Source organism: Chiloscyllium plagiosum, unplaced genomic scaffold, assembly GCF_037043375.1.
Source record: "Chiloscyllium plagiosum isolate Xiang-an unplaced genomic scaffold, Cpla_swu_hap1 HiC_scaffold_47, whole genome shotgun sequence".
NCBI lineage: Eukaryota > Metazoa > Chordata > Chondrichthyes > Orectolobiformes > Hemiscylliidae > Chiloscyllium > Chiloscyllium plagiosum.
Genome location: NW_028270185.1, coordinates 39,246,136 through 39,318,224, shown reverse-complemented (window position 1 = coordinate 39,318,224; position 72,089 = coordinate 39,246,136). Strand labels below are relative to the sequence as shown.

The window sequence follows — 72,089 nt, the reverse complement described above, 5'->3', positions numbered from 1 at the left end:
CCCAGTTGCTGATGCAATCCCGTTCTGGTATAATCTAGTTCCAAACCAGGCTCAGACGGGTCATTTTAGCTCCTCACAAAGTATTCTATGTTATTTTTGGGATATATGGTCAGCATGGACAGGTTGGACCGAAGGGTCTATTTTCGTGCTGTACATCTCTATGACTCTATGGCAAGGGCAGCAGCTACTTAGGAACACCACCAGCTTCAAGTTGCCCTCCAAGACACTCACCACCCTCACTTGGAAATATACCGGTATTCCTTTACAGTTGTTGGGTCAAAATCCTGGAAATCCCTCCCTATCGACACTGTGGGTGAACTCACAGCAAGTGGGCTGCAGCGATTCAAAAAGGCAGCTCAGCACCACCTTCTCAAGAGCAAATATGGATGGGCTATCAAGGCTGGCCAAGCCAGAGACGGCCAAGTCCCACAAATGAATTTTGAAAACCTAGAGAATCTGACATGTTAGTGTGGGACCAATGTTCAATATTTTCAAACTGTAATGACATTGTCAGTCTCTCTTGCTTTTCCAGGCTTATAAAGTCAACGTCAGTGCTGTGCTAACACAAACTGGCTGCCGGGAACACACCTAACATGTCTGCCTGACACATTTGGCTATGGAATTCTGTCCGCAAGGGAGAGAGGGGGTGTCAAAAGCCATTTCCATGTCTGAATCCTGTGTGGGTCTACCCCATCCCTAAATCAAGTGTTTATCAAATCCCACTCTGACGTGCTGGGAGTTCAAATTGTGTGTTGTCTACAAATAAAACAAAATAATGCACCTGCAAATAAACAAAGCTGTAGGATGTAACGTTGTGTGTTTGTTGGTGTCATTGTAGTTATACAGGATTGAAGATAAATAAGACAGTGCGAGATAGACAGCACTGTAACCAGCATGGAGATAGTGCCATTATAAAAGGAGTCGAGATGTGGTGCTGGAGAAACACAGCAGCTCAGGTAGTATCCGAGGAGCAGGAAAATCGACGTTTCGGGCAAAAGCCCTTCATCATAAATCCCTCGACTTCAATCTCCAGCATCTACAGTTCTCACTTCCGCCCCATTATAAAAGGATATTAATATCTTCAGTGAATGGGGAAAACAGAGGGGAACGGTGTTCAAAGCAGGCAAATGGCGAGTCACCTGAAGTAGTGAAGTTTATGACTTCAAGACGTAATGGTCGGCATGGACGGGTTGGACTGAATGGTCTGTTTCCATGCTGTACATCTCTATGACTCTATGACTGTAAAATGAAACGATCACAGATCAATTAAAATGTCTCAGTGCAGACTAACAATAATCTGATACCTTTTCCTCACTGTCCCACACGGATTCCTGGTATAATAGGGAACACATCATTTGTTGGTGGAACGAGCAGGTTAACTTCATGTGATTTAACCCCTCTCCAATTCCCTTTCCAAGTTATCTCTGCCGAGTCAATGTTTAAATCTAACACTGTCCTGATCTGATGCCATTTAGAAATTCGAATCTCCTTCTGTCCCTTCCTGCCTGGTGCTCATTGTGTGAGGGTCTGCCTGTTTCTCTCCCATCTTTCAGAACACATGGAAACCTCCACATACAGGAGTTGAATCCTGTCTGGCTCAGCTCATTGTTGAGTTGGTCTATGGTGGGTATTTTCTCCCTTGATTTCTCTCCTCTCATATCCGGTTGTTCTGTATATAAATAATCCACTCCCTTCAATTCTATTCCAGTCTATAACACACTCTCGTGTTTCTAGTATTCTGTGTATAAACCAGCCCGACCACTTTGACTACTTCCAGTCTGTAACTCACTCTCAGGTGTCTGTTTTTTTTAATGCACAAATCAGCACAAAACCCTCAGTTAGATTCCAAACTGTGACTCAACCATGGCCTTCCATTGTTCGATATACAAACCATCCTGAATTCCTCAATAGGATTCCAGTATATAACTCACTCCCATGTATTGTGGCAATTTATGTAGACCATCTCAAACCCCTTGAATAGATTCCAGCCTGTAAATCACTCCTGGGTATCAGTTATTCTACATATAACCCTCCTCAAAGCCCACAAGTAGATTCCAGTTTGCAACTCACAGTTGAGTATCTGTTCTTTTTATAAATAAACCTCCTGATCCATCAATTCGATTCCATTTTGTAACTCACACTTGTTTATCGGTTATTCTAAATATAAACCACCCCAAAACCTTTGATTAGATTCCAGTCTGTAACACACTCCTGGGGATCTGTTATTCTACATATAAACCACCCCGCATCCCTTGATAAAATTCCAATCTGTAACTGATTTCAATTTATCCATGGCTCTCTACATAAACCACCTCAAAACCTCAGTCAGACTTTGATCTGCAATTCATGGCTCGGCACGTTTTATTCTGTAGAAAAACTACCATGAACCCAATCGATTCGATTCCAATGTGTAACTCACTTCCATAAGTCTGTGCTTCATTTTCAGAAACACACCAAATGGTGCAAATGGGGGTAAGCACAGTGCAGGAAAACGGGTCAGCATGGACCAGTTGAATCGAAGGACCTGTTTCCGTGCTGTATGACTCTATAATTTCTATCATCTCGATAACTCACTCCTGAATAACTGTTACTCTGTATAAAAACCACATTGAACTATTCAGTTCATTTCCAGCCTGTAACACAGTCCTGGGTACCTGACACACTGTGTATAAAGCATCCCGATACACTTACAACTCATTCCCAGGCATCAGTTACTGGATGGATGAATCAACCCCCAAAGCTCGATTAGATTCAAATCTGTAACTCACTCCCCGGTATCTGTCATTATGTATACAATGTCTACTCCCGAACCCCACATCACCCTATCCCCACTCCCCACCCCAACACCGATTAGATTCTTGTCTGTAACTCTCTTCTGAACTCTATGTTATTCCATATATAAATCGTCCCGAACTCAATTAGATTCCTGTCTGCACTCAATCCCCGGTACCTGTTACTCTCTGTGTAAGTCCACACGGAACCCTCAATTAGGTTCCATGCTGTAATTCATACCTGGGTATATGTTATTTGATACATAGACCTCCTGAACCGACACTGAGTGGAAGAGTGAGTGAGATCGAGTGAGAGAACGTAAGTGTGCATGTGTGTGGGTGTGTGAAAACGTTTGAGTATGGTAGCATGTGAGTGTATGAGCATGTATGTGTGAGTGTTTATGTGTTACTGTATGTTTACGTATGTGTTAGTGCATGTATAGGTGTCAGCTCATGTGTGAGATTGTGTCTGTATGTGTGAGAAGTTAGGAGTTCCAGTATAAAATCATTGACACTCAAACCTTTCACTCAGATGGACACACACACACACACACACACACACAGAAATAGGCACATTTGATGGAAATATAGAAATAGAAGATGGACATGGAGAGTTATATCTGGGAGTCACACTAGCAGCAAGAATATTCTGAGACAGAGCCTCAGCTAATAAACCCACGATCTGCCCAGTCCTCTGTGTCGGGCTGGGGGGCGGGTGTCAGAGAATCTTACATGTTAGTGGGGGACCAATGTTCAATAATCACAAACTGTACTGATGTTGCTCGTCTCACTTGCTTTTCCCTCTTTGTAACCTCCATGCTAGTGCTGTGCTTACATGAATTGTCTGCCGGGAACATACTGGTTTAGATTGTGTATGGGAGAGCGTGATAGTGAGACTGAGTATGGGAGAGAGTGGGATTGTCTATGAGAGAGTTGGCAAGATTGAGGATGAGGAAGAGTGACATTGTGACAGAGAGAGACAGTGAGACTGAGCATATGAGACAGAAATAGTTTCTGTATGAGAGGGAAACATGGTGAGACTGTGTATGAGAGAGGGTGAGAAACTGGTATAATGTATGAGACAGATGATGAGATTCTGCATGAGAAAAAAAAATAGTGAGATTGTGCATGAGAGAGCGAGTATTGGGTTCTCAGTTAGTCCACATGTAAAGCACCCCAATCCCCTTGATTACATTCCAGTCTGTACACCATTCATGAGTATCTGTTCCTCTATAAATGAACACCCCAAAACCCACGATAAAATACCAATGTGCAACTAATTTTCAATCATCTGTTATTCTAAATATGAATCACCGTGATCATCTCTATAATTTCCAGTCAGTAACTCACTCCTGGGTATTTGTTATTCTATGTATAAAACTCCTCGAATCCTTCCACATATTCCAGCCTGAGTCTCACTCTCAAGTATCTGTGATTCGATATATAAAAAGCTCAAACTCCTCAATTAGATTCGTTCCCAGTATTGGTTAGTCAATATGTGAGCCACACATTCGACTATACCCCGATCTGTAACTCACTCACTGGCACCTGCTCCTCTGTCGAGAAAGTAGCCCAAATCCCTTAGATCGATTTCAGACTGAAATTCACTCCCTGTTGTGTTCTGAAATACATAGATTCACTGAGACCATCGATGAAATTCCAGTCTCTAACTCAGTATAAACTGAACGGGTGAATATTAATTGGGAGCAGGAACAGAGGAAGCTGGAGTTTAATTTCCACTACATTCTGTTTCTCAAGAAACATTAATTTGATGGAATGCAGCGGTTCAATAAGTCAGCTCCCTCCCAACTTCTCAAGGGCAGATGGGAATGGGGGGATAAATTCTGGGCCCAGCCAGTGATGCTCACATCCCATGAACGAATGAAAACAACAATCCCTTTCCCTTCCTGAACACTCACTACCCCTGCAGACTGAGTCTGCAGACACAGCAAGGCTTCCTCACTTCCCTAGTCCCATGTCCTGGTAATAATTGGCAAATCATCCTAATATTTGATGACACCATTACGTTAGCTTTCTGTGATTTCTGTTCACGGATCCAGAAAATAATGTGTAATACTGGAGTACCAGAGGACATGACCCACGAATGCAGGGCCCCGGTCATTCCCTCTCCCTCTCTCTCTCTCTGTCTCCCTCTCCCACACACACACACACATACAGAGTTACTGAGGGGCAAGGAATAACAGAGGAAAATGAGAATTTTCAAATATTAAAGCTCTGTTAAACAATCCCGGGAGTGGTTGATCGGGACAGTGTGGAGAGAGAGAGAGCTTGACTCAGTATCTAATCCTGTGCTGGCCCTACCCTTGGAGGGGTTGATGGGGATACAGTAAAGGCAGCTTCATTGTGTATCTAACCCCATCCTTTCCCTGCCCTGAGAGTGTTTGATGGGGACAGTTTATGGCATAGGAACAGGAGGAGGCCATTCAGCCCCTCGACCCTGTTGCATCAGTCAATGGCATCATGGTTGATGTGTTGCCTAACTCCACATTCCTTCCTTTGGCCCATATCCCTCACTGAACAAAAATGTATCTCTCACTGATTTAACCTGAACAAGTGATGCAGCTTTGCCCATTTACCCAGTCTATCAATATCCCTTTGTAATGTTAAGGTACTATCTGCACTGTCTACAATGCTGCCTAACTTTGTTCCTCACCCCGTGCTGTCCCTATCCTGTGTGTGTTTGGGAGGTACAGTGCAGATGGATCTTTACTCTGTATATAGCCCCATGTTGTCCCTGTCCTGGGAGTGTCCGATGTGGACAATATGGAAGATCTTGACTCTGTATCGAACCCCATTCTCCCCAGACTCTGGGAGATTCAGGTGGAGAAATTGCCGCTGAACACATAGTCTATATCTAACCCAGTGATGGAACTGCCTTGAGTGTGTTTGATGTGAACAGGATGGAGGAAGTGAGAGATTTGATCAGTATCTACCGCCACACTGAACATGGCCTGGGAATGTGAAAAGCTGCAGTGTACAGGGAGGTTTACTCTCATCTAACTGTATTCTCTACCTGACCTGGAGATTTAAATGGGTACAGTTTAAATAATGTTTTACTTTGTCTGAACCCTGTACTCCCGCTGCCCGGGACAGTTTGCTGGGAACACTGTTTAACCTCTGCGATATGGATCCTATGAAGACTGATGGGAGACAGCGTAAGTGGAATTGTCAGGGTTCAATTCCTTCACGTGGATGAGAGAAGGTCTCCAATTGTATTTGTGAGAAAAATTCATGCCCTTGGGACTGAAGGGTCAGTAACAGAATGAAGACACCAATGGCTCAGTGACAGCAGACAAGATAGAGGGGAATGAGAGTTTCAGCTGGAGGCAGGTACAGGTACACACAAAGGAATCTGAGACACAATTTTTATACACAGAAGGTTTTGAGTGTGCGGAATGATGTGCCAAAGTCTGGTATAGTCACAACATTGTTGCCAGGGTTGGAGAGTTTAAGCTAAGGGGAGAGGCTGAACAGGCTGGGGCTGTTTTCCCTGGAGCGTCGGAGGCTGAGGGGTGACATTATAGAGGTTGACAAAATTATGAGGCGGATAAATAGATAAAGTCTTTTCCTTGGGGTCAGAGTGTCCAGAACCAGCGGGCATGGGTTTAGGGTGAGAGAGGAAAGATATAAAAGAGACCTAAGGGGCAACAATTTCACCCGGGGGTGGTACGGAATGAGCTGCCAGAGGAAATGGTGGAGGCTGATAGAATTGCAACATTTAAGAGGCATTTGGATGGTATATGAATAGGAAGGGTTTGGTGGGATATGGGCCGGATACTGGCAGGTGGGGGAAGATTGGGTTGGGACATCTGTTCGGCATGGAGGTTTGTATCGCTCACTGATCTAACCTGAACAACTTTGCCCATTTACCCAGTCTGTCAATATCCTTTGTAATGTCAGGGTCTGTTTCCATGCTGTAAATCTCTATGACTCTATTTAAAAGGCATCTGGATGGGATGCAGACAGGGAGGGTTTGAAGGGGTAAGGGTCAAATGTTGGCAAATATAACTAGATTAATTTCAGTTATCTGGTCAGCAGAGACGAGCTGGAATGGAGGGTCTGTTTCTGTGCTCAGCCCCTCCGAAATCCTGATGAAGTACTTTTGCCCGAAACGTCGATTTTCCTGCTCCTCGGATGCTACCTGACCTGCTGTGCTTTTCCAGCAACACTCTGATCTAAGCTCTGAAATGCACTCTTTCAGAGTTCCATCAACCTCATACCATGCACTTGAAGGCACTTCTACTGCCTTCCGAAGATACACAAAGCCAACACACCAGGATGTCCCATCATATTAGGCAATAGGATCCGATGTGGGAACCTCACTGCCGATGTCAAATGCATCTTGAAAGCCATGAGGCAGGGTACCCCCAGCTTCTGCCACGACAGAACATTGGGGCACAGGCAGATTTCAACCTCACACCTTCAAGGCTGAATCTGAGCTGTGGTGGCATCTATTGTTAAAGATTTACCTGAGAATTTAGCTATTTGTACATACTGTTTACATATGAAAGAATAAAATCTAACATGGTATTTCTAAAAGTATACAGACTGAACAGACAATGCACTTTTATTTTTAAATATGTCATTTCAGTGGCATCACCCTGTAATCTTTTGCTATAAATTCTGTGTCGTATGATGTTCGGCTCCACAACCACCTGATGAAGGTACAGCGCTCCAAAAGCTAGTACTATCAAATAAGCCTGTTGGACTATAACCTGATGTTGTGTGATTATTTAACTTTGTCCACCCCAGTCTAACACTGGCAACTCCAAATCTTTATTACATATTGTTTACACTAACTCACACGCAGTTCAGGTCAGTTTAGCACAATGACCCTGTTCCTCTTTTTGTGAGGTTCCCTGTGTATATTAACAGAGTTAATGGGCCCGAGATGATGAGTACATTCTCCTTATCCTCTCAGTTTAAACAGTTGAACATATCAGTTTGAAGCCAGTGGAAGAGGAGATTGTATTTTTCTGTACAATTTCAGTGCAGAAAGTTCAGCCATAAACTGTCTTCGCAAAAGTGGGGGTTGAATGCAATTCTCACTGAGCAACATTAATACAGCAAACACAATTCCGAGTTACTGTTATCAATTGGTTAATGAACTGGGATGAAAAAAAACACTTGTGGTGTGGTGTCGTGACTCAGTTTGTTCACTTGCCGACATCATAAACAGCCCACAAAGATTTCACATCGTAGTGGTGCCTGTGTATTTTACCAAATGCATGGTTGTTTCAAAATCTCCCAAGTCAGTGTTGCCCGTCAGTCAACCATGCGTCCTGTTTGAGCCTCAGCCTGTTTTGGTGACCCTCGTCTGATAGGAGAAAGTGAGTACTGAAGATGCTGGAGATCAGAGCTGAAAATGTGTTGCTGGAAAAGCGCAACAGGTCAGGCAGCATGCAAGGAGCAGGAGAATCGACGTTTCGGGCATGAGCCCTTCTTCAGGAATAAGAAGGGCCTGAAGAAAGGCTCATGCCCGAAACGTCGTTTCACCTGCTCCTTGGACGCTGCCTGACCTGCTGCGCTTTTCCAGCAACACATTTTCAGTTTCGACCCTCGTCTATTCCCTGGTTTAATTCCTCCAGTGGATATTGTTTCTTCCGAGCTATTAATTCAATCTGGAGTTTCCTTCCTGCGTTTGACAAGAACTTCTGCTTGTACTCCTCCTTTATTACGCCTCGTTCATTTCCAGTTTGTTGGGAATAACGAGGTGGGCCAGGAGACATGGCAGGCTTGCCGGGGAATGTTGCAGTGATGGCGCAGACACCAATAGCTGTTCACCCTAATTCTCTGCTGTCAACATTCATTCATTCCACAGCAACAGGAAATACTTCATTGCACTCCTGTCGTTGTGGTTCGCACTGTGAGTGCGGTTTCTTTTCTTGTGGATTATGAATTCTTTTTAGAACTCGAAAGGATCATAATATTTGGAGGAAGGAATGACTCCTCACCTCAGGCATAAGTTTAGGGAACTTTATTCGGAGAATGTGAGCCTAATCCCACACATGCTACCGAGAGGGCAGAAAGCCTGTTAGCTGGTCCACTCTCAATTTGTCTCCGAATGTCAGACTTTTCAAAGAGCAGAAATGGGAAATGAGGAATATGGGCAGACCGAGAGTCCGAGAATGTGAAAGAGGGTCAGGTGCATGCACAGAGAAAGAAAGAAATATGGAGACGCATATTGACGGAGATACTGAAAGAACCAATTCTCCAATCGACATGGCTGCTGACTTACAGAAACAAATAATAAAAAAGGTAACTATTAAGCACAGCCTTTCACCATCTCCGAGCAACGGAAGGATTCTTACAGCCAACAAAGTCATTTTGAATTTTCAACATTGATGGTTGTAAGCTAATGAAAGATTTTGGTAAATATCCTGACAGGGAAAACTGATCATTTTACCAAAAGTATAATACAGAAATGTCTAAATAACCTCGCTCCGCCGATATGAAGCATTAACTCTGTTTCTCTCACTGTCGTACTAAGTTTTTCTATCAAACCTTGGTTTTGGTTCCGATTTCAAACATCTGCAATCCTTTGTTTCATATTATTCTTAACAACGTTTGAGACAAAACCAATGACCTGACGGCTTCAGCAAATCGGTCAGAAATACTGTTAGCAAGATATCTTTGCAGAACGCATCGCCCATTCCCTGACCAGGAATTATCCTTTCCCCCTCAGAAAATGCACCAACTCCTAACCGTGAGATTAAAAGGGAAGGCAACAGAAGCTGTCGCATTTATTCTCAATGAAACCACTTATGCATTTCATTTTGGTTCATTTTCGCTGCACATTAGTTTCTCGTTGTCTTCGAGGTGTTGTTAACACGAAAGGAAAATACCATTCGGCCTATCGTGCAGTATGGCTCATCAGATAGCCGTCTGTTTTCGATCCAGTGTCCAGCTTTGACAGGATACTTTGTGTGTTCTGTTGTTTTCACCGCAAAATTCAGAAAAAGATTATCCCTGCGATCTTAAACGAGACAACACTGGGAGTGAGTTATATACCGTCATACTGAAGTGAAATCCCCTCGAGCAACCCATTCACATTTTCATCCATAGAGTGAGTCACAGACACACGTGCCCGGAGGTGGGGGGAGGAGGGCAGGGTTTTCGGGATTATACCAGCTCCTTGTGCTTCAGTACCGCTCTCCACCGACTTAAGACCAAGCCCCACCCCGCCCCCTACACCCCACCTATACACACACACACACACACACACACACAGAAGTTTCTCCGACAAAAGGCAGCTTTAGGCGCAACTAAATTCAGTTTTACAGACCATGAGAGACGTTGCGTTGAGCTGGAATTTAAAATGGACAATTGCCTCACATGCAACTTTCAAATTTGAAAACACACTGATCCTAAGTCTGCAGCTCCTGAAAATCTGTCGCACATTGAGGTGCATTACTACCAAATTCGAGACCCACTGATCCAATCCCTGCAGTAAATTGCACACAAATCAGGAAGGATCGAACCACCAAAAGTCAGAGGCATTATCCATTACGTCACTGGCCCAACGGCAGCTGGAGGTACGACAGGTCGTCGATATGAAATTGAAACATGGACATCGGGGTAAACAGTATTCACAAGGTGAACAATCAGTAAAAATAATTATCGTCACTGTTTCACATCGGATGTCCCACTTCGTGAAGCAATGTCTTTCAATAGCCAAGGCAACATATTTGCCCTCAGGTACCTGCTTCCGGGTCGCCTGAGCCTCTGCTGGAAGTTGCCATCATTTTATTCACAATCAGTCTGCGATTTTTTGATTCACTCCAGTGAAATATCTTTTCATACCTTGCGTCATGACCTTTTCCAGTCAAGACCCTGAGCCAGTCCAGAGAGAAACCTCTGTTGGTTTGAATCTCGCGATGGAGAACAGAGGAGATGAACAGCGCCTTTTAGTGGTGGAATCCCTTCAGTGCAATCTCACGCATCAAAACCTGTTCTGTACATTCCTGCATTGCACCTACTGACCAACATCAGATCACCACAGCTCCACTTTCTTTACTTTGAAACCCAAGGCGATCATATGAAGCGTTTTCAAAATTGAAGAGAGAAACGTTGTTGCCGAAGGTGGTTATGAAGGGATGGACAGGCACAAGGGTGAGTACAATTCAGGTTGCTTTGGATACTATCAGCATTACCAGGGGCCCGTGCTGAGGAGTCAAAGTTTGTATCGTCCAGAAATGGATATAGTTCCAATTCAGGGAATGAAGGTTTAATTCTCTTCATGTGAATTGTCTGACTGAAAACGCTTTCCTCGTTTCACATAGAAGACATACCGAGATCCCTCCAGAATCAGCCCAGTGATTGCTTGAACCATGTAGAAGGACAATGACAGCGGACAGATACGATAGTGACCCCTTCAAATCTCCCTCCAATCATCTCACCTTCCTGAGTTGGAAATATGTTGTGTTCCTTCAGTGTCTCTGGGTGTAAATCCAGGAACTCCCGCACTTGCACCATAATGGCTGTACCTCCGTGTGAAGGAGTTCAATGGTTCACAAGAGCAACTCATCTCCTCCATCTCTGGGGGATTTAGGGATGGACAGCGAGTCCTATTGCATTGAGTGATATCTTTATTCCAGGAATGCGTTCCTAAATGTGGTAGGTTCCAATCGGTAGTAAGTTTGGAAGTGGAGCAGGGAAGTGAAATTGACGTGAATGACAATGATGACTGGGAGGCATGAGGCAGGAAGTGAGTCTGCATCTGGTGGTGCAAGGCTCAGTGTCACTGCTAATGGTTTAGCCTTTACAGCAAACTGTTTACATTGGCTCACACACCATTCCTGGTCAATTCATGGCAATGACACTGTTCCTTTTCGTGTGAAATTCCCTCTGTGTGTATGAAAGCCGTCAATACGCCCCAAGAGGATGAAAAATGTTCCCTTTGTCCTGTCAGCTTAAACAGATACACATATCTGTTTGAAACCAATGCAAGAGAAGATTAGCCTTTTATGTGCCTTTGCATTGAAGAACGATCAATCGTGAAATGTCTGGTTTTGCAAAAGAGGGGTTTGATTGCAAATCACACTGAGTAATATTGATACAGAAATGTATTTCCGAGTTCATGTGGTCATGTGGTTAATGAACTGCACATATGGACGTTGCTTAGTTATTTAAAACCCCTCCTTGGTAAGCAGCTGACCATACGGTCCAATCGCAGTTGCGCCCGCTTGTTGTATTGAAAGCTCGGAGGTTCACCTTTTATAAAGTATCCTGTTGCTGATGAAGCGACGCAGCATCCTGCCTGAGTTCGAGCCTGTTATGGTTTGGCAAATCCGCTCCTTTTTCCTGGTTTAGTTCCAGCAGTGCAGGTTGTCCTTCCTAACCAATACACCAACCTAGAGTTTCTTACTGCTGTTCTAATAGGACTCCTTCTTCTCCCCCACTTTTATTCTCCCTCCTTCATTCCAAGTTTGGTGGGAATAACGAGGTGAGGCAGGAAACACTGCAGAAAGGCCGTGGAATGTTGTGGTCATGGCACAGAAACCACGAGTGGATCACCCTCATTCTATGCTGTCGCCATTCATTCATTTTACAGCATCATTAATGTTTCCACGTTCTCCTATAGTTAGTTTATTTTTCTTTGGATAAGAAATGCAACTTTAATTTCGAAAGGGTTATAATGATTTGAGGAAGAAATGGCCCCTTGCATCACATCCAAGTGCCAGACGTATTATCCGTAAAATGTGAGCCATGTTGTGCAGCCTCCTGCCAGGTTCCAGAAAACCTCTCAGCAGCTCCATTCTCAAACTATCCCCGAACGTCTGGCTTTTCATAGAGTAGGGATGGGAAATGAGGGATATTGGCAAAAAAAGGGTCAAAGAATATGAAAAAGGGTGAGGTAGATACACAGAGATAGAGACAGGAAATTAGAGGCCTATCTGGAGGTAGACACTGAACAAATCAGATCTCGGGTCGACATGGCTGCTAACTGGCAAAAAATAAAAGATTTTGATAACAATCCTCAGATAAAACTGACCATTATCCTGGCATTGTGGTCTAGAAATGAAGAACTAATCTGGTTCTGTCGTTGTGTATCATTGTCTCTGTTTCTCTCCACAGATGTTGCCAGGACTATTCAGTTTGCACGTCAATTCTTGTTTTTGGTTCAGATTTCCAACATCTGCATCTCTTGGTTTTCTATTCAACTTTAAAACCGATGTTCTGCCAACTTTGGAAAAGTGGTCAGAAATATTCTTACCACGATGTGTGTGCAGAACAAAGCACGCATTCCTTGACCGGGAATAGAACCCGTGTCACGGCGGCGAGAGCGCCAAAGGCTGGCTACTAGACTACAAGGGAAGGCAGAAGACGCCCTTACATTTATCCAGAAAAGTGAATTAGTGACTGTATGAGAGCATGAGTCAAGAAGTTCATCTGAGGATGTAAATCTTCTCATTCCTGTTGTTGACTGAATAAGCGGTAACCATGCCTTCTGCTTGGACACTCGAATATGTGAACTGCTCCAAATCATGACTGAGGTTTTCTGGTTTTGGTTCACGCAGGTTTAGAAATGCTCGGGTCCAAATGAGGCGTTTCAGAGCCTACTTTGGGATACATTTGACAGAGATGACATCAGGTAACCAATGTTCGCTGTGACCCGAGCAAATGAGAGCTTACCTTGTCACTGAACCAGGATGCCTTCACATGTAAAGCAAATGCGATAGTTTTGGTGCAGAAACGATCAGTGCTGGTAACTGTACCCTTAAAATGGACGGCGGGAGAAGATCCACAATTCGACTCATATCGTCGACCCAGGAGGAGAGAAACTTAGTTGAGAGTGTGGTGCTGGAAAAGCACATCCGGGCAGGCAGCATCCGAGCAGCAGGAGAACTGCCGTTTGTTTTAGGAGCGTTTCATCATCTCCAGCCCTCACTTTATCCGAGGAGAGAAATTGAACGAAGTTTGACACAGCAATTAATCGGAATGGTATTCCTTTTCACCATGGCAGCAGATGTGGGCTAGCAAGTTCAAAGCCAGGTTTGCTGAAGAGAACAACAAGCAGGAACGCTCCATTCCCACCAATCCACTTTTCCCAAGGGAACAAAGTCGCTCCTGCCTGGTTTGAACTAAAGGTGTTTCGGGTGCGACCCAAATGGAACAACGAGGTCACAACCGAGCCACCGAGCCAGCTGCTCTTTATCTATCACTGACATTTCCGTTCCGAATAGACCAATGTTGGCCAGGGTTATTAGCACGATTGAAAAAAAAGGATATCAAAAGAAAATGCTCAGGAAATACTGACAAACAGGTTGCCAGGTTTGCCGAGTTTGGAATGTAGGGCGATGCTGAATAGGCGCGGGCAATTTTCCTTGTAGCGCCGAGACAGAGGAATGTTCCTAACTGCACACTTAAACAGGATGGCCAGCAGGGCTGTAGACATCGCCACATATTCACAGCCACAGCGCAGTGACATTTGAAAAGAAATTCACGCAGCAGTTATTTGGAATGATACTTCTTTTTACCACTAGAGTAGTGTTGGGCGAGTAAATGCAAAACAAGGTTTGATGATGAGGCTGCAATAAAGCCCCATCGATCACCATCTGGGAAACTGTCGCCCTTAAAGCGGGAACAACAATATTTCTGCTCAGCTCTGAACGAGGCCATTTTCTGCAGAAACTGATGCTTCTACTCTCCAGAAATGTATCAGGGCCCGCCGACTGCATTCTTGAAAATAGTAATTATCTGTGCTGGAAACATCCACCTATATTCTGAACAAGGAAGAATGTGTATCGAATAAAACCATACACGGCAATTAATTGGACGTGCATTCCCTTTCACGACAACGGCAGGAATGGGCAGGGACATACAGAGTAAGGTTTACTGACCAGATCAGAAAGCAATTACCTTCATCTATGTTAACACACAAGCCAATTGTTTTTACTGCCCGGATATTTGAAGGACCGATCCTTCCCATGGGAGGTGAAGGTGATAACTGCTCCCCCGCACAAACACAGTGGGGCCAGAGACCTGATCGAGCTGTCCCCCAGCGGTGATTGCGTTGTTCAGAACAGATTGGGTTTGCCGTGCACGACTGAAACTCAGCGCGATCACCCAGAGACACGGTGTAACAGCCGCCAGCAGATGTGGAGGGGTTTGGGGCGGATGAAGACCCAGTCTGGGAAAAAAGACTGGGTCTTAAATTCAAGGGGAATGAGTGTTACAGGGAGAAGACTGGAGAATGGGATTGAGAGCAATATTAGCCATGATAGAATGGCAGAGCAGATTATGGGCTGAAAGCTCTAACCATCATCCTATACATTCCGGTCTCTGGTCATCTGGTATCTAAGGAAATAGAAACAGAGTTAATTGTTCATTTCCAAGTTCTTCGGTCATAAATGAGCAAAGTGAGAGATGGGACAGATCTGATACAAATTTAAAAGCTGGGAACATGGTTGGAGAGGAAAATAAAATACAAGAGAATAAAGTTGGAAGTCAGAAGATAGTCAATAAAAAGGAAGACTGTACAAATCCAGAGGGAGATGGGCATGCAAAAAGATATTTCACGAGTCCCGAAGTCTTAACACTCTTCCTTTCCAAAATGCAAGCAGACCTGCTGAGATTTTCAGCAATTTCATTTGTTGGTTCCGAAACAGAAGATGGTAGTGATCCTGGACTAATCAGCTCTTACATGCTTTGGGGATGTGAGACGTACCCGTTCACCCAGATCACTTCTGTCCCACTGTGAAACCTCACAATCCTGCCCCACCCCCACCCCTGTTACTGACAATAAACTGTCCATTACGTGAACCCCCATGAGCACACAAGATCATTTTCCGTGTGAATTGTGAAACGTTCAGGCGAGTTCGCCTAGGTTTCCGTCAGAACGGTCTGAATCACTTCATTTTGGTTCAGGACCATTTGACATTGAGCAGTCACTGTCAGACCCCGTCCCCCCAACAAGTAGACATTCGCGTTCTGTGTCTCTGAGCACTCTGTTTGGTGGACGTTTGGAGTGGAACCTGACGTTTTGAAAGAGACACAATTCATCGTATATTCGGCCGCACTGATAAACCTGTCTCTGGCACTTCCAGGAAAGTGGAGACAGCTTTCACTCAGAAACCGACGTGTGATGAAACACAGTCGGATCCACGTGTCAAAAACGACCCCTGCACTGGGTTGCAATCCTGCAAGTGGAGTAGAGGGCTGGATTTCTTTAAAGGAGTGAAAGGGCCCATCGTGAGGCTTGAACCTTACGGCCCTGAGATTAAGCATCTCATGCTGTACCGACTAAAGTAGTTGGGCCTGGCTCACGATTAATTAGTGTGTCATTTCATACTGAGCATATTTCACCTGGCATTGCAATTTGCAAGGATCCAGTTCATTCCTGCCAATCACAAATGTCATCATCCACACTTTCCATTTCTCAGCTAGTATTCGTTCAGAACATTATTATCTATTTAGCACTTATCTCTGGATTTAAGATTCAATATACATATTTTCATATTTTTATCCTCATCTTTAGGTGGCCGGAATGATTCCCAATCACTCTGGCAGACGTTAAATCAATTGGGACATTCCCTAAGGAAACGCAATCATTCCTGTTTCGGGTGTAAGCAATCCCACCTGCTGCCGAGACAGAGTCCTCACAGTCAGCACTTTCTCTATCCTTCCTGCCAACAACTTTCCCCACTTCTTATTTGCGACACAGGAGTTTTGTTTATGAAACACTCCAAGGACTGCAACAATCTTCTGAAGCCATTCTCAACTTAAAGTGGAATTGTTGTCCCTCTCACACGGGAAGAGCCGTTCCTGGGGAAGGATTTTCCATGTGCTGTGTCCCAGGGCTGAGCAGGAAGCCGGTGATTGAAGCTGCAGTAGCCGCTTTCTGTAGGCAGCGGGGCCTTGGAGAGATTGGGGCCACATCCAGCTGCGGACTCTGCTGAGTTCTCGTTGTTGCAGTGTCAGTACATGGTTGGTCTCAATGCTTGAACTGAAATCGTTGAGGCTCGGTGCGAAGGGCAGGCTCGAACCACCAAACTTGCAGCCAAACGTGCTGACTATTTGAGACACAGAAACTGGTACGATATTCATCGTAAAGCAGTGCAGATGAGGGGGCTCCGACAGCAAAGTGTCCCACTGACTGTCCCATAGTCAGTGACCGGCTGCAAACGCAACAACGAAAATGTGCAGGGCCTGCTAAGTTCCTCTGCCTGAAGAAGAACAGCCGCGATCTTGGTAGCGGTGGGATTCGAACCCACGACTCGATAGAGACTGGAGCTTAAATCCAGCGCCTTAGACCACTCGGCCACGATACCCTACAGGCGAAAAGCGCACAAAATTGTCATTACTAATGTTTCAGCGTCGCTTCACTTCAGCAATAACAGATCGTGCATTCAGTAACGAACGTGGTGCAATTTAGAAAGTATTTGAAAAGGTTTGCAAGGTTTGCACTGTTTGGACAATAGCACGAAGCTGAATAGGCTTCGACAGTTTTCCCTGGGGCTTCAGGGCTGAGGAATGGCCTTACAGAATTTTAAAAAGTCATGAGGCAGACGGTCAGAGAAAAGAGTCAGGGAGTAAGTTTTACATAAATTCATAGTTTTTGAGCTCAAGATTTCTACATGAATGAATGCAGTTTTTGAGCAAAGTACAAAAACTGCATGCAAGTACAAACTCACCCACAAAATATCTGTGTGCATGTGGGTCTTTGTCTGTCTGTGTGGGTGTGTCTGTCTGGGGTGGGGGTTATGAGTGTGAGAAAGTGTGTGTGTGTGTGTGTGTGTGTGTGTGTCTGTGTGTGTAGTGAGTGCAGAGTGTCTTAAGTCTGTGAGGGGGTGCATGTGTGAGTGTGGGAGTGTGCGTGTCTATAAAGCTGTGCGTGGGTGTCTGTGTGCGCGTCTGTATGTATCTGTGTCCGTGTGTGTGTGTGTGTAGAAATATGTGTGTGTGCGTGTGTGTGTGTGTGTGTGTGTGTGTGTGTGTATAGTGCAATGGTGATCACCTGTAATGTGACATGAACCCAAGGTCCCGGTTGAGGCCCTCCCTATGGGTACCGAACTTAGCTATCAGCCTCTGCTCGGCCACTTTTCTCTTCTGCCTGTCCCGAAGTTCACCTTGCAGGATGGTCACCCGAAGGTCCGAGGCTGAATGCCCTGGACCGCTAAAGTGTTCCCCAACTGGGAGGGAACCCTCCTGTTGTGCGGTGCCCATTCATCTGTTGTCGTAGCCTTTGCTCGGTTTCCCCAATGTACCATGCCTCCAGGCATTCTTGCCTGCAACGTATAAGATAGACAAAGTTGGCTGAGTCACATGAGTACCTGCCAGGCAAAAGGTGGGAGGTGATCCAATGCATAATAGTGGTATCCATGTCCACACTCAGACACGTCTTGCCGCATGAATTTATGTAAAACTCCATTATCTCACTTTTTAGATTAGAATCAATCTAAACATCATGGTATAGACAGAGAACACAGGGGTGGATTCTGGATCAGCGGTGCTGGAAGAGCACAGCAGTTCAGGCAGCATCCAAGGAGCAGCAAAATCGACGTTTCGTTCAAAAACCCTTCATCGGGATTAAAGGCAGTGAGACTGAAGAGTGGAGAGATAAACTAGAGGAGGGTGGGGGTGGGGAGAAAGTAGCATAGAGTACAATGAGTGAGTGCGAGAGGGGATGAAGGTGATAGGTCAGGGAGGAGAGGGTGGAGTGGATAGGTGGAAAAAGAGATAGGCAGGTAGGACAAGTCCGGACAACTCATGGGGACAGTGCTGAGCTGGAAGTGTGGAACTAGGGAGAGGTGGGGGAAGGGGAAATGAGGAAACTGTTTGAAGTCCACATTGATGCCCTGGGGTTGAAGTGTTCCGAGGTGGAAGATGAGGCGTTCTTCCTCCAGGCGTCTGATGGTGATGGAGGTGCGGTGAAGGAGGCCCAGGACCTCCATGTCCGCGGCAGAGAGGGAGGGGGAGTTGAAATGTTGGGCCACAGGGCGGTTGGTTGATTGGTACGGGTGTCCCGGAGATGTTCCATAAAGCGCTCTGCTAGTAGGCGCCCAGTCTCTCAAATGTAGAGGAGACCACATCGGGAGCAACTGATACAATAAATGATATTAGTGGATGTGCAAGTAAAACTTTGGTGGATGTGGAAGGCTCCTTTAGGGGTTTGGATAGAGGTGAGGGAGGAGGTGTGGGCGCAGGTTTTACAGTTCTTGCGGGGGCAGGGGAGGTGCCAGGTTGGGAGAGGGCGTGGACCTGACCAGGTAGTCACGGAGGGAACGGTCTTTGCCGAAGGCGGAAAGGGGTGGTGAGGGAAATATATCTTTGGTGGTGGGGTCTGTTTGGAGTTGGCCGAAATGTCGGCGGATGATTTGGTTTATGTGAATGTTGGTAGGGTGAAAGGTGAGCACCAGGGGTGTTCTGTCCTTGTTACGGTTGGAGGGGTGGGGTCTGAGGGAGGAGGTGTGGGATGTGGACGAGATGCGTTGGAGGGTATCTTTAACCACGAGGGAAGGGAAATTGCGGTCTCTAAAGAAGGAGACCATCTCGTGTGTTCTAGTGTAACTGGTCCTTCTGGGAGTAGATACAGCGGAGGTGGAGGAATTGGGAATACGGGATGACATTTTTGCAAGAGGTAGGGTGGGAAGAGATGTAATCCAGGTAGCTATGGGAGTCGGTGGGTTTGTAAAAAATGTCAGTGTCAAGTCGGTCGTCATTAACGGAGATGGAGAGGTCCAGGAAGGGGAGGGAGGTGTCAGAGATGGTCCAGGTAAATTTAAGGCCAGGGTGGAATGTTTTGGTGAAGTTGATGAATTGCTCAACCTCCTCACAGGAGTTCATTTTCAGGTCCTGACTTTGTGCGAGATGGTTAATTAAATATAACCTGGAGATGTAGAGACTCCTCATTTTAAGGCACTGACTGTGTGGTGGCTGGTTAAAACTTTTATAACCAGGATATTTACAGTTTCTACAGTTTGGGGCACTGACTCTGGGCTGGCTGGTTAAATGAATACATATAACCAGGAGATTTAGAACCTGTTCAGTTTAGGGCACTGACTGTGGGTTGGTGGCTTAAATAAATACATATAACTAGGAGATTTACAGTCTCCCCTGTTTAGGGTTCAGATTATGTGCTGGATGGATTAATATATATATATATATATATAGATATATATACACACACACACACACACACACACACACACACACACAGAGAGAGAGAGAGAGAGAGAGAGCCGGGAGATTTCGAGTCTCCTCCGTTTCGGGCACTGCCTCTTTGCTGCCTGTTTAAATACATGTATCCAGGATATTTAGTGTTTCCTCATATTCGAGCTCTGACTCTGGGCTGGCTGGGTCAATATACATAACTAGGGGATATAGAGAATCCTCACTTTAGGTCACTGACTCTGTGCTGGCTGGTTAAATATATGCATGTAACCAGGAGATTTAAATTCTGTTCAATTTAGGGCACTGACTCTGTGCTGGCTGGTTAAATGTATATAGCCAGGAGGGTTAGAGTCTCCTCAGTTTGCGATACTGACTCTGGGCTGGCTGGTTAAACAAATAGCTATAACCAGGAGATTTAGTGTCTGTTCAGTTTAGGGCAGTGGCTCTGTGCCTGCTGTTTTATATATATATATATATATATATATATATATATAATCAGGATATTTAGGGTTTCCCCAGTTTTGGGCACTGGCTCTCAACTCTATGATTAAATAAACACATAACGAGGAGATTCAGAATTTCCTCAGTTAATGCATTGATTGTGGTCTGGCGGATTAAATAACTAGATATAACCAGATTTAGAGTCGCCTCAGTTTCCGGTTAAACAATGTGCTGAATTTATAAATACACATAAATTACCAGAAGATTTAAAGTCTCCTCAGTTAAGGGCACTGACTATGTGCCATCGGTTTAAATATATATATAACCTGGAAATTTAGAGTCTCCTCAGTTTGAGCACTGTCTCTGTGTTAGCTGGTTAAACATATATATATACAACCTGGAGATGTAGAGTCTCCTCTGGTGAGGGCACTGACTCTGTGCTGTCTGTTTAAATATATATAACCACGAGATTCAGATTCTCCTCAGACAAGGCAGAAAGTCTGTGCAGGGTGGTTAATTAAATATGCATATCCAGGAGATTTAAATTCTCCACACGTTAGGGCACTGACATTGTGCTGGCTGGTTACATAAATATATATAATCAGGAGATTTAGAATCTCCCCAGTTTAGGCACTGACTCTGTGCTGACTGGTTTAATATATATAACCAGGGCATTTAGTGTCTGCTTATTTTCGGGCACTGATTCTGTGCTGTGTCCTAACACATACATACTCAGGAGATTTAGAGTCTACTCAGTTATGGGCACAGCCAGCACATTTTCTGAACCCTAAAATGAGCAGACTCTATATTTCCTGGTTACATATATTTATTTAACCAGCCAACACAGAGTCAGCACTGACTTTATGCTGGCTGACTAATTTCAAAACAACAGGAGATTTAGAGTGACCTCAGTAAATGGCACTGTCTAATTAAATATATATAACCAGAAATTTAGAGTCTCCTCAGTTTAGGGTACTGACTCTGTGCTCGATGGATAAAGACTCATAAATTACCAGGAGTTTTAGAGTCTCTTCATTTCAAGGTACTGACTCTGTGCTGGCTGGTTGATTATCAGGAGATTTAGAGTTTCCTCATTTCAAGGAACTGACTGTGATGTCCGTTTAAATATATACAACCAGGCGATTTAGCGTCTCCGCAGTTAAGGCACTGACTCTGTGCTGGCTGGTTAATTATATATAACCAGGAGATTTAGAGTCTCCTCAGTTTCGGGCACAGACTCTGTGCTGGCTGGTTAAATAAATCGATACAACCAGGAGATTTAGAGTCTCTAGTTTCGGCCACTGACTGTGTGTTTAATAAGCATATCTAACTAGGAGATTCAGAATGATCTCAGTCTAGGGCACTGACTCTGTGCTGGCTGGATCAATAAATATCACCAAAAATTTCGAGTCTGCTCATTACAAGGCATTGAGACTGTGCTGGCAAGTTAAATAAATACATATAAACAGGAGATTTAGAGAATGTTTAGGGCATTGACTGTGCTGGCTGGTTAAATACAGAAACATAAACAGGAGATTAAGAGTGTGCTCATTCTATGGCACTGACTCTGCTGCGTATTCAAATATACATAACCAGGAGATTTAGAGTCTCTTCAGTTTGGGGCACTGACTGTGCTGGCTGGTTAATTGTATATAACCAGGACGTTTTGGGTCTCCTCAGTTTCGGGTACTGACTGTGTGGTGTCTGGTTCAAATTTGTATAACCAGGATATTTCGACTCTCCTCAGTTTGTGGCACTGACTCTGGGATGGCTGGTTAAAACAATAGATATAACTAGGTGATTTAGAGTCTCCTTAGTTCAGGGCACTGATTTTCTACTGTCTAGTTAAATAAATATGTAAAACCACGGGATTCTGATTCTCCTCAGTCAAGAGCACTGACTCTGTGCTGGATGGTTAAATAAACATGTATGTCCAGGAGATTTTAATTCTCCACAATTTAGGGCACTGACATTGTGCTGGTGATTTAAATAAATATATATAACCAGGAGATTTAGAGTCTCCTCAGGTGAGGGCACTGACTGCAGGCTGGCGGATTTAAAAAAAATATATGACCAGGATATTTATAGTCTCCTCTGTTTGGAGCACTGACTCTGGGTTGGCTTGTTAAAAAAATACGTATAACCATGAGATTTAGAGTCTCCAAAGTTTTGCGCACTGACTCTGCGTCGGCTGGTTAAATATATATAACCAGGAGATTTAGAGTCTTCTCACTTTTGGGCACTGACTTTTTACTGGTTAGTTAAATAAATATATATAACCAGGACATTTAGCATCTCCTCAGTCAAGGGCACTGACTTGGTGCTGTTTGTTTAAATAAAAATAACCACGAAATTCAGATTCTCCTCCGTCTATGGCACAAAATCTGTGCTGGATGGTTATATAAACATGCATATCCAAGAGATTTAAATTCTCCATAGTTTAGGGCACTGACTCTGTGCTGCCTTGTTTAATACACATAACCAGGAGATTTAGAGTCTGCTCATTTTCGGGCACTGACTCTGTGCTGTGCCTCGTTAATACATATATATATATTATCACATTTAGTATCTCCTCAGGTTAGGGCACTGACTGTGTTGGCTGATTAAATATATACAACCAGGAGATTTAGAGTCTCCTCATTTTGGGGCACCAACTCTGTTCTGGCTCAGTTATGGGCACAGCAGGCACATTGACTGAACCCTAAAATGAGCAGACTCTATATCTCCTGGTTATATATCGATTTACCCAGCCAGTCCAGAGTCAGTGCCCCAAACTGAGGAGACTCTAAATGTCCTGGTTACATACATTTATTTAACCAGCCAACACAGAGTCAGCATTGACTTTATGCTGGCTGACTAATTTCAAAACAACAGGAGATTTAGAGTGTCCTCAGTCAGGGGCACTGTCTGTGTGCTGTCTGTTTAAATATATATAACCAGGAGATTTAGAGTCTCCTCAGTTTCTGGTACTGATATATATATATATATATATATATATATATATATCTTATATATATTCATCCATCACATAGTCTGAACCCTAAACTGAGGCGACTCTAAATCTCCTGATTATATATATTTATTTAACCCGCCAGCCTCAGTCAGTGCCCGAAACTAAGGAGACTCTAAATATCCTGGTTATATGTTTTTACTTAACCAGCCAGTCCAGAGTCAGTGCCCGACAATAAGCAGCCTCTAAATCTCCTGGTTATGTATATTTATTTAGTCAGCCAGAACAGAGTCGGTGCCCCAAAATGAGGAGACTCTAAATCTCCTGGTTGTATATATTTAATCAGCCAACACAGTCAGTGCCCTAAACTGAGGAGATACTAAATGTGATAATATATATATGTATTAACGAGGCAGCATAGAGTCTGTGCCCTAAACTGAGGAGACTCAGAATCTCCTGGTTGGATATATTTAAACAGCAGAACAGAGTCAATGCCCTTAACTGAGGTGATTCTAAATCGCCATGCATTTATCTATACAGCACATAGTCTGAGCACTAAAGTGAGGAAACTGTAAATCACCTAGTTATATAAATGTATTTAACCCGCCAGCCCATAGTCAGTGCCCTAAGTTTAGGAGACTTTAAACCTCCTGGTTATATTTAATTAACCAGCTCATGATATATATTAAACAGACAGAACAAAGTCAGTGCCCATAACTGAGTAGAGTCTAAATCTCCTGATTACGTATACTTAAATACACAGCACAGAGTCAGTGCCCTAGAATAAGCAGACTCGAAATCTTCTGGTTATATATATTAGACCAACCAGCACAGAGTCATTGCCCTAAACTGTGGAGAATTTAAATCTCCTGGATATACATGTATATTTAGCCATACAGCACAGAGTTTGTGCCATAGACTGAGGAGAATCTGAATCTAATGGTTTATTTATGAGACTAGCCAGCACAGAGTCAGTGCCCTAAACAGTGGAGACTTTAAATTTCTTCGATATACATGTTTATTTAGCCATGCAGCACAGAGTCCGTGCCCTAGACTGAGGAGATTCTGAATCTCCTGGTTATATATATTTATTTAACTAGACAGCAAAAATTCAGTGCCTCAAACAGAGGAGAATCTAAATCTCCTGGTTATGTATATTTATTTTACCAGCCAGCAGGGAGTCAGTGCCCAAGAATGAGCAGGCTTTACATCTCCTGGTAATGTATATTTATTTAATCAGCCAGCATAGAACCAGTGCCCTAACATGAGCAGGCTCCATATCCCCTGGTTATATATCTTTAACCAGCCAGCACAGAGTCAATGGCCTAAGTTGAAGTGACCCCAAATCTCCTGGATGTATCCATTTATTTAACCAGCCACCACACAGTCAGTGTGCTAAACTGAGGAGACTCTTCTTTCGACTGTGACGTCTAGGAATGGACAACGGAGAACTACAAACTTGCATATACAGAAAACTGACAAACACAGACTAAATACTTGACGACACCAGCAACTATCCCAACACACACAAACAAAGCTATATCAGAACACTATTCCAATGAGCCACCACACACTGCAGCACAGACGAACTTCGGAAAACAGAGGAGAACCACCGATACAACGTATTCAAGAAGAATGGATACCCAAAGAAATAGTGCGCAGATTCCTCAAGAAGAAGCCACGACAAGCAGACCAAACACAGCCAGAAACCCTAACCCCCTGACCATACATCAAAGAAGTTTCAGAAATGACAGCCAGACTACAAAGACCCCTCGGAATCCTAGTAGCATACAAACCCAACAATACTCTCAAACTAAAACTAACAAAATGAAAAGACTCAGTACATCACATGGACAAAACAAATGTCTTCTATAAAATTCCATGCAAGGACTGCCACAAACACTTTGTAGGACAAACTGGAAGAAAGTTAGCCACCAGGATACTCGAACACCAGCTAGCCACAAAAAGACACGATCCTCTCTGCCTCATAACCCTACACATGGATGTTAAAAATCACAATTTCGACTGGAACAACACAGCTATCCCGGGACAGGGTAAGCAAAGACATGACAGATAAATCCTAGAAGCCTGGCACTCCAACCTCAACGCCATAAACAAACACATAGATCTCGATGACATCTATCAACCCCTCAGAAAACTATCAGGAAATGATATCACCACAAACCCCAGAAACCCCATCCAGGAGAAAGATATAAATAGAAAGCAGGAGACAACAGCTTCGCTTCACTTGGAGATCGCCACTGATGATGTTACCTAGCCAGGTAATGAAACATCTGAATATCAAACCTACACTTCAGCGAGCAAATCTACACCCTTGTTAAATCGATTGATGTAACCAGGACTTTTAGTGTCTCCTCAGTCAAGGGCACTGACACTGTGCTGGAGAGTTAAACAAACATGTATATCCAGGAGATTTAAATTCTCCACAGTTTAGCACACTGACTCTGTGCTGGCTAGTTAAAAAAAATATATAATCAGGAGATATAGAGTCTGCTCATTCTGGGGCACTGACTCTAAGCTGTGTATTTCAAAATATATAACCAGGAGATTTAGACTCTACTCAGTTATGGGCACTGACTCTGTTATGTCTGTTTAATATATATAATGAGCTGGTTAATTAAATATAACCAGGAGATTTAGAGTCTCCTCATTTTTGGGAACTGACTGTGTGGTGGCTGGTTAAAACTTTTATAACCAGGATATTTAGAGTCTCCTCAGTTTGGGGCACTGACTCTGTATTGGCTGGTTAATTGTATATAAACAGGACGTTTTGAGTCTCCTCAGTTTAGGGCACTGCCTGTGTGGTGGCTGGTTCAAATTTGTATAACCAAGATATTTAGAGTCTCCTCAGTTTGGGTCACTGACTCTGTGCTGGCTGGTTAAATAAATAGATACCACCAGGTGATTTAGAGTCTCTAGTGTAGGGCACTGACTGTGTATTGGCTGGTTTAATATATATAACCAGGAGATTTAGAGTCTCTTCAGTTTAGGGCACAGACTATGTGCTGAATTTATAAATACATATAAACTACCAGGAGATTTATAGTCTCCTCAGTTTAGGACACTGAATTTCTATGGGCTAGTTAAATAAATATGTAAAACAATGAGATTCCGATTCTCCTCAGTTTAGAGCACTGACTCTGTGCTGGATGGTTAAATAAACAAGTACAAGGAGGTTTAAATTCTCCACAATTTAGGGCACTGACTCTGTGAGAGCTGGTTAAATAAATAAATACAACCAGGAGATTTAGAGTCTCCTCAGTTTCGGGGACTGACTGTGTGTTGGATCGTTTAATATATATAACCAGAAGATTTAGAGTTTTCTCCGTTTAGGGCACTGACTTTCTGCTGGTGAGTTTAATAAATATATACAACCAGGACATTTCAAGTCTGCTCATTTTAGGGCACTGATTCTGTGATGTCTGGTTAAATATATGTAACCAGAATATCTTTAGACTCCTCAGATTAGGACACTGACTGTGGGCTGGCGGGTTAACTAAATTTATATATCTAGTAGATTTACAGTCTCCTCAGTTTAGGGCACTGACTCTGTGCTGCCTGGTTAAATAAATGACAGCCAGACTACTAAGACCCCTCGGAATCCTAGTAGCACACAAACCCAACAACACTCTCAAACAAAAACTAACAAACCTAAAAGACCCAGTACATCCCATGGACAAAACCAACGTTGTCTACAAAAATCCCATGCCAGGACTGCCACAAACACTACGTAGGAAAAACAGGAATGAAGTTAGCCACTAGGATACACGAACACCAGCTAGCCACAAAAAGACACGACCCTCTCTCCCTCGTAGCCCTACACACAGATGAACAAAAATACCATTTCGACTGGGACAACACATCTATTCTGGGACAGACTAAGCACAGACATGTCAGATAATTCCTAGACGCCTGGCACTCCAACCACAATGCCATAAACAAACACATAGACCTATTTCCGCCAACTCCAAACATACCCCACCACCAAGGATATATTTCCCTCCCCACCCCTTTCAGCGTTCCAGAAAGACCACTTCCTCCGCGACTCCCTCGTCAGATTCACACCCGACACCAACCCAATCTCCACTCCCGGCACCTTCCCCTGCAACCGCAAGAAGTGCAAAACCTGCGCCCACACCACCCCCCTCACTTCCTTTCAAGGCCCCAAGGGATCCTTCCATATCCATCAGAAATTCACATGCACCTCCACACACATCACTTAATGCACACAATGTGGCCTCCTGTACGTTGTACGTTGGGGAGACAGGCCGTCTACTTACGGAACGTTTCAGGGAACAGCTCTGGAACACCTGCACCAACCAACCCAACCGCCCCTTGGCTGAACCCTTTAACTCCCACTCCCACTCCGTCAAGGACATGCAGGTCCTTGGCCAACTCCTTCGCCAGACCATGGCAACATGACACCTGCAGAAGACCGCCTCATCTTCTGCCTAGGAACCCTCCAACCACAAGGGATGAATGCAGATTTCTGCAGCTTTCTCATTTCCCCTCCCCCTGCTTTTCTCAGTCCCAACACTCAGACTCATCACCACTTTCTTGACCTGCAATTTTCTTCCCAACTTCCCCCCCCCCCCCCTCTCCGGCCTATTACCCTCACTTTAACCTCCTTCCACCTATCGTATTCCCAGCCCCCCTCCCCCAACTCACTCCCGCCTACCTTTCATCTTAGCCTGCTTGGCACACCCTGCTCATTCCTAAAGAGGGGCTTATAACCAAAACGTCGATTCTCCTGTTCCTTTGATGCTGCCTGACCTGCTGCGCTTATTCAGCAACACATTTTTAAGCTCTGATCTCCAGCATCTGCAGTCCTCACTTTTTCCACATAGATCTAGATACCTTCTATCAATCCCTCAGAAACTGAACAGGAATGACACCACCACAAACCCCGGAAACCCCATCCAGGAGAAAGATTTAAATTGAAAGCTGGAGACAACAGCTTCGCTTCACTTGGAGGTCGCCACTGATGATGTTAACGAGCCAGTAATGAAACATCCGGATATCAAACTCAGCGAGCAAATCTACACCCTGCTTAAATAAATATATGTAACCAGGACTTTTAGTGTTTCCTCAGTCTATGGCACGGACTCTGTGATGGATGGTTAAATAAACATGCACATCCAGGATATTTACATTTTCCTCAGTTTGGGACACAGACTGTGTTGGCTAGTTAAATAAATGGATACAACCAGGAGATGTAGAGTCTCTAGTTTAGGGCACTGAATGCGTGTTGGCTGGTTAATATATACATAACCAGGAGATTGAGTCTTCTCAGTTTAGGGTACTGACTTTCTTTTGGTGAGTTAAATTAATATATACAACCAGGACATTTAGAGTCTACTCAGTTAAGGGCACGGATTCTGTGATGTCTGGTTAAATATATATAACAAGGATATGTATAGACTCCTCAGATTAGGGCACTGACTCTGTGCTGCCTGGTTATTTAGGATTGCGAGGATGAATCAAGAGAAGAGTGAAAGTAATAGGGTGGTTGTTATGGGGGACATTAACTTTCCTGATATTGATTGGGAAAGCTATAGCTCAAGTTCGTTAGATGGGTCAGTGTTTGTCCAATGTGTGCAGGAGGGTTTCCTGACACAATATGTAGAAAGGCAACAAGAGGTGAGGCCATACTGGATTTGGTTCTGGGTAATGGACCAGGCCACGTGCTAGAATTAGAGGTAGGTGAGCACTTTGGGGACAGTGACCACAATTCGGTGACTTTTACTCTAGTGATGGAGAGGGATAAGAGTGCAGTACAGGGCAAGAGTTATAGTTGGGGGCAAGGAAATTATGATGCGGTGAGGCATGACTTAGGATGTGTGGCCTGGAAAAGTAAGCTTCAAGGCAAGGGTGTAATTGATATGTGGAGCTTGTTCAAGGAGCAACTATTGAGTGTCCTTGATTAGTATGTACCCTTCAGGCAGGGAGGAAAGGGTCGTGTGAGGGAGCCGTGGTTTAATAAGGAATTGGAATCCCTTGTTAAATGGAAGAGGGCGGCCTATGTAAAGATGTGGCGTGAAGGTTCAATTGGGGCGATTGAGGGTTATAAGGTAGCCAGGAAGGACCTGAAGAGAGAGCTAAGAGCAGCAAGGAGTGGATATGAAAGGTCCTTAGTTGGTAGGATTAGGGAAAACCCTAAGGCTTTCTATAGGTATAACAGGAATAAAAGAATGATTAGGGTAGGAATAGGTCCAGTCAAGGATAGTAGTGGGAAGTTGCGTGTGGAGGCTGAAGAGATTGCGGAGACACTGAATGAATACTTTTCGTCAGTATTCATTCAGAAACAGGACATTGTTGTCAATGTGAATACTGAGTCACAGTTAAGTAGAATGGATGGCTTTGAGGTATGTAGAGAAGAGGTGTTGGAAATTCTGGAAAGGGTGAAAATAGATAAGTCCCCTGGGCCTGATGGCATTTATCCTAGGATTCTCTGGGAAGCAAGGGAGGAGATTGCAGAGCCATTGACCTTGATTTTTATGTCCTCGTTGTCTACAGGAGTAGTGCCTAAAGATTGGAGGCTAGCAAATGTGGTTCCCTTGTTTAAGAAGGGGAGTAGGTATAACCCTCGTAACTATAGGCCTGTGAGTCTCACTTCTGTTGTGAGTAAAATCTTAGAGAGAGTTTTAATGGATAGGATTTATGAACATCTGGATAGGAATAATGTGATCCGGGATAGTCAGCATGGTTTTGTGAAGGGCAGGTCGTGCCTCACAAACCTTATTGAATTCTTTGAGAAGGTGACTAAGGAGGTGGACGAGGAGAAAGCAGTAGATGTGGTGTATATGGATTTTAGTAAGGCGTTTGATAAGGTTCCCCATGGTAGGCTACTGGAAAAAATACGGAGGTATGGCATTGAGGGTGAGTTGGAGGTTTGGATTAGGAGTTGGCTGGCTGGAAGAAGACAGAGAGTAGTAGTTGATGGCAAAGGTTCATCTTGGAGTGCTGTCACTAGCGGTGTTCCGCAAGGACCTGTTTTGGGACCATTGCTGTTTGTCATTTTTATAAATGACCTGGAGGAGGGGTTAGAAGGTTGGGTGAGCAAGTTTGCGGATGATACGAAAGTCGGAGGAGTGGTAGACAGTGAGGAAGGATGTGGCAGGTTACAGCGGGATATTAGATTAGATTTTCTTTTTAGATTACATTACAGTGTGGAAACAGGCCCTTCGGGCCAACAAGTCCACACCGACCCGCCGAAGCGAAACCCACCCATACCCCTACATTTACCCCTTACCTAACACTACAGGCAATTTAGCATGGCCAATTCACCTGACCCTGCACATCTTTGGACTGTGGGAGGAAACCGGAGCACCCGGAGGAAACCCACGCAGACACGGGGAGAACGTGCAAACCCCACACAGTCAGTCGCCTGAGTCGGGAATTGAACCCGGGTCTCTGGCGCTGTGAGGCAGCAGTGCTAACCACTGTGCCACCGTGCCGCCCACGACAGCCTATGCTCCCAACTTATGCTCCTCAGATCCTGTCTTACAGCATCGCAATTACCCTTCCCCCAATTGTAAAACCTACCCTGTTGCACGCACCAATCTCTCTCCATAACCAAGGGGAAAGTCACAGAATTGTGGTCACCTTCACCAAAGGTGAAGCTGCAGAACATAGAACATAGAACATAGAAGAATACAGCGCAGTACAGGCCCTTGGGCCCTCGATGTTGCGCCGATCCAAGCCCACCTAAACTACACTAACCCACTATCCTCCATATACCTATCCAATGCCCTCTTAAATGCCCATAAAGAGGGAGAGTCCACCACTGTTACTGGCAGGGCATTCCATGAACTAACGACTCGCTGAGTGAAGAACCTACCCCTAACATCAGTCCTATATCTACCCCCCCTTAATTTAAAGCTATGCCCCCTTGTAATACCCGACTCAATACGCGGGAAAAGGTTCATACTGTCGACCCTATCTAACCCCCTAATCATCTTGCACACCTCAATCAAGTCACCCCTAAACCTTCTTTTCTCTAGTGAAAACAGCCCCAAGTGCCTCAGTCTTTCCTCATACGATTTTCTTTCCATACCAGGCAACATCCTGGTAAACCTCCTCTGCACCCGTTCCAATGCCTCCACATCCTTCCTATAGTATGGCGACCAAAACTGCACACAATATTCCAGATGCGGCCGTACCAGAGTCTTATACAACTGCATCATGACCTCAGGACTCCGGAACTCAATTCCTCTACCAATAAAAGCCAGTACGCCATATGCCTTCCTCACCGCACTATTTACCTGGGTGGCAACTTTCAGAGATCTGTGTACATGGACACAAAGATCCCTCTGCTCATCCACACTACCAAGTATCCGACCATTAGCCCAGTACCCCATCTTTTTGTTATTCTTCCCAAAGTGAATCACCTCGCACTTAGCTACATTGAATTCCATCTGCCACCTTTCTGCCCAGCTCTGCAGCTTCTCTATATCCTGCTGTAACCTGCCACATGCTTCCTCACTGTCAACAACTCCTCCGACTTTCGTGTCATCCGCAAACTTGCTCACCCAACCTTCTAACCCCTCTTCCAGGTCATTTATAAAAATGACAAACAGCAATGGTCCCAAAACAGATCCTTGCGGAACACCGCTAGTGACGGCACTCCATGAAGAAACTTTGCCATCAACTACTACCCTCTGTCTTCTTCCATCCAGCCAATTCCTAATCCAAACCTCCAACTCACCCTCAATGCCATATCTCCGTATTTTCTGCAGTAGCCTACCATGGGGAACCTTATCAAACGCCTTACTAAAATCCATATATACCACATCTACCGCTTTCCCCTCATCAACCTCCTTCGTCACCTTTTCAAAGAATTCAATAAGGTTTGTGAGGCACGACTTGCCCTTCACAAAACCATGCTGACTATCCTTGATCACATTATTCCTATCCAGATGTGCATAAATCCTATCCCTTACAATTCTCTCTAAGACTTTGCCCACAACAGAAGTGAGACTCACCGGCCTATAGTTACTAGGGCTATCCCTACTCCCCTTTTTGAACAAGGGAACCACATTTGCTATCCTCCAGTCTTCTGGGACTACTCCTGTAGACAAAGAGGACATAAAAATCAAGGCCAATGGCTCTGCAATCTCCTCCCTTGCTTCCCAGAGAATCCTAGGATAAATGCCATCAGGCCCAGGGGACTTATCTATTTTCACCTTTTCCAGGATTTCCAACACCTCTTCTCTATATACCTCAAAGCCATCCATTCTACTTATTTGTGCCTCAGTATTCTCATCGACAACAATGCCCTGTTCCTGAGTGAATACTGAAGAAAAGTATTCATTCAGTGTCTCCCCAATCTCTTCCGCCTCCACACGCAACTTCCCCCTACTATCCTTGACTGGACCTATTCCTACCCTAGTCATTCTTTTATTCCTAACATACCTATAGAAAGCCTTAGGGTTTTCCCTAATCCTATCTACTAAGGACCTTTCATGTCCCCTCCTTGCTGCTTTTAGCTCTCTCTTCAGGTCCTTCCTGGCTACCCTATAACTCTCAATCGCCCCAATTGAACCTTCACGTCTCATCTTGAGATAGGCCGCCCTCTTCCATTTAACAAGGGATTCCAATTCCTTATTAAACCACGGCTCCCTCGCACGACCCTTTCCTACCTGCCTGACAGGTACATAATTATCAAGGACACTCAATAGTTGCCCCTTGAACAAGTTCCACATATCATTTACACTCTTGCCTTGGAGTCTACTTTTCCAAGCCACACATCCTAAGTCATGCCTCACCGCATCATAATTTCCCTTACCCCAGCTATAATTCTTGCCCTGTAGTACACACTTATCCCTCTCCATCACGAGTGTAAAAATCACCGAATTATGGTCACTATCCCCAAAGTGCTCACCTACCTCTAATTCTAACACCTGGCCTGGTTCGTTACCCAGAACCAAATCCAGTATGGCCTCACCTCTTGTTGGCCTGTCTACATATTGTGTCAGGAAACTCTCCTGCACACATTGAACAAACACTGACCCATCTAACGAACTTGAGCTATAGCTTTCCCAATCAATATCAGGAAAGTTAAAGTCCCCCATAACAACCACCCTATTACTGTCACTCATCTCCTGAATCACCTTCCCAATCCTTTCTTCAATGATTCTAGGACTATTCGGAGGCCTGTAAAAGACTCCTAACAGGGTGACCACACCTTTCCTATTCCTAACCTCAGCCCAAACTACCTCAGATGGCAAGTCCTCATCCATCGTCCTTTCCACCGCTGTAATACTATCTTTGACAAGCAATGCCACACCTCCCCCTCTTTTACCCCCACCTCTAAACCTACTAAAACATTTAAATCCCGGAACCTGCAACAGCCAATCCTGTCCCTGTTCTAGCCATGTCTCCGTAATAGCCACAACATCGAAGTCCCAGGTACCAACCAACGCTGCAAGTTCACCTACCTTATTTCGTATACTTCTTGCATTGAAGTATACACACTTCAAGCCACTTCCCTGTTTACAGGCACCCTCCTTGGAAATTGATGCCATGTTCCTCACCTCCCTACACTCCAGGCCCTGCACCCTGAAGCTACAATCTGGGTTCCCATGCCCCTGCCGAGTTAGTTTAAACCCCCCCCCAAGAGCACTAGCAAACCTCCCCCCAAGGATACTGGTTCCCCTCAGGTTCAGGTGTAGACCATCCTGTTTATAGAGGTCCCACCGTCCCCAGAAAGAACCCCAGTTATCCAAAAACTGGAACCCCTCCCTCCTGCACCATCCCTGAAGCCACGCATTTAATTGTTCTCTCTCCCTATTCCTCGAATCTCTATCACGTGGCACGGGTAACAAACCAGAGACAACAACTCTGTTTGTTCTAACTCCAAGCTTCCAACCTAGCTCCCTGAAAGCCTGTCTAACATCCTCAGCACTCCTCCTACCTATGTCGTTGGTGCCAATGTGGACCACGACTTCGGGTTGCTCCCCCTCCCCCTCCAGGGCCCGGAAAACACGATCAGAGACATCACGTACCCTTGCACCTGGGAGGCAACATACCAAACGTGAGTCTCTCTCGTTCCCACAAAACCGCCTATCTGTGCCACGAACTATCGAGTCCCCAATTACGACTGCTCTGCTCTTCTTCACCCTTCCCTTCTGAGTAACGGGGACAGGCTCCGTGCCAGAGACCTGTGCCCCGTTACTTACCCCTGGTAAGTCATCCCCCCCACAAGTATCCAAAACGGTATACTTGTTCTTGAGGGGAATGGCCGCAGGAGGTCCCTGCACTGGCTGCTTCCTCCCAGTCCCCCTCACTGTAACCCATCTATCTGCCATCTTTGGAGTTACTACTTCCCTATAACTCTGATCTATGGCCCCCTCTGCCTCCCGAATGATCCGAAGTTCATCCAACTCCAGCTCCAGTTCCCTAACACGGTCTTGGAGGAGCTGGAGATGGGTGCACTTCCTGCAAGTGTAATCGGCAGGGACGTCGATGGCATCCCTCACCTCATACATGTTGCAGGAGGAACATTGCACTGCCTTCACTGCCATCCCTCTAAAGCTAACTGTTTAAACAAAAACTGTGTCTAAATAATACAAGCAAAATTCAGCACTTACCTGCTTGCCACAACAGATGTTATTATTAGGTTAGAGGAGGAGGGCGGGTGGGAGGCACTACCCGTGTAGTGCCTCGGGTTCCTCTCCTTCACGCTTTTAAAGGGGGAAAAAACTAACCCAGCTAAGCTTACACTAACTGCTTCCGGGTCTCGGCTGCCCCTCTGCTTGCCGTCACTTCCTCTGCTGCTCCCGCTCTTTCTGTGAAGGAGAGAGAAAACAAAACACCGATGCCCGCTACAGGTAAGTAATTTTGAAAAAAACTCTTACCTTAGCTGTAGTCTCCCGGGTTCACCTCAACTCGGCCGCTGCTCCCACTCAAATGACCGTTGGTGGTGAAACAGTGAGTATTTATACTCACAGTTCTCCTTCCCGGCTGCCCCTCTGCTTGCCGTCACTTCCTCTGCTGCTCCCGCTCTTTCTGTGAAGGAGAGAGAAAACAAAAAACAGAACTGGGCAGAAAGGTGGCAAATGGAGTTCAATGTAGCTAAGTGTGTGGTGATTCACTTTGTTAAGAGTAATAAAAATATAGGGTACTGGGCTAATGGTCGGATACTTGGTAGTGTGGATGAGCAGAAAGATCTTGGTGTCCATGTACACAAATCTTTGAAAGTTGCCACCCAGGTAAATAGTGCGGTGAAGAAGGCATATGGCGTACTGGCTTTTATTGGTAGAGGAATTGAGTTCCGGAGTCCTGAGGTAATGTTGCAGTTGTATAAGACTCTGGTGCGGCCGCATCTGGAGTATTGTGTGCAGTTTTGGTCCCCATACTATAGGAAGGATGTGGAGGCACTGGAACGGGTGCAGAGGAGGTTTACCAGGATGTTGCCTGGTATGGTAGGAAGATCGTATGAGGAAAGGCTGAGGCACTTGTCCGACCAGAGGGGAGGCCATTTTGGATTTGGTACTCGGTAATGAACCGGGACAACTGATGGGCTTGTTAGTGGGTGAACATTTTGGTGAAGGTGACCACAATTCGGTGAGTTTCACCTTGGTTATGGAGAGAGATTGGTGCATGCAACAGGGTAGGTTTTACAATTGGGGGAAGGGTAATTACGATGCTGTAAGACAGGATCTGAGGAGCATAAGTTGGGAGCATAGGCTGTCGGGGAAGGATGTCGTGGTAATGTGGAACTTTTTCAAGGAACAGATACGACGTGTCCTTGATATGTATGTACCGGTCAGGCAGGAACGAAATGGTCCTGTGAGTGAACCTTGGTTGACAAGGGATGTTGAATGCCTTGTAAAGAGGAAGAAGGAGGCTTACATAAGGTTGAGGAAACAGGGTTCAGACAGAGCAGTGGAGGTTTACAGGACAGCCAGAAGTGACCTGAAGAAAGGGATTAGGAGAGCCAAGAGAGGGCATGAAAAATCTTTGGCGGATAAGATCAAGGATAACCCCAAGGCATTTTATGCGTATGTGAGAAACATGAGAATGACGAGAACGAGGGTAGGTCCAATCAAGGACAATAGTGGGAGACTGTGTATTGAGTCGGAAGAGATAGGAGAGGTCTTGAATGAGTACTTTTCTTCAGTATTTAGGAATGAGAGGAACCGTATTGTTGAAGAGGAGAGTATGAAACGGACTGGTAAGCTAGAGGAGATACATGTTAGGAAGGAAGATGTGTTGGACATTTTGAACAACTTGAGGATAGACAAGTCCCCCGGGTCTGATGGGATATATCCTAGGATTATGTGTGAAGCAAGAGAGGAAATTGCAGTACCGTTGGCAATGATCTTTTCGTCTTCACTGTCAACGGGAGTGGAACCAGGGGACTGGAGAGTGGCGAATGTTGTGCCCTGTTCAAAAAAGGGAATAGGGATAACCCCGGGAATTACAGGCCAGTTAGTTTTACTTCTGTGGTAGGTAAAGTAATGGAAAGGGTACTGAGGGATAGGATTTATGAATATCTGGAAAGGCACTGTTTGATTAGGGACAGCCAGCACGGATTTGTGAAGGGTAGGTCTTGCCTTACAAGTCTGATTGAATTCTTTGAGGAGGTGACCAAGCATGTGGATGAGGGTAGAGCAGTGGATGTAGTGTACATGGATTTTAGTAAGGCATTTGATAAGGTTCCCCATGGTAGGCTTACGCAGAAAGTCAGGAGGCATGGGATAGAGGGAAATTTGGCCAATTGGATAGAAAACTGGCTAACCGGTCAAAGGCAGAGAGTGGTGGTAGATGGTAAATATTCAGCCTAGAACCCAGTTACAAGTGGAGTTCCGCAGGGATCAGTTCTGGGTCCTCTGCTGTTTGCAATTTTCATTAATGACTTAGATGAGGGAGTCGAAGGGTGGGTCAGTAAATTTGCAGATGATACGAAGATAGGTGGAGTTGTGGACAGTGAGGAGGGCTGTTGTCGGCTGCAGAGGGACTTAGATATGATGCAGAGCTGGGCTGAGGAGTGGCAGATGGAGTTCAACCCTGCCAAGTGTGAGGTTGTCCATTTTGGAAGAACAAATAAGAATGCGGAATACAGGGTTAATGGTAGTGTTCTTAGTCAGGTGGAGGAACAGAGGGATCTTGGGGTCTATGTACATAGATCTTTGAAGGTTGCCACTCAGGTGGATAGAGTTTGTAAGAAGGCCTATGGAGTATTATCGTTCATTAGCAGAGGGATTGAATTCAAGAGTCGTGAAGTGATGTTGCAGCTGTACAGGACTTTGGTTAGGCCACAGTTGGAGTACTGTGTGCAGTTCTGGTCGCCTCACTTTAGGAAAGATGTGGAAGCTTTGGAGAGGGTGCAGAGAAGATTTAACAGGATGTTGCCTGGAATGGAGAGGAAGTCGTACGAGGATAGGTTGAGAGTTCTCGGCCTTTTCTCGTTGGAACGGCAAAGGATGAGGGGTGACTTGATAGAGGTTTATCAGATGATCAGAGGAATAGATAGAGTAGACAGTCAGAAACTTTTCCCCGGGTACAACAGTGTTACAAGGGGACATAAATTTGAGGTGAAGGGTGGAAGGTATAGGGGAGATGTCAGGGGTGGGTTCTTTACCCAGAGAGTGGTGGGGGCATGGAATTCGCTGCCCCTGGGAGTGGTAGAGTCAGAATCATTGGCGACCTTTAAGCGGCATTTGGATAGGTACATGCATGGGTACTTAATCTAGGTTAGAAGTTCGGCACAACATCGTGGGCCGAAGGGCCTGTTCTGTGCTGTATTATTCTATGTTCTATGTTCTATATATATTTAAACAGCAGGCACAGGGTCATTGCCCTTAACTGAACAGACACTAAATCTCCTGGTTATAGCTATTTGTTTAACCAGCCAGCCCAGAGTCAGTATCGCAAACTGAGGAGACTCTAACCCTCCTGGCTATATACATTTAACCAGCCAGCACAGAGTCAGTGACCTAAAGTGGGGATTCTCTACATCTCCTGGTCATGTATACTGACTCAGCCAGCCCAGAGTCAGTGCTCCAAATTGAGGAGACTCTATATATCCAGGATACATGTATTTAAACAGACACCAAAGAGGCAGTGCCCTAAACTGAGGAGACTCGAAATCTCCCGGCTGTATATATGTATTAATCCATTCAGCACACAGTCTGAACCCTAAACTGAGGAGACTGTAAATCTCCTAGTTATGTATATTTATTTAAGCCACCAGCCCACAGTCAGTGCCATAAACTAAAGGAGACTCTTTGTCTCCTGGTTTTTTATATATATATATACAGCCAGCACTGAGTGTGTGCCCTAAACGGAGGAGACGCTAAATATGCTAGTTTTATATATTTAACCAGAAGGCACAGAGTCAGTGCCCTAAACTGAACAGGTTCTATATCTCCTGGTTATATCTATTCATTTAACCAGCCAGCCCAGAGTCAGTTCCCCAAACGGAGGAGACACTAAAAGTTTTAACCAGCCACCACACAGTCAGTGCCTTAAAATGAGGAGTCTCTAAATCTCCAGGTTATATTTAATTAACCATCTCGCACAGAGTCGGGACCTTAAAATGAGGAGACTCTAAATCTCCTGGTTATATATAATTACCTGCGAGCACAGAGTCAGTGCCCCAAACTTAGGAGACTCTAAATATCCTGGTTATATTTCAGTATTTAACCAGCCAGCACAGGTTCAATGCCCTATAATGAGCAGAGTTTAAATGTGCTGCTTATATTTATTTATTTAACCAGCAAGCACAGAGACAGTGCGCTAAACTGAGGAGACCCTAAATCTTCTGGTTATATATATTTATTTAACCAGCCAGCAGAAAGTCAGTACCACAAACTGAGGTGAGTATAATTCTCCTGGCTCTATATATTTACCCAGACAACACCGAGTCAGTGCCCTAAACGGAGAGAATCTGAATCTAATGGTTATATATATTTATTTAATCAGCCAGCAGAATGTCAATGGCCTAACCTGAGGAGACTCTAAATCTCCTGTTTATATATTTATTTAACTAGCCAGCACAGTCTCAGTGCCCTATAATGAGCAGACTCTAAATCTTTGATATATATTTAACCAGCCAGCACAGTCAGTACCTCGATTGAGGAGACTCTAAATATCCTGGTTATATATATATATTTAAACGATCAGCATAGAGTCAGTGCACTAAACTGAGGAGACACTGAATCCCCTGGTTGTAAACATGTACTTAACCAGCCAACACAGAGGTAGTGCCCTATAATGAGCAGACTCTACATCTCCTGGTTACATATATTCATTTAACCAGCCAGCACAGAGTCAGTCACCTAAACATGAGGAGACCCTAATTCGTCTGGGTATATGTTTATTTAACCACCCAGCACAGAGTCCATGCCCTAAACAGAGGAGAATCTAAATCAGCTGGTTATACATTTATTTATTCCACTCAGTCCCATTCAATGACGAGGCTCTGAATCTCCAGGTCATATATATTTAACCAGCCAACAGAATGAGTGCCCCAAACTGAGGAGACTCTAAAATTCCTCGTTATATATATTTATTAAAATGTAGAGTTGCGAGTCAGTGCCCAAAACTGGGGAAACCCTAAATATCCTGGTTTTATATATATTAAAACAGCAGGCACAGAGTCAGTGCCCTTAACTGAGGAGATACTAAATCTCCTGGATATATCTATTTATTTAACCAGCTAACCCAGGATCAGTGCCCTTAAATGAGGAGACTCTAAATCTCCTGGTTATATATATTTAAACAGACAGCACAGAGTTAATGCCCTTAACTGAGGAGACTCAAAATTTCCAGGTTTTATATATATATATATATATATATATATATATATATATATATATATATACTGGCGCACTGACCTCTACACCGCTGAAGCTAAACACCAACTCGAGGACACCTCTTCCTACTGTCCCCTCGACCATGACCCAACCCCGCCCCTTCACCAAACCATTATCTCCCAGACCATACAGAACCTCATCACCTCAGGAGATCTCCCACCCACAGCTTCCAACCTAATTGTCCGTGAACCCCCCACTGCCTGGTCCTACCTCCTTCCCAAGATCCACAAGCCTGAACACCCAGGCCGACCCATTGTCTCAGCATGCTCCTGCCCCACTGAACTCATATCTACCTACCACAACACTGTCCGATCCCCCCTAGTCCAGGAACTCCCCACATACGTTCGAGACAACACCACGCCCTCCACCTCCTCCAAGACTTCCGTTTCCCCGGTCCCCAACGCCTCATCTTCACCATGGATATCCCATCCCTCTACACCTCCATCCGCCATGACTAGGGCCTCCAAGCCCTCCGTGTTTTCCTCTCCAGACGTACCCAACAGTACCCTTCCACCGACACTCTTCATTTGGCCGAACTGGTCCTCACCCTGAATAATTTCTCCTTTGAATCCTCCCACTTCCTCCAGACCAAAGAGGTAGCCATGGGCACACGTATGGGTCCCAGCTATGCCTGTCTCTTTGTTGGCTACGTAGAGCAGATGATCTTCCGTAATTACACCGGCACCACTCCCCATCTCTTCCTCCGTTACATTGATTACTGCATTGGTGCCACCTCGTGCTCCCGCGAGGAGGTTGAGCAATTCATCAACTTCACCAACACATTCCACCCTGACCTTAAATTTACCTGGACCATCTCTGACACCTCCCTCCCCTTCCTGCACTTCTCTATCTCCATTAATGACGACCGACTTGACACTGACATTTTTTACAAACCCACCGACTCCCACAGCTACCTGGATTACACCTCTTCCCACCCTACCTCTTGCAAAAATTCCATCCCATATTCCCAATTCCTCTGCCTCCGCCGTATCTGCTCCCAGGAGGACCAGTTCCACCACAGAACACACCAGATGACCTCCTTCTTTATAGACCACAATTTCCCATCCCATGTCGTTAAAGATGCCCTCCATCGCATCTCGTCCACATCCTGCACCTCCGCCCTCAGACCCCACCCCTCCAACCGTAACAAAGACAGAACGCCCCTGGTGCTCACCTTCCACCCTACCAACCTTCGTATAAAACAAATCATCTGCCGACATTTCTGCCACCTCCTAACGGACCCCACCACCAGGGATATATTTCCCTCCCCACCCATTTCGGCCTTACGCAAAGACCGTTCTCTCCGTGACTACCTGTTGACATCCACGCCCCGCTACAACCCACCCTCCCAAACTGGCACCGTTCCTTGCCACTGCAGGAATTGCAATACTTGCGCCCACACCTCCACTCTCAACTCTATCCAAAGGCCTAAAGGAGCCTTGGACATGTGGTCTCCTCTACATTGGGGAGACTGGACGCCTCCTAGCAGAGCACCTTAGGGAACATCTCCGGGACACCCTCACCGATCTACCACACCGCCCTGTGACCCAACATTTCAACTCCCCCTCCCACTCTGCCGAGGACATGGAGGTCCTGGGCCTCCTTAACCGCCGCTCCCTCACCACCAGACGCCAGGAGGAAGAGCGCCTCATCTTTCGCCTCGGAACACTTCAACCACAGGGCATCAATGTGGACTTGAACAATTCCACATTTCCCCTTCCCCCACCTCAGCTCAGCACTGTCCCCATTACTTGTCCTACCTGCCTATCTTATTTTCCACCTATCCACTCCACCCTCCCCCTGACCTATCACCTTCATCCCCTCCCCTACTCACCCATTGTACTCTATGCTACGTTCTCCACACTCCCATTCTCCTCTCACTTATCTCTCCACCCTTCAGTCTCTCTGCCTGTATTCCTGATGAAAGACTTTTGCCCGAAATGTAGGGGGTAGTTTAATTTTAAACCGTTAGCTGCATTTTAGTCTTTTCTACCCTATAGTAAACACAAGCAGATACTCGAAACTGGTGCCGGACCTCCCCCATGTTTTTATGAATGAAACAATTGGAACAGCTTTCCTCGATAGCTGAGAAACCGCCCTTAACCACAGTTGTACAACATCATCCGTATAAGGAAAGAACGGGGAACTCGAATACTGATTGGCCAAGTGAGTAACAAAATAATCGCAGGCACCAGAACCCAAATAAGGAAAACAGTGGGGAACCCTAGCACTCATTGGTCAAGACAGCAGTAGGAGACCCAGCCCACATATACGTGTATGTAATGTGTGGAGATTATTATTCATGTGTGTACCACGAGGCACTGCACCCGACTTTGCAAAGTTGAATGAAAAGTTTTGGACAGACTCCTCCGTGTCTTTGTTCCTGGTAAGGGAAATAAAAGTGCCGGAGATGGGGCCAGAGAGCCGCTTATCTCGCACAATTGGTGGCTCTTCTGGGATGAAATAATTATTGCCGGGGGGAAGTCTCTTCGGCTCACGGATCAAGCCTGATCACAACAAAGACGCGTCTAGTATATATTTATACTTCTCACTGATCAGCTTGGTCCGTCGGCCAAGAGAGGATGTGACCCGGCTCATTTAAAAATAATTTTGAATCCTGGAAAAAGGAACACACGGACGAGTGCTGGGACGACCGGTTAGTGACTATACACGGGGGTACACACATTTAAAAAGGCCAGACAACTCCGTGCACGGATCAAGGTAAGAGAGTTTCTTTTGTTCGTCCTTGTTGGCCGCGTGGTTTTGACGGTCATCTGTGAAAACACTTTGGGCGTTTAAGACCAGGACCGAAGATAAACCACGGGAAATTGTGGTTTTGACGGTCATCTGTGAAAACATTTTAGGCGTTTAAGACCAGGACCGAAGATACACCATGGGAAATTAGACTTCTAGATTTACTCAGGAGAAGTCAGGGAAGACTGCAAATGGGAAAGAAATACCCCCCGATAGTCCACTAGGTCGGAAGTTAAGTCTATGGACGGACAGTAGTAGAACGAAGGACTTAAAGAAGATTAGATTACATTACATTACATTACATTACAGTGTGGAAACAGGCCCGAAGCGCAACCCACCCATACGTATTACCCCTTACCTAACACTACGGGCAATTTATCATGGCCAATTCACCTGACCTGCACATCTTTGGACTGTGGGAGGAAACCGGACCACCCAGAGGAAACCCACACAGACACGGGGAGAATGTGCGAACTCCACACAGTCAGTCGCCTGAGGCAGGAATTAAACCCAGGTCTCTGGCGCTGTGAGGCAGCAGTGCTAACCACTGTGCCACCATGCCGCCCAGAAAGAGACCATGATAAAATATTGTTGTTTTATATGGACCAAAGAACCTATCCGCACCCCCTCGGTAGTTTGGCCTGAGTATGGGTCTGATGAAGACTGGGTGTGTCAAATCCTAAATGTATATGTTAACAGAAAATAACCGTTTGACCCAGAAGAGAGCAAATACGCCGCCTGGTTGGCGGGCGACGGCGAGAGTCCCATGCGTCTCTATCCTCTGATTCCCCGAACAGACCCGAGGAAGTCCCAGAAATCTTGGGACATCCTCACCGATGGTTTGCCACCGTCCGCCCCGCCCCCGTATATACCACCCGCGCACGACCAGGCGTCCAGCGCGGACCTCCCTCCTGCGACGGATAAATCCGATTCCCAGCAGGCTACGACCAGTGAGGCAGGGAGGGGGCACAGGAGGGGGCACAGAACCCACCCCAGGCACTAGGAAATCAGTCCGACTCGAGATGCGGAGAGACCGAGAAGAGGGATTGAGAGCTGGGAGAAGTGACAATATTGAACAGCTGAACCCCTTACGAGAGGTGCCATTTGGGAACGAACGGACCGGGTTCGTAGTACAACCTTTAAATTCTGGGGATATCTGGCAACTCCGTAACGAACTATCCCGTCTACTGGACGACCCCATCAGTGTGGGAATACAACTGGACCAATTTCTGGGGCCCAATATATACACATGGGCTGAACTGCAGGCCATGATGAGAATACTATGTAATTACGATGAAATTGTTATGATCCGGAATAGTGCAATGGCCATTTGGGATAGGGAGCATCAGGACGGCCCTCAGCGTGGAGAGCAAAAGTACCCCTTAGAGGACCCCCGGTGGGATCATATCGACGCGGGGGGGGGGGGGGGGGGGCGGGCCAATATGACAGATCTCAGAAGCCTTATAATCAGGGGGATCCAAACCTGCGTGCCCAAACAGTGGAATTTAGCGAAAGCATTCGAAGTTGGACAGAAAAAGGATGAATCCCCGCGTGAGTTTTTAGACCATTTGCGGGAGTCCATGCGAAACTATTTAGGTTTGGACCCCGATGGGGAAATAGGCAAGGGCATGCTTAAGGTGCACTTTGTGACTAAGTCATGGCCTGACATTCAGAAGAAATTACATAAAGTGGAGGATTGGGCTGAAAAAGATGTTGCAGAATTATTCCGGGAAGCACAGAAGGTGTACGTTCAGAGGAATGTAATAAGGGAGAAACATAAGACTAAAATGATGGTGGCAGCCGTATGGGAAGTTTGTAAGTCCACCGGAATGGGGGAGGGAGGTTATGGGGTCGAAAGAGGAATGTCGAAGGAAAGTTGGAGAGGGAGAGAAGCGAGACGGGGCAGAAGTGAGAGAGGAGGATCTTATGGAATTGAGCGGCCTCAGGTGGCCGGATGTTACCATTGCGGGAAACTGGGACACTTCAAAAGGGATTGTCCCGAGTTTAAAAGGGAAAGAGAAGGGATGTATGAAATGGAGCGTGAACAAATGGATTAGGGAAGTCAGGGGAGGATCGGACAAACGTGCGAATTGTACGCCTTGCACCGGGCTCTGAGGAATTTAAAGGGAATAGCCGGGACAACCTACACTGACTCTAAGTATGCCTTTGGGGTAGTACATACCTTTGGGAAGATCTGGAAGGAAAGGGGAATGATAAATAGTAGAGGAAAGGAGTTGGTCCACGAGAAACTAGTATCCATGATCTTGGAGGATTTGTTGCTGCCACAAGAGATTGCTGTAGTACATGTGAAAGGGCACCAGAAAGACGATAAAATAGAGACCTTGGGGAATCAATTGGCAGATGAAGATGAATAAAAAAGGGAATGTAAGTCCTTTTATAGATCTAGGTCGTTCAATCAATCCTTTATCAAACAGCAGGCTGCCTTTCTATGTTTACTTCCAATGTATACAATGTCACATCTATCCACATTGCTCTTGATCTCCCGCATATTTACCCATCCACTCCACTTGTCTCAATCACCTTGGAGTTATTTTACATCTGCCTCACCCACTCACAATCCTACATTGTTTAGAGCCATCATCAGGCTTGGAAATATTACATGTGAGTCCCTCAAACCCGTGTTTGATCAGTATTGTGAACAGCTGGGGCCAAGCACCCAACCCTGTGACAGCCTATGAGTCTAATCCTCCAAAAATATTATTTTATTCCGATTCACTATTTCCTATCAGTTCTCTAATTCTAAAATCATGTCCATATACTAGCCCCAATCCCATAGAATGATTTTACAAACTAGAATTGGAACTTTATCAAAAGCCATTCTGAAAATCCGAATGCATCACATCCATTACTTCTCCATAATTTAAGTACCAATCATTTTCTCGAATATAATTCCCATTTCATAAATCTATGTTAACTTTGTCTCTGTCCATTACTTCACTCCCAATCATTTCTCCAAAACCATTTATTTCCTAATTCCATTCTGTTCATTGTTTTTCTCACCAGACTGAGGTTTCCTTCTCTTGTTAGGAAGTTTTTTTTGTTTTGTTTTCTCCTGTGAAGACAGAACTGAAGTAGTTGCTTCCTCATTCTGCCATTTCCCTGTTCTGCATTCTCGGGTTTCAGACTGGAAAGGAAGCTGCACTTGTTTTCGTTAACCTTTCCCATTGACATTCTTTTAGAAGATGTTCCAGTTCATTCTTATAACCCTTGTTCATATACTCTTCAGAAATACATCAATTCCTGTCATAAGGTTAATTGATCTTCCACAGCCACAGAAGCACAGACTCTGTACCATCTGAAATCCAGCTCAATCTGCATTAGTCCCACTTTCCTTCACGAGGCCCATAGCTGTGAATGTTATGGCACTTCCAGTCCTCCTCCAAGTCCTGTTTAACGATTGTGAGTTTACCCGTGACAACAGGAAGTGCATTGCAGTTCCCAACATCCTCTGGGTGAAAAACAATCCTCAAAACCTCTTTAACCCTCAAATTCTTTACTTTAAAAATGTATTCCTTTGTTCTTGACCCTTGGACTAAAAGGAACAAGTGCTGTCTAACCTCCCTGTCCATGCCTCTCGTAATGTTATCCTTCTGAATCACATCCCCATGAGCCTTCTCTGCTTCAGAGCAAACAACCCAAGCTTACCCAGTTGCTCTTGATAGCTGATACGTTCCATCCCAGGGAACATCCTAGTAAATCTCCTCTTCCTGTGCAATCCTGAAATGCACACAGTATTCCTCTGTGGTCTAACCAAAGTCCCAAATATCTCGTATAATCTATGGCTCAATGAAGAATGGTTATGTCTATGGTCCCATATGCCTTCTTGAGTAACCTCATAACCTTTCAAATCAGGGATCTCTGGAGAAGCAACCTTTGAGCTTCCTCACATGCTGCCATTCATTGTGTATGCCCCTGTCTGCTTCCTTCTTCCAAAGTACATTCCCTCATATTTATCAGGATTATAGCCCATCTGTCAATGATCTGCCATCTGACCATTCCATCTATATCTTTCTGTAACATAAGACCTTCCTCTTAACTGTCAACCACCAGCTAATTTTGGTGTCAAATGCAAACTTATTCATCACAGTCCGCACAAACTAACACCCCCCCCCTCCACACCCCCTCCACATTCACATCTACATCATGAGTACCACAAATAATATGGGACACAGCACTGATTGCTGTGGTACACCCACTGGACACTGGTCTCCAGTCACACAGACGGCCTTCTACCACCACCCTCTGTCTCCTTCCACGATGATAATTTTGGATGTAACTTGCCAAGACACCATGAGACTTTACTTTGTTTATCAATTTCCCATGTGGAGTTTTCTCATGATCTTGCTAAGAATCAAGATGAACAGCTTTCTCAAAAATAAGTCACTCAAATCCGTTAGGCAAGACTACCCTCTGATAAAATTCATGCTGTCTCTCTCTGATCAAACCTTGCCTCTCCAAATGAAGATCGATTTTCTCCTTCCCAGCTTTTTCCAATGGTTTCTCTGACACTGATCTGATATTCGCTGGTTGAAAGTTGCCTGGTCTATCTCCAGCACCCTTCCTGTGATGTGGAACCACACCAGCTGTTCTCTATCCCTCTGGCACCACATCTGTGACAAAAGTTGACTTAAAACTTTTGGTCAGGCCTTTTCCTCTGTTGGCTCTCCCACAGTGTCCTGAGACACAAGTCATTCAGACTAGGGGATTTGACCAATTGCATACCAACTAAAACCATCAACCCCTGCCTGCATTTTATACCAATCTGCTGAAGAGCTTCATAGTCCACATTCTTGAAATCTGTACTTGCATCCTCTTTCTCCCAAGTAAAACAGATATGAAGCGCTCATGTAAGTATCTGCCAATGTTCATCAGCTTCACACACAGATTGCCTTGTTTGGTTTTAATGGGCCCTAATTGCTCCCTGGTTCTCTGTTCTATTTGATGTGCATGTGGAATATTTTGGGATTCTTCCTCATCTTGCCTGCCAGCACTTCTCCATGTCTCTGTGTTAGTTGGGCTTCTCTGCCTGGATCATGCCTCATTCTTTTGAATCTCTCAATAGCACAGGCCATGTTTCCTCATCAGACAACTTTCCCTCCTGAGGAATTAATCTGGAGAATCTCCATTGTAGTTCATCTGTACTCAGCACGTTCTTCCTCGGATCAGGAGACCAGAACATAACACTCCAGATACAGTCTCGCCAACACTCTCTGCAACTGGTGCAGGATGTCTTCCTTCAATATTCCAAATCCCTTTCAATGAAGGCAAACCTAACTTTTACTTTTCCATTTGCACATGTTCTTGCCAATGCTCTCACCTTTAACTTTATTTGCCAACTCACTGTGTGAGGTCTTCAAAAATCATCCGGAATACACTTCAAATACTTTGAAAAACATTTCTCAGTAATGATTTCCCTTTCATTAATGCATAATCTTTCTCCCCAATTTTCCTGTTACATTCTAAATATCTAAGATCATATTCTTTATCATAGAATCTAACAGATTCCTGACTGTGGATAACAAGTTACCAGATCTGTAGGTCGCCAATCTCCCTCTTCTTCCCTTCACAAGTAGTCAGATTAAGTTCATAACATTCCGGTTATCCAAGGGTTTTGGTCTGAAGCATTGATTTTCCTGTTCCTTGGAGGCTGTCTGACCTGTTCTGCTGTTCCAGCTTCACATTTGTTGACTCTGACTTCCAACATCTGCAGTGCATACTGTCTCCCACATTAATCACCTTCCACTTACCCAGAATGGACTCCTGCCTTTGCAAATGACCAGAGCAAAACCCAATGCTGTCCAATGCAATCAATGCTTCTATTGCTGCTTCCTCCGGAATTCTGATATGAAGTACATTTCATCTATCAGACTTATCAATGCTCAATCCAGCTTTATTTCCAAATCCTACCTCCTCCCTGATACGAAGGGTTTTATTTTCTTTATTTGCACAAGACCCACGGTCACTTGGTGTTTCTGGGGGATTTTCTGGATCTTCCTCCATGAAAACAGACACAAAGTAGTTGTTTATTTTCCCAGTAATTTCCCTGTTCTCTACAATAATTTATCCTGTCCACACATTCACTGCTCCACATTGGACTTTGCTTTCACTTCCCTTTCTAATATCGATTGAAGCTTTTTGTCCATTTGTTTGTTCCTTGTTTGCATTCACGTTCTCCTTTTGATTTCCCGAGCAGTTTCTTGGTCCTCCTTTGCTGGGTTCTAAATTGCTCTGAATTCACTGTCATAAAATGACACCTGATATTTTAATTAGCCTCTTCCTTTAATGTAATAATAAATATTAATGTTTTAAAAACAGTTCACATCACAGAAGATGATGTTCTGGAGGTTTTAGGGAATATAAAGATGGATTAATCTCTGGCACCTGGTCTAATGCATCCCACTCAGATATACACAGTAAGGGAGGGAATTACAGGGCCCCTTGCAAAATGTTTTCATCATCTATAACTACAAGTGAGGTGCCTGGTGACTGGACAGTGTCTAATATTGTGCCTTTATTTCAGAAGGGTTGTAAGGAGAACTAGTGACCTGTGAGACTGACATCTGTTGTTGTTAAATTGTTGAAGGTGAGCTCAAAAGCTAAGATTTTTGGATATTTATGGAGGCAGAATTTGATTCAGGATAGTTAGCATCCATTTGTATGAGGAAAATCGTGTCTTGCAAATGTAATTGAGCTTTTTGAAGAAGTTACCTAAAAGATGGATGAGGGCAGAGCAGTAGATGTTGTATACTTGGACTTTAGTAAAGTCTTTGAACAGGTTCCACAAAGTAGACTAATTAATCGAGTTAGATCGCAAGGGATTCAGAGTGATCTTGCCACTTGGATACAAAACTGGCTTAATGTCAGGGGACAGAGTGACGGCAGAGGTTTGTTCTCCCATAGAGGGCAGTGTGTAGGGAGTCTGCACTCTGCTGCTGCTGTCCTTGGAAAATAGATGCTGAGTTGTTGCAACTGAGAGCAGCTGAGTAGGTTGAGGCCTAGAACATGAAGTCTCTAGCACTGCAGCCTGCCTGTCTGGAAGCACTTGAACCTGGGATTCTTTGATCCTTTTACTGCCTTTGGAAGCCTGGTGGCCTGTATTTTTCCTCAGTGAGTTGAAGACTGCTGTAATTGCACCTCCTATGCAGGGGAGAAAATGCTGAGGATTGGGGCCTACAGCCTGGGCCTTAGGTACTGCAGCTTGGAGGGAACCAAACTTGGGACTTGCTGTCACTGCTGCTGCTGCCCTGAGAAGCCTGAGGGTCTGCAATTCTATTCACCGGTGCCTGGAAGATTTGTTTCTGGAGCCTGGATGACTTCTTCAGTTTGGGGATTCTGGCATGGACACTAATTTCTTGGAGGGGGGAGAGGGAGCTGAACACTTACAGTGAGTGGCTGTATGTTGGAGTCCTGGAACTATTTGGAGCCTGGACCATCTCCTTTTGGCTGCTGCTTTGTGACTGTAACCTATTTGCTGCCAGGGACTAGTGCTCTGGGCACTGGGGAGCAATTGCTTTGCACCTGTGGTTTGGGTAGCAGGTCAGGGCATGGTTGCCAGGGTGACTGGACTGACAGGTCAAGCCTGACAGGACTCTCTCAGTTTCCTTTACTGTCTATTTGTGTGTGGGGAGGTGTTGGTCTAGGTTGGGAGGGGCGATGGTAATCACAGGACTCTGTAAAACAACACCGAGGGTGGGGCCCAGTCATTCCTACATGGGGGTGGATGCATCTTTCACCTCCCCCACCAGCCCCTCCCGGGGCATCGTCACCCTTTCCTTATTTAACAAACCAGCTCGGGATGAAATGTTACATTCACCCCAACCTGACCATTAAGACCTGTCAGCGGCCTTGATGGGGCTAGTCTGGTTCCCCACCATTGTCGCTGCATCAAAGATTTATGGGAAGGCAGTGTTCTTCCTGAAGACTGAGCAGGTGGTGCAACCCACCCTGGAGAAGGGCCTTACTGTCACTACGATGGTATTGCCTGTTGACCCTCTGGAGGTAATTTCCCAGAGGGTCATTTTGTTGAACATCCTGCCCTTTTTTCCATTTGATTTACTTTCATCACACCTTTGCCAGCTCGGGGAGATGTTTTCGGGGATGGGGTCAGTACTGCTTGGTCTAAAGGAGGTCTTTGCTTACCTGGCATTCTGGTCAGTGAAGGCTATGCGGTGTCATGCCTGCAAGGAGGTGGGACTGCTCTGGAGGAATTGGCCTGCCTTGAGGACCGCTGCCAAGTTGGAGAATGGAATACAGTCTTTGCAAGATGCAGGATGTGTGGATGTATAGGCAAGGTGTTTATGATAGACATTGGCGTCCAGTCTATCCCATGAAATATAAACAGAAATGTCAATAAAGGGAAATGAGAAGTCAGAGAATCGGGGTATTTGTGTGTCTGTGTGCCTGTTTGTCTGTGTGAGACTGTGTATGTGTGTTTGTGAGAGTCTGTGTGTGTGTGTGACCGTGTATCTCCGTCTATGTGTGTGAGTCTTTGTGGTGTATCTGTCTCTGTCTGTCTCTGTTTGTCAGTGTGTATCTGTGTTTGTCAGTGTGTCTGAGTGTGTGCCTGTGTGTGTGTGTCTCTGTCTGTGTGTGCGTCTCTGTCTGTGTGTGTGTGTCTCAGTGTTTATGTATGTCTATCTGTGTCTGTGTTTATGCATGTCTATCTGTGTCTGTGTTTGCATATGTCTATCTGTGTCTGTATGTGTGTATGTCTATCTGTGTCTGTATGTGTGTATGTCTGTCTGTGTCTGTGTGTGTGCATGTCTGTGTGTGTGCGTGTCTGTGTGTGTGCGTGTCTGCGTGTCTATCTGTGTATGTGTGTTTATCTGCCTGTGTAAGTGTGTGTGTCTGTGTGTGTGTTTGTGTGTCTCTGTGTCTGTGTCCACACACACACACTTACACAGACACACACACTCTCAGACACACACACTCTCAGACACACACGCACACACACACACACATTCACACACTGGGACTCGATTCCCCTCACTGACCTCTGCACTGGGACTCGAGTCCCAGTGCGGAGGCCAGTGAGTTAAATGGGCAGTTAAGAAGGCAGATAGGAAACATGTATTTACCCTTTGAGGCAGAGATTATCAGAGCAGGGAGGGTCCTGTTGGCGCTCTACAGCCATTTGGATAGGCCACAGTTGGAGTGTTGTGTGCAGTTCTGGTCACTGCACCATGGGATGGATGTGATTGCACTGGAGGGAGGGTAAAGGACATTCACCAGAACAGGCTTGGGCTGCAGCAGTTTCGCTGTGAAGGGGGAGGCTGGATAAGCTCAGGCTGCTTTCTTTAGAGCAGAGATCGAGGTATATAAGACCAAAGGAGATGTGGACAGGGTGAATGGAAAGCAGTTTTCCCCCTTAGTCAGAAGGCAATTAACAAGATGGTGTAATTTTAAGCTGAATGGCAAATGGTTTAGAGAGGACATGCCACCCAGAGGATAGGGGCCTGCGCTTCATCGTCCAGGAGGGGAGTTGAGGTAGAAATCCTCAAAACCATCACAAAGTACTTGGATATGCACTGAAATGTCAAAACATTCAAGACCATGGACGAAGTGCTGGGGACTGAGACTTGTGCTGCTTTTTGTGTAATTTTGGAGGTACAAACTCGATGGAATGAAGGGGACATTTATCCCGAATGATGCCATCATGGTATTAATTTGAATGTAAGGTTCTGATTTTTGTTTTGAGAAAATGCGACCGAGTGGAAGTTCCAGCTGTCGGTGTGGTCGGTATCAGCTTCAGGTTCTGTATGAGAGTGCTCATTCACAGAGAGAATTTCCCAAATCAGTCGTACAGCTGGATTAACAAGGAAAGCTGTGGGATAACAGGGAGCAGTGGAACAGCTCTCAAGGAGCTCGACAACATGAGGTATTGAATGTCTGAATAACCTCAGCAGAATGAAGGTCATCACTGAAAAGGATATCAAAAGATATTCAGATATTGATGGGATTGATAGTGAGTGAAATATTGCAAGTATTGTTGTTGAAGACAAATTGGAATGAACATTTGAGACCTAACAGGATCAGATTAATCTAGTCTTTGGAGTATTCAAATACAGACTTAAATCTCAATGATATCATATCATTAAAATAAATGTGTTGTAATTAATTGTTTGTTCAAAATGATATAAAAATTTGAAGATGTAATCACGGTTTCCCAGTGGAGATACCACACAGTATAAAATAAAGTCTCTGGAAGTGTGTCAGCTCCATCTCCGAGAGAATTCTCTGATTCCAACAGATTGCCAGCAGCAGGAAGGGAAAGAAACAACAAAATGCATCTTCTCAGAGAAAGGGTGGATCAGGTGTTTGACACCATCCTCGCTGTGGTTGGTGTTCCTGGTAAGTCTTGTAACAACTTAGCTCATACAAAACTCTGCATTGAATCATCCTTATTCCTGTGGCCATTCCCCTCAACAATAAGTAGACCATTTTGGATACTGTTGGGAGGGGTGACTTACCAGGGGAAAGCTGAGGCGCACCTGCTGCTCAGAAAGGAAGGGGGAAGAGGAGCAGAGCAGTAGTCATTGGGGACTCGATATATAGGGGGACAGATAGGAGGTTCTGTGGTTCTCTGAGCGACTCATGGTTGGTGTGTTGCCTCCCGATTGCCAGGGTCCGCGATGTCACTGATCGTGTTTTTGGGATCTTTCGGGTGGAGGGAGAGCAGCCCCAAGTCATGGACCACATTGGCACCAATGACATAGGTCGGAAGAGAGATGGGGACTTGAGGCAGAAATTCAGGGAGCTAGAATGGAAGCTTAGAGCTAGGACAAACAGAGTTGTTTTCTCTGGTTTGCTGCCCGTGCCACGTGCTAGTGAGGTGAGGAACAGGGAGAGAAAGGAGTTGAACACGTGGCTACAGGAATAGTGCAGGAGGGAGAGTTTCGGGTTTTTCGATAATTGGAGCTCTTTCTGGGGTTGGTGGGACCTCTACAAGCAGGATGGTCTTCATCTAAACCAGAGGGGTACCAATGTCCTGGGTGGGAAATTCGCTAAAGTGATTAAGGTGGATGTAAGCTAATACAGCAGGGGGATGGGAACCAAAATTGTAGGAGAGGTACAGAAGAGGATGAGAGTAGGGAGTTCCCAAATCAAGTACCTGACACTGGCGAGCGAGAACCTGGATTGAAGTGTGCGTACTTCAACGAGAGGAGCATCCGAAATAAAGTGGCAGCGTGGGCTGGTACCTGGGACTTCGATGTTGTGGCCATTACGGAGACATGGATAGAGCAGGGACAGGAAAGGCTGTTGCAGGTTCCGGGATTCAGATGTTTCAGTAAGAACAGAGAAGATGGTAAAAGAGGGAGAGGTGTGGCTTGTTGATCAGGGACAATATTACATTTGTAGAAAGTATATTTGGGGACTCATTAACTGATGTAGTATGGGCTGAGGTTAGAAACAGGAAAGGAGAAGTCACCAAGCTGAGAGTTTTCTATAGGCCTCCGAATACTCCTAGAGATGTAGAGGAAATGATAGCAAAGATGATTCTCGACTGGAGTGAGAGAGGCAGGGTAGTTGTCATGGGGGACTTCGACTATCCAAATATTGACTGGGATCACTACAGTACGAGTATTATAGATGGGTCAGTTTTTGTCCAGTGTGTGCAGGAGGGATTCCTGACACGGTATGTAGACAGGCCTACAAGGGGCAAAGCCACTTTAGATTTAGTACAGGGTAACGAGCCTGGCCAGGAGCTAGATTTGGAAGTAAGTGAGCACTTTGGAGACAGCAATCACAATTCTGTCAGGTTTACTTTAGTGATGGAAAGGGATAGGTGTGCTCCACCGAGCAAGAGTTACATCTGGGGGAAGGGAAATTACGATGCAATTAGGGAAGATTTAGGAAGCGTAGAATGGGGAAAGAAACTGCAGGGGATGAGCACATTAAAAATGTGGAGCTTATTCAAGGAAAAGCTCCTGTGTGTCCTAGATAAGTATGTACCTGTCAGGCAGGGAAGAAGATATAGAGCACTTGAGCTGTGGTTTACTGTGGTGAAAGAGTTAAAATTATGTCCCAATACATGTGTGAATCTAAGGTGTTGCTTAGTCCCGTGTGAACCTTCTTATCTGTATGTAACCAGTATGGAATGTGTTTTTTAGCCTTGCTCTGCTGTTCACATGAATGTTTATCTGGAAAAGAGTATATCAGCTGGAAAAGTCTCCAGTTCGGTGAGTCTGCTCCGGGGTTACGTTTAACCGCCGAGCGTGGGTTGTTGGCAACCGCTCTACGAGAACTGACGGCTCCCAGTTCCGGTAACATGTAGAGTGAGTATAAGCCAGACCCGGGAGTCTGCTCCGGGGTTACGTTTAACCGCCGAGCGTGGGTTGCTGGCAACCGCTCTACGAGAACTGACGGCTCCCAGTTCCGGTAACATGTAGAGTGAGTATAAGCCAGACCCGGGAGTCTGCTCCGGGGTTACGTTTAACCGCCGAGCGTGGGTTGTTGGCAACCGCTCTACGAGAACTGACGGATCCCAGTTCCGGTTACATGTAGAGTGAGTATAAGCCAGACCCGTTGTAAGTATGAGACCTGGTTGTGGCGACGCTGCGGGGAATAAAATGCTCATATTCTAGCAGACTCGCCTCTTGGCTGTTTGTTCTGTGTCAGACTACTCTCCTACGAACCTGACCTTGAGAATTTTTTAAAACATTTACTAAGGAAGTGGAATCCCTGGTCAAGAAGAAGAAGGCGGCTTATGTTAGGACAAAATGTGAAAACTCAATTAGGGCACTTGAGGGTTACAAGGAAGTCAGGAAAGGCCTAAAAAGAGAGCTCAGAAGATCCAGGAGGGGACATGAGAAATTGTTGGTGGATAGGATCAGGATTATCCTTAAGGCTTTCCATAGGTATGTCAGGAATAAAAGAATGACGAGTGTTAAATTAGGGCCAATCAAACATAATAGTGTGAAGTTGTGTGTGGAGTCAGAGGAGATAGGGGCAGCATGAAATAAATATTTTTCGACAGTGTTCACTATAGAAAATGAAAATGTTGGTGAGGAAGATACAGAGATACTTGCATCTAGACTAGAGGAGATTGAGGTTCACAAGGAAGAGGTATTAGAAATACTGCAGAGTGTGAAAATAGACAAGTCTCCTGGGCCGGATGGGATCTATCCTAGGATCCTCCGGGAAGCAAGGGAAGAGATTGCCGAGCCTTTGATATTGATCTTCAAATCACCATTGGGTCTACAGGAATAGTGCCTGAGGACTGGAGGATAGCAAATATGGTTCCCTAGTTCAAAAAGGGTAGTAGAGACAACTCTGGTAATTACTGACCAGTGAGTCTAACTTCAGCTGTTGGTAAAGTGGTGGAAAAGGTTATAAGAGACAGGATTTATAACCATCTAGAAAAGAATAATCTGATCAGGACAGTCAGCACGGTTTTGTGAAGGGTAAGTCGTGCCTAACGAATCTTATTGACTTTTTTGACAAAGTGACCAAAAGATAGATGAGATTAAACTGATTGATGTGGTGTATATGGATTTCAGCAAGGCATTCGATAAGGTTCTCCACAGTAGGCTATTATACAAAATGCGGAGGAATGGGATTGTGGGAGACATAGCAGTTTGAATCAGTAATTGGCTTGCTGAAAGAAAACAGAGGGTTGTAGTTGATGGAACATGTTCATCTTGGTGTCCAGTTACTAGCAGTGTACTGCAAGGGTCGGTATTGGGTTCACTGCTGTTTGTCATTTTTATAAATGACCTGGATGAGGGCTTAGAAGGGTGGGTTAGTAAATTTGCGGGCGACACTAAGGGCAGTGGAGTTGTGGATAGTGAAGAAGGATGAAGTAGGTTGCAGAGAGACATAGATAGGATGCAGAGCTGGGCTGAGAGGTGGCAATGGAGTTTAATGTGGACAAGTGTGGATGGCGTAATCGGAATGGTACTGGGCTAATGGTAAGATTCTTGGGAGTGCAGATGAGCAGAGAGATCTCGGTGTCCATGTACACAGATCCATGAAAGTTGCCACCCAGATTGATAGGGATGTTAAGAAGGCCTTTATTAATAGAGGGGATGCTTTGGCCTTTATTAATAGAGGGATTGAGCTCCGGAACCAGGACGTTGTGCTGCAGCTGTACAACGCTCTGGTACAGCCACACTTGGAGTATTGTGTACAGTTCTGGTCACCGCATTATAAGAAGGATGTGGAAGCTTTGGAAACGGTGCAGAGGAGATTTATTGGGATGTTGCCTGGTATGGAAGGAATGTCTTACGAGGAAAGGCTGAGGGCCTTGAGGCTGTTCTCATTAGACAAAAAGGCTGGAAGGTGACTTAATAAGACATACAAGGTAATCAGAGGGTTAAATAGGGTGGACAGAGAGAGCCTTTTTCCAAGTATGGGAACGGCAAACACATGGGGACACAAGTTTAAAGTGAGGGGAGATAGGTATAAGACAGATGTCAGAGGTAGTTTCTTTACTCAGAGGGTAGTAAGGGTCTCGAATGCTTTGCCTGCAATGGTAGTAGATTCGCCAAGTTTAAGTGCATTTAAGTCGTCATTGGACAGGCATATGGACGTACATGGAATAGTGTCGGTGGGTTGGGCTTCAGATGAGCATGACAGGGCGGCGCAACATCGAGGGCCGAAGGGCCTGTACTGCGCTGCAATGTTCTATGCTCTATCAACAACTGATAATAATATATTTTCGTTTAGGAAGGCAAATCCCACTGTCAGATAATAGTGTCCTTACTGACTGAGTTTAAAGTTTGTCAGTTAGGAGGGTCCTCAGCATTGTGTTTTTCTAAAATGTGCAGAATGGGTTTAGACAGAGACCACATTAATGGAGTTTGGCTGATCACCGGCCCCTGGCTAGTTTTGGAAGACCACCCTCTCTCTGTGGTAGTTCACAGTCTGCTATCGGTCAGATGGGTTTTGTAACAACCCACCTCTCAGTGACACCTGGTGTTTCCCATTCCTTGATGGAAAGGGATTGTGTTGGTGGATCTTGCTCAGGCAGCTCGCTCCAAATGGGAGCCCAGATAAAGCAGGGCAATGGGTGGGTTCAGCAGGTCATTAGGAATGAGGAGACTATGGGGGCTGCAGATAGAGCATGGTGCTGGAAAAGGCACAGCAGGTCAGGCAGCATCTCAGGAGGAAGAAAGTAGAGGTCTCAAGCAGGGCTCTTCTTCAGGACAGTTAGAGTGACCAAAGTTGCATGAATTCAGGTTTTATTTGCTGAGGGCTATGTTGTACAAACTTGGACAGGTGGAGGAGTTGGGTCAAATGTTGAAGTCTTCCTGATTGTAGTGTCTATCCAACTTGGTACAATGTGATTGGATTTGCTGCTGAACACCTTCATGGTTCAGATGGTCAGGATGTTCAATCCTGTGCACGAGGGAGAGATTCAATGCCTTATCATTTGTTCGTCCATAATATAGAACCCAGCCTTCCTGGACATTGTGGAGTGATTAAATGCCCTCTCCTGCAGTTCATACAGTGTGGATATAGAATTCTGGAGGCAAACTGAACTATGGAGACTCCAAAACCGAATACAGAAATTTTGCGATCAATATCCATGTTAGGTGTCTGATGTTCTTTGTTTTCCTAATACCAGGTGTCTTTGTGTGAATGCTGGGGACTTAGGGGAAATGTCAGCCAGTTAGACTAACCTGTAAAGCAGCTGCTGACCCAAAACCACCTTGAGTATATGACCGTGTTTCTGTGAGTAATCTGCTGCTCATGTTCTCCTATATCCTTTAAAAGTGCAAATGATTAATTTAGAGAGATGTGGTTCAGATTCTTTAAGCTTCATATGACATGGAACAACAATTATCTTTGTGTCATTACTTACAGTCTGGGCTCAGGCACAAAAAAACTTTGATTAATAACTTAAAACCTTTTTTTTCTCTTACAGTAAGTCTAGTGGTGATTGTAAACTTAGCTTGGGGCAAATGTGGCCTTTCTACATGCAGCACTCACTATCTGGTGGCTATGACAGTGTCAGATCTACTGTTCATTGTTTTTTGTATCATCCTTCACCGATTTCAACGTTATTATTATCCACCGTGTTTCCTGCAAATCACTCCTGTTTGTACCATTCTCTATGTCCTCAACCGCTTGACCATTGATTGTTCTGTGTGGTTCACCATTGCTTTTTCCTTTGATCGATTTGTTGCCATTTGTTTACATGAGATGAAAACTAAGTATTGCACAGGGAAAACTGCAACCAGGGTTCTAGCAACAATCTGCATCTTCTTTTGTTTAAAGAACATTCCAAATGCCTTTGTATATAGACCTGGAAAGATGATCAACAATGTTCCATGGTACTGTTATACCTGGTCTGGTTATTATAATGATCCTCGGTGGATAGGTTTTAGATATTTTGAGACTTTTTTAACACCATTGTTCCCATTCACTTTTATTCTCTTTATCAACATTCTGACTGTCAGACATATCTTCGAGGCCATTAAGGTGCGGAAGGAACTGAGAGGTCAGAGAAAAACACAGAATGATCCAGAGGTGGAGAGCAGGAAGAATTCTGTGATTGTACTCTTTGCCATATCTGCCAGCTTCATACTTCTCTGGTTGTTGCATATTTTATATTTCTTTAATGCTGGTTATTCCTTGGATAAAGTTTCTTTTCGTCTCTTTGGTCAGATTGGATACATGCTGAGGAACTTCAGTTGCTGCACAAATGCCCTTATTTATGTGGTGACACAGAAACATTTCAGAGACCAGTTAAAGTACGCCGTGACATATCCAGTTATAAAAATAATTCAATTGGTGAATCAATCAAAGTAACTCAGAGCCAACATTAGGTGCAGCAGAGAACGGAACGAGGAGTCCACGTGAGGAATGGACCGAAAGGAGAAGGAGGAGCAGCAACATGATAACACTCCTTTCCTCATGGGCAAGGAATGACTCCATCTGAGGGGCAAAATGACAGAGACTGGAGGTGTAAAGCCAGTGTAAAGTGCTGTTAGTAATCAGCAACAATTAGTAGGAAGTGGAACAACACAAGCAAAACCAAGAGATGAATTACATACACACAAAAGTAACATTCATATCAAGTAATCTGTTCTCAGTGAATGAAGTGGGTAGAAAAATAAATGATATGGAGGTAGGTGAGTATTAGATGAGATGAGATTAGATTGCTCAGAGTATGGAAGCAGGCCATTTGGCCCAACAAGTCCACACTGACCCTCTGAAGAGTAACCCACCCAGACCCATTCCCCTATATTTGCTGCTGACGAATGCACCTAACACTGTGGGCAATTTAGCATTACCAATTCACCTGACCTGCACATCTTTGGATTGTGGGAGGAAACTGATGAAACCCACGCAGGCACAGGGAGAATGTGCAAACCCCACACAGACAGTTACCTGAGGCAGGAATGTAATCTTTCACTGCAGGCCAGAGAGGGAAATGCAACGACAGGCTCCTGTTCACTCTTCCTCACTGAATACTCTGACACACACGTCTGGGCAAATTAACACAAAAACATGAGAAGTTTAAAAGAGGAAATAACATAGTGTCAGGTCTCTGTGTCTTTGAATTGCACATTTATATTCAACAATAGCAAACTTAGTTTCCATTCAATTCCTCACGGTGAAAATAGAACACAGAACAATACAGCGCAGGAGAGGTCATTCAGCCCTCGATGGTGGTGAGTATACTATTGTTGCAGGCAGGGTTTTCCATGCCCCTCCTACTCTCTGAGTAAAGAAACTACCTCGGACATCTGTCCCATATCTATCACCCCTCAATTTAAAGTTATGTCCCCTCGTATGAGCCATTGCCATCTCAGGAAAAAGGCTCTCACTGTCTACCTTATCTAACTCTCTGATTATCTTATACGTCTCAATTAGGTCGCCTCTCAACCTTCTTGTCTCGAATGAAAACAAGTCCCCCAGCCTTTCCTCATAAGACCTTCCCTCCATACCAGGCAATCCTAGTAAATCTTGTCTGAAACCTTTCCAAAGGTTTCACGTCCTTCATATAATGCAGTGACCAAAACTGTACACAGTACTCCAAGTGCAGTTGCACCAGAGTTTTGTACAGCTGCAACATGACCTCGTGGCTCCAAAACCCAATCCCTCTACCAATAAAACCTCACACACTGTATGCCTTCTTTAAACCTAAACGTGGGTGGCAACTTTCAGGGGTCTTTGTATGGACACTGAGATCTTTGCCCATCTACGCTCCCAATGATCTTATCATTAGGCCAGTACTCTTTATTCCTGTTACTCCTTCCAAAGTAAATCACCTCACACATTCCCACAGTAAACTCCATTTGCCACCTCTCAGCCCAGTTCTGCAGTTTATCTATGTCCCTCTGTAACCTGTAACATTGTTCGGCATTGTCCACTACTCCATCGCCGTTAGTGGTATCCGCAAATTTATTAATGCATCCTTCTGTGCCCTGTTCCAGGTCATTTATAAAATGGCAAACAGCAATGGACCCAACACAGATCCTTGCAGTACACCAGGATGAACATTTACCATCAACCACCACCCTCTGTCTTCTTTCAGCTCACCAATTTCTGATCCAACCCACTAAATTACCTTCAATCCCATGCTTCCATAGTTTTTTGAACTAGCCTACCCTGGGGAACCTTATCAAACGCCTGACTGAAATCCATATACACCACATCAACAGTTTTACCCTCCTCCATCAGTTTGGTCACCTTCTCAGTTTGGGCGGCACGATGGCTCAGTGGTTAGTGCTGCTGCCTCACAGCACCAGGGTCCTAGGTTTGATTCCAGCCTTGGGTGACTGTGTGGAGTTTGCACATTCTCCCCGTGTCTGCGTGGGTTTCCTCCATGTGCTCCGGTTTCCTCCCACAGGTCCAAAGATGTGCAGGTCAGGTGAATTGGCCATGCTAAAATACCCATAATGTTAGGTGCATTAGCCAGACGGAAATGGGACTGAGTGGGTTACTCTTTGGAGGGTCGGTGTGGACTTGTTGGGCCAAAGGGTCTATTTGCACACTGTAGGGAATCTAATCAATAACTCTCCAAAGTTCCATATCAATACAACAGCAAATAAAACAGTAATTGCTACTCCTGAAATTCGAGGAAATCACCTCAAACACCTAAAACAACCTCAAAAATGGAGCAACTGTCACAGCCAGAAATCTTAGCAGCACTTATACACTTAATAGTAAGGTCCGAGGGAGTGTTGCTGAACAAAAAGACCTTGGAGTGCAGGTTCATAGCTCTTTGAATGTGGAGTCACAGGTAGATAGGATAGTGAAGGCGACGTTTGTTATGCCTCCCTTTATTGGTCAAGAGTATTCAGTACAGGGGTTGGGAGGCCATGTTGCAGCTGTACAGGACATTGGTTAGGCCACTTTAGGAATATTGGGTGCAATTCTGGTCTCCTTCCTTTTGGAAAGATATTGTACTGGAAAAGGTTCAGAGAAGATTTACTAGGATATTGCCAGGTTTGGAGGATTTTTTAGATTAGATTACATTACAGTGTGGAAACAGGCCCTTCGGCCCAACAAGTCCACACCGACCCGCCGAAGCGCAACCCACCCATACCCCTACATTTACCCCTTCAATAACACTACGGGCAATTTAGCATGGCCAATTCACCTGACCGGCACATCTTTGGACTGTGGGAGGAAACCGGAGCACCCGGAGGAAACCCACGCAGACACGGGGAGAAAGTGCAAACTCCACACAGTCGCCTGAGGAGGGAATTGAACCCGGGTCTCAGGCGCTGTGAGGCAGCAGTGCTAATCAATGGATACAGCAGGTTATTATGGAGTAAAAAGTGAGGGTCAGCCGAGATGGCTTTGACCATCTTGTGGGTTTTTATCAGTCAGTGGATGTGTGGGGTCATGACATTGGTGAGGACAGATCACTGGGTTCATGCGAGTTTCCATTGTGTGAGATTAATGTCTGCAGTTAATATTTTCAAACTTACTCTATGGTGTAATTCCTCAACTGAGGAAAGAAACTCTGTCTGTAGCTCACAGACACTCTGCATTATCCAGATATTGATTGTAATGTTGTGTACTGTTGATCCAGATCTCCAGGAATCACTCTGATCATGGAATTGTACTGAATGGGGATCATAAACCTCAGGCTGGAACCTCATGTTGCTAAGAGGATGTGTCATTGTGGAATTGTACAGAGTGTGGGTAACTGCTCAGATATGAACTTCTGAGCCAGTATTCTTGTTTTTCTGTGGGTATCTGTAAATATAGTATTGGAGTAAATGTGGAGCACTAATAGCAGAATACCCGTGAGGTATATCTCAGACTATAAATTGTAATTGTTTGTGAGGAACTGAATGCAATGGAATGTCTGACTGCAGTGGGAAATAGAATGATAACTTATTTGAAACCATGTGATGCTTTATTTTTATTATATTTATCATTTCTGATCTGTTCACAAATGGAGCCATGAATGTAGCTTGGAAATGTGATGGATTGCATGTGGGAAAATATTCTCAGTTGGGTGGATATGTTTGGTCCAAAGTTTCCAAAGTTAAATGATCCGCTGGAGATAAACAAATATAAGTCAACAATGTGGAGCTGGAGAAGCACAGCAGGTCAGTCTGCATTGGAGGAGCAGGGAAGTCGATGATGTTTTGGGCTGGGATCCTTCATTGGGACGAGGGAGGGAAGGGGACGGGAGCTCAGAAATAAATGGGGAGTAGGGCTGGGGGAAAGGCAGGTGAGATGGTGATAGGTGGATGCAGGTGGGGGTAATTGTGATTGGTTCATGGAAGGGGGTGGAGTGGACACGTGAATAGGAGGATGGACATACAGGAATAAAAAAATATTAATAGGAATAAAAATATCTGTTTCAACAAATAACTGAGTTTAGTATCTGCAATATTGTGACTATGATTAATAATTGAGTTTGAGAGCATGTCAGAGAATTAACAGTACAGAATGCAGAATGTGGGCCATTAAATAGAGAAAATCTTGAATGAGACATTTGACTTAAGACATTACGACTCGATTTTGCCCAGCATATTTAATGTCACTAACAGAACTCACAAATCCAATTTCTCGAGTTGCGGGCATTTCTCTTCTTTTCGTATGGTAATGACAAATATTCTGACTTTGTCGGTTGTCCCGACTATGTCACACATTGCCCATTTTTTATTCCCAGCCGCTTCCAAAGAAGCAAGTGTGAACTCTAAAGTGTGACAAACTCAGGACTGTTTGAATTGCATTTACAGAATATCTGTTCCTTAATCAGATCTTAATCAGATCATACGACACCAACTTATAGTTCAACAGCCAAAAGAGAAAATGCTGGAAAATCTCAGCAGGTCTGGCAGCATCTGTAAGGAGAGAAATGAGCTGACATTTCAAGTCTAACTGGCCCTTTGTCAAAGCTTTGATGCTGCCAGACCTGCTGAGATTTTCTAGCATTTTCTCTTTTGGTTTCAGATTCCAGCATCCGCAGTAATTTGCTTTTATAGTTCAACAGGTTTATTTAGAAGCACAGGTAGTCAATCCTTTATTCAAAATCCTGAAATCTGAAAAGCTCCCAAATCCAAAGTTCCTTTTGTGAAGATTTTTCTCATTCACAAAGTTGTTTGGCGTGCAAACAGTTAACCCAACTCCATAACCACTCAACCCACATCACTCAGATGTAATGTGAGGCCATGACCCAGCACTGGCTGGCATCAATTCTGTCTCAGGGCCTGTAATACTCACCAATGAGACTGCTGTTCAGTACAATTTTTAAAAATTTCACAATTAAACAGTCACTTATTTTGAAATGCAAAAACTTCTGAATTCCGAAAACCAACTGGTCCTGAGGGTTCAGATAAAGGATTGTGTACCTGTAGTAGCTTTCGGAACACCTCTCCTTCGTTAGGTAGCTCATGGGGCAGGTTCATAAGACACAGAATTTAGAGCACAAGATCATAGTGTCATGCAACTGATACAATATATTGAAGAAATCTAGATTGCTGTTAAGTCTTTCTTTTAGAAAGGATTGCTGGTTTTAGTTCATTAATATGTAAATTCCAGAATTTCTTTCAAGTCATATTCCCGAGATAACTTAAGGTTTTACAAAAAAATTGACAATACTGCTCAGACAATGCATTAAATGTGTGAGGTTAGAGACGATCTGTATTCCATCCTTGAGTCAGACTGGTTCTAGTTCCAACGTAGGAACTTATAAAATGTTACATGGATTAACTGCCTGCATTCACTGCCTGCAAGTTATGTGCTTTTTGAGCAAAATAAATTGTATCTGCAAATACAATTCAGCCCATTGACTTAAATGTCTGTGTGTGTACATGTGAGGGAGAGAGGAGCGTGTGTGTATGTGCATGCATGTGTCTGCATGTGTGTGTGTAAGGGAGAGTGTGTGTGTGCGCGCGCGAGTGTGTGTGTATGCTTGATAGACTGTGAGTGTGACGGAGTATAACCTATGAGAGGGTGTGCAAGTGGGGATTCTATGTGTGTGTGGCTGAGAGATAGAATATGTATGTGAGTGGGTCAATGTGAGTGTATGTGCATATAAGAATGTGTGTGTATGTGTGCGTATATTGTAGTGGAGTCAACTGTAGTGGAACATGAACCCCAGATCCCGTTGAGGCCATCCTCATGGGTATCAAATGTGGCTATCGACCACTCCACCTCTAAACACTCCACTCAATATTTTTTGGGGGAAGCAGAAGTTGTTTCTTCTCTTTCACAGGTTACTGTGACTGGCAGGAGTTTCCTATAAGACCACAACATCCACAAGAAGACATCTGGGATCAATAAAGTAGAGAATGGGAGACACCTGACATGGACATTAACTGCAAAATGTTTGCATTCAGTTTTGGAGTCTCCACAGCTCAGATTGCCTCCAGAATTTTATATCCACACTTTATGAAGGACAGTACAAGATATGGAATCACTCCACAGTAACCAGAAATGGATGCCCTCAACATTATGGACAGGTGAATGATTGGACATTGAGTCACTCCCTCATGCACAGGACTGAACATACTGACAATCAGAACTTTGAAGGTATTCAGCAGTGAATCCAACCACCATGTCCCAGGTTAGATTGCACCAAAATTAAAAGAAGTGCTTTTTTAAAAAAATCTGCACAGTGTAGAAACAAGTCCTTCAGCCCAACAAGTCCACACCAACTCTCTGAAGAGCGTCCCACTCAAACACCTGCCTCTCAATCCCAGTAATGCTGTGTTTCCCATGGCCAATCCACCGACCCTGCACATTTTTGGACTGTGTAAGGAGACCAGAGCACCCAGATGAAACTGATACAGACCCAGGAAGAATGTGTAATCAGCACACAGTCACCAGAAGCTGGGATTGAACCTGTCTTCTTGGTGCTGCAAGACAGCAGTGCTAACCACTGAGCCACCATGCCACCCAACTTCCAATATTTGTGATGGAATTCCTCCACATGTTCAAGCCTTTAAACCACAGTCTTCACACCCAATAAAATCTGACTCCATGTAACATAGTTCATTGCATCTTTCCAGTTTAGAAATCAGATACTTTATCTGGGATTCAGTAAAGCTTCTTACCTGATGTCCAGGTTCATGCACCCAACCTTCTCTCCTAGTCCCTCTCCCTGTGAATGGAAATCCCCCTCCCAGATTTGGAGCACACACTAGGGCTAGGAGTCTTCATGGTTTAACTAGCACTCTCCATGGAGATCACCAGAATTACACCACAATTTTGTTCTAGGAGAGCAAACATAAAATAGCCTTTATTGTCACATATACACGGTGAGTACAGTGAGGAGTTTATACCTCACCAATTACAGTACCGACTGAGATACAAAAGTAAAAGTTCAGGACAGCAGACCACGCTGGCAGCTAGTTTTCAGTTCGCACCAGTGACACACAATGCCGGGAAGCCGCTATGCAAGGAGGCTGCTACGCCAGACTAGACCGTTGCCATATTACCCCGGGAGGCTGTTGCACCAGGCAGGGAGGTCACTGTGCTGTAAGGCTACTGTACCAGGTCAGGAGGATGCCACACTGAGAGGCCACTGCGCTAGGATGGGAGGATGGCACGCCATGCTGAAAGGCTGCTGCGCTAGGCTGGGAGGCCCTTGCAACAGGCCAGGAGGATGTCACGCCTCACCGGAATGCTGCTATGGGAACCATAAGGCTGCCCACAACATGCCAGGAAGCTGTTGGGCCAGGCCAAGAGACCGTGAGAGGAGGCTTCTGTGCCAGGCCAAGAGTCATCACCAAAGGGTGCACATCATCTCTGCTGGCAAGGACTTTTGCTCCCCAGAGGACGGGAGTGGTTTCCAGAGGCTGGGAATCATCTCTACAGGCAAGGAATCATTGCTCACCAGCGGCCAGGAAGAAAAGGACAGGAAAAGAGAAAGAAGAACACGTGGCGCAGATGAGTTCTGGCTGGAACATCCTACTCCACTGCCTTCTTGGAGCATGGTATCAGGGACTGCTGCTGTGGATCCAGTCCAATGTCAAAGATTAGGGGAGATGATGATGTTTTGGTCTTGTGAGACAATGAGTTCAGAGAACAAGGGGAGCTGGGTTCGATATCCCCAATGGCAGATGGTGAATTCAATACAAATCTAGACTTAACAGTCTAATGGTGACCACTAAACTGTTATCAGTTGTCAGGAAAAAAGAATCCCATCTCCTTCACAAATGTCTTTCAGAGAAGGAAAGCTTTCATTCTAACACAGTCTGGTCTACATGGGACTACAGTGTGTCGGAAATATGCCTTTAAGAGAGATTTATTTTGTCCTGTTTCTCTTGAAGAGAGCTATTGTCAACTAATGGTGAGGTGTCTGCTCCTTGGAATGCAGAGTAAATAGCTTTGATATTTTTAAAATTTACACAACATCCTGAGTGGATGGAGTCAGGCTCACAAACTCCCAAAGTTTTAGATTCTGCTATCTGTTGTTGAACTTGGTGTTTTGGAATTAAAACTGTCAATAGAGCTCTCTCTCTGCTGCTACAAAAAAATCTTGAGGGTTCTTTCAGTATTTCATTTTGCTGCGTTAGAATGAGAAGACCGCAATGAGAATCACACTGTTTTGCTGAATTTGATTTTGCCAAGGGTGTGTTTATGGATGAGTTAAAACACAAATTACTTTGTCTCTGGTCAATAACATAAAATAGAATGCATCTGCAAATACAATTCTGCAAATGCAAATTCACTCATTGACTTATGTGTGTGTGTGTGTGTGTGAGAGAGAGAAAGAGAGTGTGTGTGTGTTGGGGGAGAGGAACAGAGAGTTAGTGTGTGGGGGAGAGGAACAGATGTTGTGGTCTTATAGGAAACTCCTGCCAGTCACAGTAACCTGTGAAACAGAAGAAACAACTTCTACTTTCCCCCAAAAATATTGAGTATATTAATATTGTTAATATTGAGTATATTAACATGTTTCTGGGAGTGATTTGCTCCTGATGCATTTCCCTATGTGTCTCTAGAAGGGCAATTGTTTGATTTGAGAGGTGTTACTATAATGGTTCAGATGATAAGACACAGAGCAACAATTATCTTTGTGCTAAAATACATCATGCATAGAGAATATTTGACCAGTAACTTTGTCTCTTTTTTTCCTTTCTCTCTCTCACAGTTAGTCCAGCAGCAATTCTAATCTTGTCTGTGGGAAAGTGTGGTCTTTCGACATGCACCACTCGCTATCTGGTAACCATGGCAGTGTCTGATCTTACGTTACTTTTGATATCATGCTTCATAAGTTTACTTACTATTATTATCCATGGTGCCTTCTGGACATGACTCTTGTTTGTAGCGCCATCTATGCCCTGAGCCGCTTGACAGTTGATTGTTCTGTTTGGTTCACTGTCACTTTTTCTTTTGATCGATTTGTTGCTATTTGTATTCATCAGATGACATCTCAGTATTGCACAGAGAAAACTGTAATGAGGGTTCTAGCAATAATCTGAATTTTCCTTTCTTTAAAGAATATTCCCAACTATTTTTTATTTGAAGCCGAAATGATCATTAACAATGTTCCGTGGTACTGTTACACCACCTACAGATATTATAATGATGCTCATTCGCTGAGTTATCGATGTATTGAAACATTTTTAACACCACTTCTCCCATTCACTTTTATTCTCTTTCTGAACATCCTGAATACATGAGTGAGAATTTAAAATATCGACTGAGACTAGATTATAAACTCCATACCTTTACTTTGTCCAAATGTCTTCCTCCCTCCTGCTTTGCGTATCCCAGCATATCCCAATTTTCCCTGATCATCCTGTGATTGCAAGAACCAACACAGGCATATTGTCCCCCAAATTCTCATTTTAAATTCTCACTCGTGTATCCAAAATGTTCCATGTTCTTCCACTGATTTCATTTGTTTTTTTCGGATTCTGTGAGTCTTGTTGCATAAACTCAATATGAAAGTGTTCGATGTTCTGCTATGAATGCAGCCTTCCCTTGAAGCCAAGATGCCACTTACATTCCCAAGCCATTTCTAATCTTGATTATCACCTCCCCAACAGCACTCACAAACCTATTTGGGGGAATTGTATGGATGTTCATTCCAGTCCTACCAAGACGTAAACTGTCCATCTTGTTGAGTTCTAACCTGCTCCAGAGCTGGTCCTAATGCCTTGAAACATGCTGCCTGACCTTCTGAACCCGTTTTCCAGACACATGTTCGACCATCCAATTATTCTGCTCGTTTCTGATCAACACATGGGACTGGCAGTGATTCTGAGAATACTGTGTTCCACATCCTGCTTTTCAATCTCATTCCTTGCTGCCTCAAATCTGTTTCATGGACCACATCCCTGCATTCCCACCTCGGTCTTTGTCACCAACATGGAGCAATACCTCTGTCGTTTGATCTTCCTGCAGCAGAATTCCCTGCAGCTGTTCTGTGATTTCCTTGACCCTGGTAGCAAGGAGGTTATCATCGCATGCTGAAGGTATGTTTATAACTGTAGAAACTCCACTCTGTTTCCCTAACTAACGAACCCATTATCAGTATTGTGTACCCACTCTTCCTACCACCCTGTCCAGCTGACGTGACTCTGTCTGCATTCCTCTGATGAATTCTTTCCATTACAAGCTTCCAAAGCAGGAAACTGATGTCTGATCTCGATCATCTCAGGGGACTGCTGAGATACCTGGCTGTCACGTATTCCTTATTTGCCCATACACACTAACTGTGATGTAGCCACCTCCATAAATGTGTTATTCCCCTCATCCTCAGTCCCGTGGATGGCCTACAGTTACTCCCATTCTCGAAAACAGAACTCCAGTTTATGCACACTGTCACATTTCCAGGAGATAGGAAACCTCCCAGAATCCCACATTCCACAGGCTGACCATTTCCTTGCTCAGAGACAAAACAAAACTGCAGGTGTTGAATTCCAAGGGAGACAAGCAGGAGGTTGGAAGAACACAGCAAGCCAGGCAGCATCAGGAGGTGGAGAAGGCAATATTTTGGGGGTAACTCTTCTTCAGGACTGGGGGTGGGTTTGTGGGGAGCTGCAGATAAAGGGGTTGGCAGGGGCAAGGTGATGGGGATCGGTGAAGACAGGTAGAGGGGATGACCTGGTTGGTGAATGGGAGGAGTGAATCCGGTTGGTGGCTTGGAGGAAGGGTCGATGAGAGGAATGGAAGGGAGAGAGAGGGAGGGGCTAGGAAGGGAATCAGGGGATGGGAAAGGGGGTTATCTGAAATTGTCTCACCTGTAAGGACTGTTTGGGGCACTGGATGGAGGTGATGGGGGTGGTGTGCTGGTAGGTTTTGCATCATTGGTGAGACAGAGGTTCACCTGCCTCTCCTCCAACCTAGTTTACTGTGTCCAGTGCTTCTGGTGTGGATTTCTCTACATCTGGGAGACCAAAGGTAAACTTAGTGAATGGTTTTCCAAGCATCTCAGCCAGGCTCACAGAGGCCGACGAGACCTCCCAGTCACAGGCCATTTTAATTCCCCTTCCCACTTCCTTTCTGACATGACAATCCTTGGCTTCCTCTACTGCCACAACAAATTAAACTACAAATTGGAGGAACAACACCTCATCTTCCATCTGGGCAGCCTGCAACACGGAGTACTCAACACTGAGTTTTCCAATTTCAAGTAACCCCCTTTCCTATCCCCGACTCCCTTCCCAGCCCTCATCTCTCCTTCTAGCCACAAACTGGATTCATTCCTCCCATCGATCAAGCAGCTTGTCTTGTCTTCCCCTATCTCCACCAAAACCTCAAGACAAAGATTTTTTTCAGGGACCTTTCAAACCTCACCACCTTCTGCCTGATCACCTCGCTAATGGGATTTACACAATATAATGTGGTGTCTGTGAAATGAAACTGTTTTGATCTTCTTGCTGATCACATTCACTCTCAGACAGATCAGACAGAGGCACAGTCAGTGTTTCCTTCCCTGTGTTTCCTGGAGCAGCCTCGTGTCTCCGATGAAGCCAGTTTATAAACCAATTGTGATGTCTGAGCTCTCTCTGTGATGTACACGGTGAGGTCACACTTTGACCTGTCCAGTTCAAGAGGCCTCACTGCGATCAAACAGGGAGTTACTGAAACCCTCACTATAACGTCCCTCAGCCCCAGCACCCATCCCTATCTCTGTAACCTCCTAAAGCACCTAGAATCCTTCCAAACCTACAAACCTCACTATCTCTTTCAATTCCACCATCCAACCAAACTCATCCCTATCTTTGTAACATTCCCCAGACACTGCATCTGTCCCTATCCCCGACATCCCTTCCTCTTTCTGTGTCACCATCCAGCAGTTACATCCCTCCCTGTGTGAGAAGCCATCTTGACCATCAACATTATTCCATATCTCTCCAACAGCCTCCAACCCATACCTCTGTAAATTCCTCCAGCTCCAACACCCCTCGTTATCTCTATAATTTCCTTCCAGCACCTACACCCTCCTTATCCTGTTCCAGCCCCTTCATTATCTCTCCAGGATATAGACGCTTCAGATAGGACAGGCAGGGAATCAAAGGTGGGAGAGGAGTTTCATTGCTGGTCAGGGATGATAGCACGGCTGTGCGAAAGGACACTATGGAGGGCTTGAGTAGCGAGGCATTATGGGTGGAGCTGAGAAATAAGGGTGCAGTTACATTGTTAGGGCTGTATTACAGGCCTCCTAACAGTGAGCGTGAGTAGAAGAATGAATAGGTAAACATTCTTTTTGGAAAGATGTAGAGGCAGCAGGGTAGTACTGATGGGAGATTTTAATTTTCCCAACATTGACTGGGATACACGTAGTGTCAGAGG

General features: G+C 44.9%; 1 long non-coding RNA gene and 1 other non-coding gene across 2 annotated transcripts; both read right to left on the bottom strand.

The window, feature by feature from the left end:
- Positions 1–16,983: 16,983 nt before the first annotated feature.
- On the bottom strand, positions 16,984–17,065 carry trnal-uaa (transfer RNA leucine (anticodon UAA)). Its single transcript has one exon. It is a non-coding gene; the product is annotated as a tRNA-Leu (tRNA).
- Positions 17,066–17,939: 874 nt separating this feature from the next.
- On the bottom strand, positions 17,940–66,512 carry LOC148136105 (uncharacterized). Its single transcript, XR_015754669.1, has 3 exons — positions 66,395–66,512; positions 60,255–60,352; positions 17,940–18,022 (listed from the first exon to the last, which is right to left on the bottom strand). It is a non-coding gene; the product is annotated as an uncharacterized LOC148136105 (long non-coding RNA).
- Between the last annotated feature and the right edge of the window lie 5,577 nt (positions 66,513–72,089).